We start from the raw sequence: 69,501 nt of genomic DNA on the forward strand, positions 1-69,501 counted from the left end.
CCTAGACTCTTGAAAAAGTATCTTTTACATGTATTTTGTCTCACAATATCCACTGTTGACGTAGAATAAAAGACAGGATGCCCGTGCCATATAACTCTTTGGTCAACTGCCCAAGTTTCAGAAATTGAATCTAAAATACTGCTTGACTGGTCAGAGCTGAGCATAATCCAAGAATATATACTAGAATTATACACAGTCGATCTTCATTCAAGATAGGGGTAATTGGACATATCAATTAAACATTTATATATTTTTTGGTAAAACTCTGCTCAAGAGTATCAATCCACCACCAAGATGTTTTCTAAGTCTTTTAAGAGCCGGAATATAAGATGGTGAAAAAGACAGAAAAACTATTTGATCTCCTCTTTGATTGCCAAATCTGCCAATAATGGTGGAGCTATGCCTTGTATAGGACTAAAGGAATTATAAATGTATTATAAAAGTAAATACGCGTCTAAAGATTCAAACTTCGACAAAAAGATATAGTTTTATATATAAAATCCCTAAGTGAAATCCAATTTAAATCAGATTCCCTTGACTTTTATGGGAATTGTCCAATACATTTGTTTTTCCTTTAATAGTGCAACCCACAAGCTTTGATCCTAAAACTGGACTCCATTCACCTAATGGCAAAATACTTGTTTTTCTTTGATTAATTTCTAATCCAGACTTCTTTTTAAATTTTTTGAAAAAAGACATAATAGCCTCAATTCTCCTAATGAGTTGAGTTGATAAGTTGGATTCTATAAACAATGTCAGATCGTCGGCGTAGAGATCAATTATATGGAGTTTCTCATGAAATAAAATACCACAGCCACTATACTTTTGCTTAATTTTAATGGCTAATTCTTCTATGGCCATAACAATCAATAGAGGAGCAGCCGAACATCTTTGACGACAGCTTCTATTTAATATTTGCATATTTTCCTGATGATTCAAGATTCACATACATATCCCCTATAAATAAAAGTGGAGTAGGCTCTTTCCTTTGAATATTTATTATTGGCTGAAAGAATGGAATGTATTTTCGTTCGGAACATCTTTGGTCTAAAATTCGTAATTTTTTTAACTCTATAATAGAAAAAATCAACGATTTGCATATATACTTTTCCCTCCGTGTTTATAATTTAAAATAGATAAATAAAATCAACAAAAAGAACACCCTTTACTTGTTCAGAGCTCTTCAATCGCTTAAGGAGGTTTTCCCTCTTATTTGGTGATGGCGATGCATCCAGCTTATTTCGTTTCCCCACTGATTGGGAACGAAAACGCTGGGACAAAATTTGCTGTTTAACAATATCAATAAGAGGCTTTTTAGATTTATTTAACCTTCTCTTTTTATTTGGGTCCTAAGAGCTGCTAATATCATTATAGATTGAACTAATTCCTTAGCAAATATTCCATACTAAAATATTTTTTATTACAATTTGTCTTCGTCGAAGCTGTATTTTCACTTATTGTAACCTGTTCTTGGACAGTGTTTACTCATTCATTTTCAGGAATGTTTTCTTCGCTAGTTGAATTTCTTCTCCCATCTGAATCTACAATATTAATAATGTTATCGCTAGTCTTGTCGACAATTATGTAAGCATTATCAATGTTTTCACTTGTTTTATAATTATCCATTACATGGTCTTTGAATAAAACTTCTTTAACTGACTTAAGATAATCTCCCCATTTCACAAACTGGTTGATACAATTTTTTACAAAGTGATCTATTTCGTAACCCTTAGCACATGTTCTTAACTAATAACTAATCCGAGTCTTTAAACCTTTAAAACTTATGACCGATCAAGTTTTCACTTAGGAAAGGATGTTCACAACTCAGGAATTAAGTAATAATGACAACTGCTAAGGAAAAGAAAATTCATTATTCCGATTACCAATTCTATAAGCTATAAAATTAACATGATTTACATCACTAAGTATTTCTTATCGAATACTAGCTGTAGTACCGGCATTACCTGGAGTAATTAGGTGTCGGCTAAAATCCAATTTTTCTTTAATAATATAAGATAATTTCACAATAAATTCTTAATGCTACACTCCGTTCTTCGTGAGCACAATCACACGTAACTACTCAACATTTTTATTAATATGTGTCTTCTCCTCAAGAATAATAAAAAATCGAGAAAAAATATAATAAGCAGGGATAACTGATGAGTACTTTAGTCTGTAGAGCACTCACTCATAAAAACAAACAAAATTCATTTTATCATATGCACTTTTACATTTTATTCAAATCTTAGATTATAATGAAAATGCACATGAATTATGATTGAAGTGGAGTTGTTTGTAATGAGAAAAAGAGGTGAAGAGAAGGCGAGAGTGATACATAGGGTTGTTGGAATCGTTCAAAAAGAACAAATTTTATTGATTGAAAGAGATTATATAAAAAAAGGAATCGCTTGCATCTTCTAAACAAATTTTGTTCAGTATTGTACTAATCATCAGCAAAGAAACTTCCCCTTACTGCCCTCCCACGTGCATCATCATCATGCCGAAGAAACCCTGCCTTTTTTTCATGGGTTTCTAACAACAGAGTTACGGATGTGTGGAATTATGATTTGGAAAGTAAAAGTATATCTTACCTTTTTTTGCGGTTTCTCGTGCCCATCCCGTGCTTTATGGCAAGTAATCCGCTTCTCCAAAACCTCCCATCACATCACCAACTTAAAAAATCTTCAAGAAGCACAAGATTCAAAGAGACGAAGGAAAATTAAAAGGTTCATAGTTCAGTTTGAATATAACAAAGTTATTTGTGTCGTGTAACATCCCTTTAAATGTTCTAGATCATCCCAAAGAGAGTATTTACTGCTTCGTACAAAATTCCCCTCCCTCCATCACCAATTATAACAAGATAGGGAACTTTGTTAAAAGCAGTGGAGTACTACTACCATCACTTCGACGTCTTCAGAGAAAATTAAAATAGCCTTGATGAAGATTTGGCAGCAACCAGAAGAGCACAAGAAGTAATTAATAATAATTCCTTAAGAATTTTCCTCAAATACCTTTGGCAATAACTTCGCCTGAGTGACAACCTTTTATGCAAAAATATTGTCAATTGTGATACTGAGAGAGTCTTTAGTATGATGAATATCATCAATACGAAAAGGAGGTTTAAATAATTTGTTACTTAATTGCCTAATTTCTATTCTTCAGATTTCGTGGCAAAGTTATCTATATATCCTTTATTGTCAGTGGTCACTAAGAAGTTACGAGTACTCTTCCTGTGATGATGGGTTTGATGTTCTCTAACTAACAATTAAGGGTGATACTTTTGGTAAGAATAGAAAAGCGTGCGAGGAGAAGAGAAGAAATACTTATGGCATCATTGATTAAATAATATACATCTTCTTCTATCAATCAAGAACGTTATCATTCCCGCCTTTATTATTCAATATTAATATAATAATAGATGGTGATAGTCGATAGAGAACTGCATAAAATGCCTAAAATTTCGTTGCCTTCTGTCTAGATTTATGAAAATGGAGGCCCAGGAATTTGGAAAATACTTACCGGATGAGAAACAGATAGGTTGTCGGATTTGTCGATATAAATGTGCCTCTAGTACCCTGTCTAGAATTACACGCCACTCATTATCCTCATTTCATAACAAGAGTATGGATATTCATCTAAAAAATAAAGTTAATGATGAATACATCATGTCATACTTTAACTCTGATCTCACAAAGATGTTTATTGCATGTAATATAACCTTATCCATTGCTAATCATCTACGTTCAAAAAATTTATGGAGAAATACACGGGTAAACCTATCCCTTCCCGAGGAATCATTATTAAATTAATAGAAGATGTTGGTACTGATGTCATTTATAGAAATACATATAAAAATGTTTTGAGTCATCCACACCAAATAACGATCAAGTTATCAGTAAAAAGAATAAAATACTTACTAATTTCGAAATGGAACTCTGAATTTTGTACTATCTAACAGTAAGTATTCATTTTTCTTATAAATCTAATCATAAAATATGATTCTATTTTAGCCAAAATTATCAAGAATTATGATACGCAACTCATTCAAAGGCAAAAAAAAAGTGCTTAAATGGTCACAACAACGGGAGTAGTAGCTTTGGATGGTTTGCAACTGCAACTTCCACATGAAGAAGAGGGGAGATTATCTTTTTTGATTAAACTCCACGTCTCACTTGTGTTTTGCAACCTAAAGTTATGACATATTTAACTGGATTCCAGTGTCAGAACAAGAAAATATTATTTTGATAAATCTATTATTTCAATATTCTGTATATATAGTTTATTGTTATTAGTTATATGACTCCAATTGTTTAATTTTGTATATTTAACATAAATGTATGATGGTATATTTTTTATTATGTAGATTATATTTAATTAAAGCCTTCTATTTTAAACTTGGAACTTCAAATATATTTCGAAATACTCTACTTTGTCGTTTCATTGGCTATTATTCTGAGAATAAGGTTCATAATGAATTACAATTTCATGGAGTGTGACGTTATAAAATCTACTGTAACGGATAAAAAACTTCTAAGTCAATTATACGTAGTATATCTTCATTAAACATTTTGCTAATAAATACTTTCGTTATAATAAAGCAGGCAGATGATAATCACATCAGTATTTTTAACAATGATACCATATGTATTTTTTCCCCCCCCTTCTCCTTGCACGCGTTTTTCTCTACAATATTATCAACTTTACTAACAATATATTTTGTCTTCCATAAATTTACAGAATATGATATATATTTTAAAGTCATTTATAGGGAAGTTATATATTAATAATATACAACAATCCCTCTTCCTTCATGTGTAAGTAAATAAATAATATAAGTAAAAGTTATATTCTAAACGATACTCTTTTAATTGGTTTGGAATCGATATTTACTGAGAACTCTTGATCCAGCGACAGATACAATTGCAAGAAAAAGAAACAAAGAAATTACGATGAGCCCTATACTGGACCTAGGTTTTGAATGAATGATGAAAACCTTGAGTGTGGTGTTGTTGTTAGTTACATATTATTTGCATGTAGACTCTAGAAACAGCGTACGTAGGGAGAAAATTCAATCCATGCGTGTACCTTACTTTCTCTACTCCCTTTTCTTCTTAACAAGGCCTTCCCCCCCCCCTTACTCTTTCTCCCACTCCCCTCTGACAACTAGAATATATATCAGCATAATATGTAACCAATACATATGTAATCTAAGTTTCCCTTTCTGAGGCCTAAATCCATCATAACACCACCACTAGCAGTAACCAAACTAACAACAAAGTCAACCAATTACGACTTGTCATCTCCAGCCTAAATGGAAAAATCCTTTTAATTACATTACCATTATATATTGAGATGAATGCTTTATGCATCTTCATTGGAGGATATGTAATAATACAATATTCTCTGATAAAGGCCCTTTGTTATAGTCAGAAGAGGATGCATGCAAATAGTATTCACATAAGAAGACTTTGTGTTAGAAAAAGGAGAGATAGAATACATCTTAATTTACTCATCATTTGTAGGACTGCTTTCTCAAAAAATAAATAAATATCCCCGTGAGCATCTCCATAGTTTCTACATGGAATTAATTAAGAAGAATGGTTAAAAACATTTAGATTTCGGTAATTTATGGAATTATTTTGAATATATACATGCAGGAAAATATGATCTCTTTTTTTCCTCTTCTTTCACCACACGCATCGTGCTAGCCTAAAGAAGAAAAGTACGAAGGGGAAAGAAAAACGCCCGCCTTTTCCTTTTAAGAATGAATAGCCGCTAGTACACGGATATTTTTTATTAAACACACACACTCGGACGCACTTACTTACTCAACACGCTCGTTCCCATTTCTTTTTAACATCATGGAAGGCCTATGTACTAATGGGCTAAGTTAATTTGCTTTCCTTCTCTTCTCTTCTTTTTTCCCCCTAGTTTATTTCTTGTAAAAAAGCAGCCTTGACAGTCTCAGAGTGGAAACATTCAAGTAAAAGGTTGCTTTCTTGTGCTCGTTGTTAATTTGTGTGACTATATGTATATATACGTAACTTTTTTCCCTTCTTGAAAGAGGGAAAATACAACAGCAATTCAAGAAGAATAAAAAGTAGCATAACACTCTCAATAAAATTAAGGAATTTAAGACATATATTTATAAACGGTTATTTATTCGGATACATCGATTTTTTTCATTTGTGAGAAGAGGAAAAAAAGTTAGAAAAGAAAACAACTGTGAAACGACCCTCCATTAGTTAATATATGTAATATCACTACTGATACTATCTTTCCTGTCCTTCATCCTTATAGCCAGACTATATAGGATTTGCATCTATATACTCCTTTTCCTCCAAGAATACGTGTTCCCTGGGATTGAACCCAAGACAAAAAAATAAAAATATAGGGGGTCTAAATCCGAATGAAGATACCCGAAGTTCATTTCGGCAATTGTCGATGTGCACTTTCGGCATAAGAGCCTATAATATGGCTAAACAATCTCAGCAAGAGAAATGGAAAGGAGTCTTTGGACGATTAAAAAATTGCAAAAGATATAAAAAAGGGTAAGTTGAACTTGAAGCCATTATTGACTGCTGTTCATGCTGATTTATGATTGTAGTTAAACTCTGTCACTCTTGTTCAAAAAACAAAAAAACAAAAAAAGAGTTCAATAAACCTTAGTTAAGATAATGATTTTGCAGGAATTCTTCTCATGCTTATCAAGGATTGTTGTTCCATTTCTCTCTTTCCATCTATGTACATAATATTTTCTATGAAGTGGGACTTGTGTATAATGTAGAGCATGTACAAGTTGTAACTGGTATTATTAAATGTTGTACAAGTTGTAACCAAAAAATGAGATAAAGTACATACAGGACTTGATGTGAAAACCTTATAACACTTTAATATTCCATGGATGATCGATACTGTCGTTTTTGACTATTTGAATACAAATGACTAAAATATAAGTTTTCTGTGATACATTATTAGGTTCCAATGGCCAAAGTTATATTACTCATAAAATATAACCATATAATTTTAAGTGATCAAAATGAAATGATACCATCCATAAACAGTCTGTAATTAGAATGACCAATGTTGTAATTGAATAAGTCGTTATAAGATAAAGAAATTGCCAAAATTAGTCCTTATTCATGTACTATGAATCAAATTTTATTTTGTCATTTGGAATGGATATATGTATTATCGAAGGATATAATATGATGTAGAATCTACCTTTGAAGAGACGAGTTACGTACCTTCTACCTAATCTAAATATTATATACAATACATCTATCACTTTGTATACGTTTAATCTCTTTTTATAATATGTAGACATATTTTCCAGATGAGTAGCAGATTTATATTATTATTATATATATATAAATGAGACATTTTAATCATGCGAAATCGATGGATTTTATTTTTTGAGGAATATATATATAGTCTCTAAGTCTATGTATAAAGGTACGAAGAATGGAATCATGTCATAAATTACAAGTCCTTCTTAAAAGAATACAGCTATATATAACTCTAACTCCATTAAGCCCTGACATTTGAACATTACTTTATTATTATTATTTGTTGTTGGTTGTTGTGCTTTAATTAACTCTTTAATGTCATGAGTCGATCCTTCATGGTATATCATAAATAAATAAGTATAACATATACTTACATATCATAATCAATTTATAATTATTAATTACTATTTAATTTGAAGCTCATTATCCTCTGTACATTGTACTTAAATACAATTATTTCAACTATCTCTGGCAAAAAGTTGCTCTGAATCAGCGATCCAGGGTGCTCCATTACGGTTAAAATATATGTGTACATATATTATTATGGGTTTGTATCATTTGCTTACTAATGGTGTAATGATTATCATTAACTAATTAACTCATGTTTTTAATACTTATTTGATTACTTTAAAGATTTACGCTCTTATTATTCCGTATACTATGCAGTATGCAAGGCATTTACATCTAATTAAAGTAAATTCAAGTGGATAGAATTAAATAAATCTATACATATCTAAGACATATTTGAAATTCTTATATTTTTTGTATGTATTTTACTGTCTCCTTTGCAAATCCTTTCTCCATGATATGCAATGTTTTGTGCGCCTTCGATATTTTTTAAGTAGTATATTATTATATCTTCAAATCACCATAATATATTATTTCTTTCAGATTTTCCGTGAAGGCATCAAATGGCTCATTAGAAAGTACGTGCGAGTTTATGAAAGATGTTGAAATTGGGTAAGTACGAATCATTGTCATTCATTGTTCACATCAATTATAATGCTCTTAAACTTTTTTTTAGAAATGTATCCTCTCGGGAAATTCGTGCATGGGGTGACTCATTTGAAAGACTCATGAGTAGTGATAGTAAGTACTTAATACATAGCAGAAAAACAAATAACTAAACAAATACCTTTTATTCTTTGCTTTACAGGTGGTCGCAAAGTGTTTCGTGCTTTTTTACGATGTGAATATAGTGAGGAAAATATTTTATTTTGGTTAGCGTGTGAGGATCTGAAAAATGAACCAAGTCCAGAACTCATCGAAGAAAAAGCAAGAATAATTTATGAAGATTATGTGTCCATTCTTTCACCCAGAGAGGTATGTTATTCTTATCCAGCCTCTTTAAAAAAAAAAACCATATACTTCAATCAATCAATGAGGATGTATTATATAATTACAGGTGAGCTTGGACTCACGTGTTAGAGAAATCATTAATCAAAACATGATTTCCCCCTCGCAGCAAACCTTCAATGAAGCTCAACTTCAAATATATACTTTGATGCATCGGGACTCTTATCCACGATTCGTCAATTCCTCAACATATAGAGACTTATTAAAAACCTGCGGGTCCAACCCTAATGACGAAAATGAAGACGGGAAATCTATTCATAATGCTTCGGAGCTTTCGTCACGATAATAATTGTTTCCATGCCTTTTTCCTTTGGACTTATTTTTTGGTTTAGTAATTATGAATTATTTATCCCAGATAATAATAGTTATCTACTATTACTACAACAACAAATACTACCATAGCATAAGTATAATTCCCTCATTGAATGCCTATGTCTTCTTCCTCTTCATATTTACTTTTGTTTCTTATTGTCATTTTATTTTTTAGTAGTGATTACCCACTAAATTAACAATTTTATATTAGTTATAACTGTCTGCCTCTATGTAATTATTATTGATCCAGTTTGTATGTACTATGTACTTGCAAGCTTGATCATACTTATGAACATTACTGTTCGTACATTTCAGGGTCGTCGGGAAAAGGGGATCTCCAATTTTTTTTACAATATGCCCTTTTTTCATATATTTTCACTTATTAATAATAAAAAAATGAAACTATATTTTTCTCCACTTTTTGCCCTCTTTTTCAAAGTTAAAGAGACTTTCCAACAGCCCTGCAATTATGTATGTACGTGATTAAAATGATAGATACATAAACCCCCCAAACAAATAAATTGAATATTCTTCTGTATTCATTCAGAAAAATAAAGTAATTAATTTTAATTTTGTTATTTGATCCCTCTTTTTAGTAAGAAATAATTTTAGAGATAAATAATTATGTCTAATCATTCATTGATTAGCAGATACTGGGCAATGTTGATATAGATGCATACATTTATGTTATTTCCATAATCAACAAGTTCTTTGAAGTCTAAAAAGGCATTTATTCCATTATTTATTGACCAAAGTCTAAGAAGTTTTGTTTTTTGTGACAATGTACAAAATATGTTTTACGTTCATTATTTATATGTTGTGCCAACACATACCAAAGACATATACCCAAACCATGTTTCTTCTCTCTTGAGATAATAACCAAAGAAGTATTACGTTTTTTTTTTCTTTATGTCATGAAAATTTCAATCCCTTTTGAGTTATTACTATACAACAGACATATATAAATATAATTTTTTTTTTTCTTTATACAAATAAAATTATCCAAAGTCTATCTCCAATTGTTCTCATCATTTTTATCTTTTCCAGAATTTAAAAATTCTATATGTTTACATGATTCCATGTAGGTACATATTAAAAAAATCCGAAATACTAATTTTTGTCATTGTAATTTATTAAAAAATAAGTTTATATTCGAATACATTTACATGAAATATACACAAGTATGTATATGAAGAGACATTTCTCAAAATAAAAATTAAAAAAAACCTCAATCTATTTCTATATTCATTTCACGTTGCCATTATTCTTGCTTTAGGATATCTTATCTATGGCTTTATTCGACTACTAGGAACAAATGAAAGAAAAGTGAATACTCAGATAACAATTCCAAGACAACTGAGTTTGAATTTATTTGAAACTCGTCTTCAAGATATAACTATAATTTAATGTAAGAGTTCGATTCTACTCTTAATCATTCGTCATAAAACATATACATACTATTTAACATAACAACAAAATGACGACGCTCAGTAATTTTGATTATCATAAAAACTGCATCTCTCCCCATAATTTACTTAATTAATCCATTTCTCGAACGAACTCTTGCCTCATTTCCAAATGATGTTCCTCCAAAGAATGAGCAACAACTTCATCAAAGTTATAAAATAAGGGCTTCAAATTACATAATGGACAAAAAATTTCATGTTCCATATTCTCTTTTCCATTCAATACATTTTCAAAGGCCTTAAAATCAGCAAGCCTTGAAGTTTCTCTATACCTTTTCCAGAAATTGGTTTCTCTATAAGTGTGTAATAAGTCTAATGAATAATCAAATATTAGTTAAAAGCTTATATATAATTGATGGGATCTATGTACTCACCTTCACAATGTTCAAGAAGACCATAATAATCTTGGAATGTTTCTCCACCTGGACAAAGTGGACACTTTAATTCTGTTACATCGAATGAAAACTTCTTATTTTTGAGATATATAGCAATATTCCGTAATTCAGAGGATATAATATCCTCTTCAGTTTTGCATTTTAATTGTAAATGATCGATGAGCTTGAGATACCCATTAAAAATACCATCATGCTTAAATAAAAATAGATTTTATCATTCAGTCTTCAATTTATAATGGAAAATATTTACTGGAACTTTAATTAATAGGTCTTCCGGAGTAACAGCCCATTGATAAGCCTTAGGAAATGGGATTTTATCCATGGCTTTCCTATTTTTTGACATAAGGTGATTAAGATATTTATCAATGTTGTCATGGCACTCTCCTAAGAAAGTAGGGTGAGTATAACGTGGTTTAATCTGATTTCTTAACGCATCCAATGATAAATCATAATTTCCGACTTGACGACTCAGAACATAATTAATAGAGAATCGAATCTATAAATCAAAATATGAATAATTGAAAACTAGTCATAATGATATTGATACTGAAAAATTAACCATACTTTATTAATATATTCTATATCGTCCATGTCAATCATGGCATCAAATTCGATTTCCATATCATGATCCTTATGATAAGGTACTCTATTTGATTCTCCACTGATTGCGTTAGTTACTTTTTTGTTCCAATTACTTGGTCTATCTCCAAGCCCAACTATCGCACCAGTTAACTTAGTTCTATCTGTGCTATAACGTAATTCAACTCTAGGGCCGAATATCATAGACATAATTGAGCCAAATGCAGGTATAGCAGGCATAAAATTAGTTGATCGCAAGGAAAGACGATCTCCAGATGAAGTAAGATTGACAACTCCAGCCACAACCCAAAGATCTATATCTTCATTTGGAAATTGCTTTAAAAGAACTTAAAATATAAAAAAAAGTATACTAAAATATTTAATAAATCAAATATCATGCATTTAAATACCAGAATTGACAGAGTCAGAGCATATATTAACTAACTTTGACGATCCTAATTCGTGTAGACAATACAAAGAAGACTCCAGAGGATGAAATGGTCCTTTAAGATAAATTGTCTCCCTTTGATCACATTTCATTAAGTCATCAAATTCATTTTTATAGAAGCTACGAAAAATAAATTACAATAACGAATTGTATTATATTCATCGCATAAGTATTTTTACTTTTTCGAAACATATTCCAAGATTGAGACGCTTTGACTACTGTCTAGAAGAGTGTGGCACAATTGGTTTCTAATTTTATGACTTTCCTCACTCATATACGACTCATTGGAATGACACGCATACGGAGTTTCACCATTAGGCTCAGATTTGAGCCAGTCATTAATTGAAGCTTGATCTTTTTCCGATATCAACTCAAGTGAAGCAAACGGTTCATTATGGGACTTAAGTACAACAGAATATACGTGAACCTTAACTTCCGCTGATTGTTCATCAACTTTGGATTTAAAACTAAAAATAAAGTAGTTAATTCACTAATGAGTGTATTAAATGTAATATCCTTACGCATTAATGGAGGCTGAACTCCATATCATATGCTTATTACGAATTGGATTTGCTTTAACAAAGCTTAACATTGATTCAACTGCCAGCACAGGTACTTGAATAATAGAAGGACATTGTTTGATGTCCTCCAAGGCAACTTTGATCAATTTGTCGACAGAGACAGTTGATTTATTTCCATAATCGATAAAAAATACATCGACGTGTGGAGAATTTTGAGAAAACCTACAAGACAAAACAAAAGTTCACAAAAATCTTCAAGTTGCTTTAACATGTACCTCTCCAATCTGCATCTATAGAATTGAGACTCTCCAAATTCGTCTGTGAATTCAGCAAGATACAAATGATCACTTTTTAATTCCTTATTAGACTTGACGTATCTAGGGCTTTGATGACTTAATGTTTTTATAGAGTCAAAAAGCTCCCTAAAAAGATCTCTAAAGTTCTTGGTATTTATAAAGTGTACATAAAATGAATTAGGGTCATTAACATGTACAATATTGACTTTGGTAAAGGACTTTCCAACTAGTGGAACTTCAAAATATCCAATTTTGCTTATTGGTACTCCGTCATAGCCTAAATTTTCTTGACAAAGTTTGTATTTGTACTTTTCGAACTCCAAACTAGCTCTGTTTGGAGGATAGACTAAAAGTTTGAAAGATTCTCTCTCAACTTTTCGCAATTTCACTCCAACGAGAACTTGCTGCAAAACGGTACCATTTAATCGGTAACTGCATTGTTTCTCAATTAGACTTTCATAATTTCTTTTGTTAAAAGATACTAAAACTTTGGAGCCATTTACTTCTATTCGAATATTTTCATCTGCTGGTATGAAGCCATTAAAAAAATTCCTTATTTGACCAAAATATAAAGGAGCGTAGGGAACTTGTTCATTTGGGAAGCCAGTAAAATACAAAGTATTTCTGTGATCTTTTCCGTAGATTGTCTTGTTCACTTCTTTAGAATCAAGAGAATTTTGACTCTGAATAAAATAGTTAGGATAAAATGCTCCAAACATAACAATTCGAATTAATAAATATTTCTGATGTTCTGATTTCTTGTTGGAAACATTAGGACGTGGAAAAACTTGTATACCATTATGCAATAAACTGGCTTGAATATCGCGTATGGTGGAATGCATCTCTTTCAAGGCCTATAAATATAACCATAATGAATTACATTTTTATATTTATAATTGTTACTTTTAGTTCCAAGAAATTGGAACGACACCAATTAAGTTCGTTTTCATGAGGATTTGATTGCCCTATTCCTTTGAATCTACCAGTTAATAATAAATTTTGCCATTTTTCATAAGCCAATTTAATGGCAATACCATCTGAAAAAGTTCCATCAGACCACATGAGCTTATATTCATATGACCTAAATAATTAAATATATGAGACAAATACATAATTTAAATGTGACTACAGAACTTGGCCCTATTATTGAAAGAATTGACAAAAATAGAATTGTGTGACATCCCAGCCGCAATTATAACAGATTCATGAAGTATATTAAATAAATGCCCCAAAACAATTAGTTTCCCAATACGAACATCCACCGGAAGAAATGCAATTACTTCACCAAGAGTTGTTAAGTCACCATCTTCCCGCATTTCTTTACCTTTGACAGTAGAAAGAAGCGCTCCAATTTCTTTCAAGTGCATAACGGACCTACAAATATATAAAAAACATATACATTTGATCAAGAATTAAATTAAAAAATAATATGTACTTATAAACATTAGATAAATCAGGAGGATTCATAGCAAGAGCTAAAATCTCTTTAGGAGGGCCCTGGTCGAGAAGCTTTGTACTTAGAATAACTTTATCAAGAGGTGCGCGAAGGATCTCGGGATCATGATACTGAACTAAATAATTATCATAAAATTCACGCGATATTAGTCTGTAAACTCTTCCCTCAGCAACCCTTCCAGAACGACCTTTCCTTTGCTCTAGACTACTTTTATCCGCCCATTCCAGACGAAGTGCTACATAATTTGTAGACTTCTCAGCTCGAAGATTCTTTGTAAGGCAAAAGTCAATAACATACACAATGTCAGGGATTGTAATTGAAGACTCAGCCATATTAGTTGATAAAATGATTTTCCGGATATTTCTATTGTTATTTTTTTCAGTGTTATAATTTCGAAAAATTAATTCCCTTTCTTCAGATGGGATACGAGAATGTAGTGGTACGATTTTCCAAACGGATCTAACATCCCTACTTTTAAGCTCAACTAAATGATCTTTAACTACTTGGATTTCATATTCTCCAGGAAGAAAAACTAAAACAGCTCCAGGAGCCTGTTTATAGCTAGTTGAATAATTTTCAAGCTTATCAAGGTTTTCAATCAATTTTCGACAAAGAGCAATACACTTCTCATCTAATTTGGGTTCCGGTTTATTCGCATTAGGACCAATGCCTTTGCACTTAAAAACACGAATCAATTCCTTGTTGCATAAAAAATATTCATCAATTTTATATGGAGTTCTAGATCCTCCGACCTTTATATGACTAGCAAGATCTTCGAAGTTATTGACCCGCCATGAAAAATATTTTCTTAGATGGTAAGGATCACATGTGGCAGACATGAGGATCAATTTTGTTCCTCTTGAATTTGTAAAAATAAACTTTTTGACAAGGAGTAAGACAAAATCCATATCAATATCCCTCTCGTGAACTTCATCCAGAATTATATGAGTGAATTCATGCGTATTCCTTTGAGAAACAAGGATTTTCAGAAGAATTCCAGTTGTACAAAAAAGCATTCTCGTATCTTCAGAGACATTCTCTCGATCTAAACCCACTTTATATCCAACAAGCCCGCCCAACTTAAGTCCTCTTTCATCACAAATACGTCTCGCAACAGAATGTGCAGCTATCCGTCTGGGTTGGGTCACAATAATATTACAATACATATTATTGGAGAAACAATGATCAAATATAAACTGTGGAACTCGCGTGGTCTTTCCACAACCTGTAAGCCCAGTTATGATAGTCACCTACAATTATCATAAGGATAGAGATTGGCTTCAGAATAATTCAAGTACACTTACTTTATTCGCTTCAATTTGCTTAATTATATGATCCCTTTCTCGATCAATAGGAAGAATCGTTAAGGGATACCCTATAGAATTGTTATAGGTGTTGATTGCATCCATGGATAAACTCTTTTCATCCATATCGTTCGTACTCATCCCATTCGAGACTTCAGAAACGGATTCAATATCCATCATGTTGGATACCTGTTTCATCCGAAGTGGAGTGTGTTTCGAGCGGCGAATTTCTTCTTCTTGACGGCGTCGGTATTTTTTAGAGTATGAAGTTCCACCTTGTAAATCCTCCTGTTCCTTATTCATATCCTTCCAAAACTTGGAAACTTGAGAGGGTGGAACATCAGGAGTTGTAGAAGAAGTACTTAACCTTTCAAAAGGTTTCGATAAATCAAAGAAATCCAGGATATGATCAGAACCCCCACACGCCATTTTGTCTTCGCTTAATTTAAATTCAAATTGTCAATTGAAGCCCGAGCTAAATGGAGATTGCCGATGGGTCAGCACTCAGTCCATTTGTTGCTACTTCTAGAAATTCAAAGTACTTCCAAGTTGCTCTGCGATTAGATGATATTTAGCTGGACGTTGCTGGCTCGACGGCTACTAAATAATTTATAAACAGTAAATGCTATTATTTTTATTCAAAAATTGGGAATTGCATCATTTTGTGGACTTCGCAATATATGATATTTAATATTAGACTGGATAGGTACATACTTTCCTCTTGTCTTTTCACAGAACCCAGCATTTTTCTGACTTCACTCTCAAATAGATGCATGTCCAATATGGAGGATTTTCACAAAGAGCTACAATGTATTTGATCTGTGAATAGTAATCCTCAACATTTTTGTACAATCCTAGAAACAGAATCTGCAAATTAAGATCTTCAAACTTTAAAGACTCTCCTTTTCCTAATGAAAGGTTTTGTGTTCAGAATTTTTACTTGGTCATAGAAGATATGGGTACGATTGAGAAATAAATCATGCAAACACATTAATTAGTTCATGGAGTACTCTAGAGCAATCCTTGATTAATGTCATGGTCCTTTACCAAATTAGGATAATTCTAAATTTACATAACATTGACATAAATTTTTTGAACACAGGATGATTAGCAATGGATAAGGTTATATTACATGCAATAAGCATCTTTGTTAGATCAAAGTTTAAGTCAGACGTGATGTGTTCATCGTTAACTTGATTTTATACATGAATATCCATACTCTTGTTATGAGATGAGGATAATAAGTGGCGTGTAATTCTAGACAGTGGACTAAAGGCATATTTCTATCGATAAATCCGACAAGCCATCTGTTTCTCATCCGGTAAGTATTTTTCAAATTCCTGGGCCTCCATTTTCAGAAATCCAGACAGAAGGCGACGTTATTTAAGGGATTTTATTCTGTTCTCTATAGGCTATCCGCATCTAATATTATATTAATATTGAATATTAAATGTGGGAATGATACCGTTCTTGATAAAAGATGATGTATATTACTAAATCAATGATGCCATAAGTATTTCTCCTCGCACGCTTTTGTATTCTTAGCAAAATGATCAACTTAGAGTGAGTTATCGGCTCCCCTAGAGTAAAGAAATTAAATGAGTCAGTGACGTGGGTTGTTTGTAGGTGCTGCTGCTGTTTGCTATCTGGAAATCAAAATTCCGAAAAGCACTAAGTCCCTGTCATGTGGTCTGAAGAATCTGAATGTCCAATTCAATATCCTACTCCGAAGAGAGAAGAATCTGTAGTGGATACTCCTTTTCCAAATGTTTCCGTCCCGGACCCTTACCGCTGGATGGAGAATCCAGATAGTGAAGAAACGAAGAAGTTTGTGGAAGAGCAGAACGAACTTTGTCAGTCTTACATCAAGGGCTGCAGTTTTCGTGAGGAAATTCTTTCTCAGCTCATTCGTTTGTGGGATTATCCGAAGTGTGGTGTACCGCGGCGAGAAGGGGAAGTGTATTACTTGCTCAAGAACAATGGGATTCAAAACCAAGAGTAATGAGATCCTTTGACAATGCGAATTTTTGTACTTATCCCTATTTTCTCTAAATTACTTCTTAGTGTCCTCTACGTTCAAAAAGATTTGGAATCAGAGCCTGAAGTCTTTCTAGATCCGAATCTCCTCTCGGAAGACGGGACCATTAGTCTTAACAATTCAGCTTTTAGTGAAGATGGATCCTTATTTGCATATTGCTTATCCACGTCCGGCTCGGACTGGGTAGAGATTCATTTCCGCAATGTCACAACAGGAGAAACATATCCAGAAGTATTGAAAAAGGTTAAATTTACTTCTCTTACTTGGACACACGACAACAAAGGGATCTTCTATAGTTGCTACCCAATGCATACTTCGGGAGCCACGGGAAGGAACGCAGATGCACTTACTAATCAAAAGCTCTACTACCATCGGATTGGAACGGATCAGTCTCAGGACATTTTGTGCGTTGAATTCACGGAGCAGCCTCAATGGATTATGTAAAGTAGTCATTCTTTGGAGAGAGGGAGTTTTACTATATTTTGTATTTTTATGAATAGGTCCTCTGAAATATCTGATTGCGGACGCTATCTTTTTCTTTTTGTTTCCAAGGATTGCGAAAATAGTTTAGTGTTTTATTCGGATTTAAAATCTCTGCCTGAGGGAGAAGTTACCAAAAACTTAGCAATGAAACAAATTGTCTTTGAGTTTGAATATGAGTTCAAAGTAAATTGACTTTTTTTATATATGCAATCTAATAATTTTATTTAGTACGTTACAAATACAGGGCCAGTGTGTGTATTTCAAACGAATAGAGGTGCTCCAAACTATTGTTTAATTGAAATTGATTTAGATGTTCCACCTAGAGTAAAAAAAGCAATACTTTATAAACAAAATTGGAAGGAACTGGTAAGTGAAAAAATAGAAGATGTTCTCATTTGGAGCATGTGTGTGGATGGCGACAAACTTGTCCTGTGTTATATGAAGGATGTTGTCAATACTTTCAGTGTCAATGATTTAAAGACTGGAGAATTCAAGTTTCAAATACCCTTACCCATGGGGTCAGTGAAGTCTGCATCTGGAAGCAAAAAGCACAAAAAACTGTTTTATAAGATGTCTTCAATGATTAGTCCTGGTGATATTTATTGGGTAGATTTATCTCAAGCGTCATCCTATGATCCTCATTTATATTTTGAAACTAAAATTGAGGGGTTTGATTCAAGTCTCTATGATGTAAAGCAAGTCTTTTATAATTCAGAGGATGGAACTAGGATTCCCATGTTCATTGGCTCAAAAAAAAAATACACTAGAAACAATATTACTCCATGTTTGCTCTATGGTTACGGGGGATTCAATAGATCCATTACACCTAGGTTGATATTTACCTATTTCATTATACTTTTTTACTCTTTTATTATATTATAGCTTCTCCATTACAAATCTTTTTTTCATTAAACACTTTGGCTATGCCGTCATTGCAAATATCCGAGGAGGTGGAGAGTATGGAAAAATGTGGAATAATGATGGAAAGTTATTCAAAAAGCAAAATTGCTTTACTGATTTTCAATATGCTGCTAAATATCTCATCCAGAAGGATTATACATGCTCAAAAAAGTTATGTATAATGGGAGGCTCAAATGGAGGTCTCTTAGTTGCTGCTTGCATAAATCAAAAACCTGGTTTATTTGCTGGAGCTGTGGCTCAGTGTGGGTATGTACAACAATTATTTTTTTATTAAAAAATTAATATAATCTGAACCAGAACATAGATATACATACGTGAATGATTAAAATTACAGAAGTGTCATGATCGACTTTGATAAGATTCGTATGACATACAAGATTAACGAGGTAGTTTGGATAATAATAATTTAAAGGCACGGTGGAGGTGGTAAATATTTTTCCATACATTATTAGAGGAGTGGGTAGATATATAAATATGGATTTGGCATGTGGCCGATATCTTGTATTGTTGCTTTATAGTTAATTCCTTTCTCTACATCCCAATTATGATTTATCATGGAAGATCCAATGAGTCGCTAAAGTTTCATCAAAATTCATAACCTCTTTTAGAAAGACTTAGTTCTTGTATTCTTCAATAACTTTTTAGGAGTGAGGAAAATACGAAGATAGCTACGACCGTAGGACTGAAAGACATACCATTTACTCCTTTGGACGTGGAATAGTAAAAAAGATCAGACCGATAAAAAACTAATACTGAAAGGGGGGCACAGACAAGACTAAGAAATCAATTGGATTGCCTAAGACCCAGTCTCAACACAAGTACATACTAAAGGACTCTAGGGAATGAGTGGACGAAGGCTACGTTGGAGGAACATGTAGCAGTCTCTTATTTTAAGCCAATCAGAATTGATAGCTACTAAACTTCCTTTCCTTGAGTGTCCATTCTTTGCCTCGAGTCCTTTAGTACGGGGATTCTTTTTGTAGCGATGTACCACTAGTAAAATATTTATTAAACTTCAGTACCCCCTTACCAGCAGAAAGTATTTTTAGCTTCAGTGACAAGGGTGTCTGCAGGATCGTATTTTGGAGGAACGGCTTGGTTTTTGGAACTTTTTCCCAAAAAAAAATTCAAAAATACATAGTTATTCTCAAAAATCCAAATATACATAGTTATTCTCAAAAATCCAAAAATACATAGTTATTCTCAAAAATCCAAAAATACATAGTTATTCTCAAAAATCCTTAGGTATTCAAAAAAAAATTGGAAAAAAATCAAAAATCCACACACATTATCAAAAATTAATTTCCAATATTCAATTTCTTTAGAAAATTTTCAAATATGAAAATTTCTTAATTGGGAGGGGGGGACTACAGCCCCTCGAGCCTACATCCTGTGAACGTCCCTGAATTATGTAACATTAGTTAAATATTCTTTCAAAATCGCAAGTACCCCTGGAGTGCCTCCAAGTACCTCAAGGGGTACGCATACTCACATTTGAGAATCACTGCTTTAGTACATACTACTTGGATATTTAAAAAAAAAAAAGAAGTTGCTCACTAGATGATAATTAACGCAAGCCAAGTATTTTTTTTCTTGTAAAATCAGATTATTTAACTATTAACTTTTTTTTTTTTTTTGCTATTGAAAATATGGATAAAAGAATTTCCATAAAATTATGTATAACAAATTGTGTTCTCGGGCATCTTGGAGGAAAATATATTCAAGTAAAAAAAAACTTTTTTTGAAAATTGTAGCTTGGGATTGCATTTAAAACAAGTGTTAAATTAAGTACATAGCCTTGAGTCGAATAAAAAATTGTTTCAAAATACAATTATTAGTTAATCGATCCATCATATATCGTCTCTATAAATATTTTATAATTTAGTATTCCACCTAAGTCCTAGAGTACTTCATCTTATCTTTCTAGTTACTATGCTACTCATTGCTAATTTTTATTTGTTTATTTGGAACAGCATGCGATATATTATTATAAAAATCTAACGTTAACTTAATTAGAGAAAAATAGAAAAATATCAATTATTATGTGATATGAGTGCGCGTGCATTGAATGAAACTAGTTTTGCTTCTTGTGACGTAATAAAATGTGTTATGAATGATGAGAACTCCCATCGGGATCCACTCTTGTTTTGGAAGTTATCGAGGTTTTCTCATCCTAATGAGTGTTTTAGTGACTCTAACATTTTTGTTAGCCTCCGTTTTACCCCCTGTGAAACTAGAAATGGATGTTATGGAGGAACATTATACCCAGTGCTCGGCCCCATCTCCTATACTCAAAAACCATTCTGTCCCTCTTTTGTACATCGTAACACCTACTTATACACGTCGTGAACAAATTGCCGAGCTTACACGTCTAGGACAAACGCTTTTACATATCTCAGACATGCATTGGATTCTCTCAGAGGATGCGCATGAATGTTCTCCTTCTGTGGCTGAAATACTTGGGCATTTTAAGATTCCTTACACTCATTTAGTGAGTCCAATGCCTTCCGCTTTTCTCCACGATAGATACAAACCGAGGGGAGTTTCTAATCGTCGTGTTGCCATTCAGTGGATTCAAAAATATCATCCTCCATCTCGAGAAGCTGTTGTTTATTTTGCAGATGATGATAATACCTATGATCTCCGTTTATTCTCACAAATGAGACAGACTACAAAAGTATCAATGTTCCCCGTGGGGCTCATAGGCTCCACTGGTTTCTCATCTCCAATTGTCAAAGATGGAAAAGTCGTTGGATTTAGTGACGATTGGTTTGCTGATAGACAATATCCAATTGATATGGCGGGATTTGCTCTTAATGTTGCTTTCTTGCGGGAACGGGGTGGTGGTAACATGCCATATAAACCTGGCCACGAAGAGGATCGTTTTCTTACATCTATGAAGGTTGAATTGAATGATATTACATGTCTTGCTGAGAATTGTACTCAAATACTTGTTTGGCATACTAAGACAGTCTCCGAAAAAGCTCCCAAGTTAAGGCGGCTCAAAAATAAGGACACGTCGCTTTCGCGTCTCGTTGATAATTTGGTGAACAAAAATATGGTTACATTGTCAGATTCTAAAAAATCTAAAACTGTACCTACTTGCTTCCAAAAGTCATGTCCTCGTTAATCCTGTCTTCATCCTTCCTACCTACTCAACTACATTAACCATATATCTTCCTCTGGTGATTGTACTTATCCATATTAATTTCAATGTTAAATTTCCCTTTCAACATTTGCTCATACTTGTATGTTAAGCCAAAAATATATATGCAGAATGTATGTATCTATCTATATAAGTATATATGTATGTAGATAAATGATGAATCCCAAGCTACGTACATAAGAAAGGGGAAATAGTGATAATTATATTTTTTTTTTTAAAAACAAAAAACGAGTCTAAATATTTTATTCAAATCTTAAAATATTCAAATGTATTTAAAACTCATGTGGAGAAACGTATAAAAATATTTTGGCTGCAGCTGAAGCCTGATACCTTCCATGTTGATACATGTCCATCATTAATTCTAATACAATGTCCTGAGGTCCTATAATTGGCTTAGTGAGTGTTACAATTGCTCTAAATGGACGTTTCTTCACTCTAAAGTAGTCTCTATCTACTTTTCCAGAAGATTCTCGCGAAGCTCTCACCTCCTTTAGCGTTAGAGTAAATTTTGTTGTCAGAGTTGGATGTTTAGCACTTTGCATTTCAAAGAGATTTATTCCTCCATTCTTCCGTATATTTATGTTTGAAATGAGTGATATAAAGTTGTATGATATTGAAACAGGTTTTCGGAGACAAGAATAGTCCTGTGATCTACACTTGACAGAAATTCTCCGGCATCTCTTATTGGTTGTATCTTCTTCTGGTGTATAGCCATTTGGGCAAGAAACGTCTGTGCATTTAAATCCTCCTCGAGTATTGGAACAATGCTGATGTTTCTTCTCACACACATTGTTCCTCTCCAGACACTCGTCAATGTCTTGACAACTGTATTTTTATATATAATTATATTTAGTACTGATTCAATGAAGTTGGTAATTTTTATGTTTATGTATCTTAGGTGTGAGTGAAATTGCAACTTATATTTAAGAATAATGTTTTTTGATGATGAGTATAATAGTACCTTCTTGAGTTGGAAGACAAGAGGTATCCGTCAGGACAAGAACATCTATACGAGCCTGGAATATTCTCACAATTGCCTAGACACAAATTGTCAAAGTCTCTACACTCGTCTATGTCTATGCAGCTTCTGCTGTCTGAGCTGAGTTTGTAACCAGCTTGACAATGGCATCTGTATGAGCCCCAAATATTAGTGCATCCTTGTTGGCATATCCCTGGGATTTCTTTACATTCGTTTGTATCAATGCATTCACCTCCAACAGATTTGAATCCAGCTTTACATACACATCTAAATGATCCCTATTAATTATATTTTTTTTATATCTTAAATTATTCTCGAGAAATATATCATGTTTGTTAGGTTTTAATTACTGGAGAATTTTGACAATCTGAATCCATTCCACAAATTCCGGGTTTTATGCATTCGTCTATATCCTTGCATTCTCCCTGATCAATAGCAAATCCATCAGTACACTAAGGATTATTTAGATACTCTTCTATAATTATTGTAACTTAAAATAATATTGACATTTTTCCTACCTGGCATTTATAGCTACCTATAGTATTGAGGCATGATTTGTATATTCCAACACATGCTGCCATTCCAATCAAGCACTCATCTATGTCCTCACATTGAGAATTTAATGGATTTAGTCTTAAACCCATTGAACACTGATTAGTGCATCTGAATGAGCCCATTGTATTTTCACAACTTTGTCCTCTAAAACATAGATCCATCTCGCACTCATCAACATCCACACAACTCCCTGATGATCCAGGTACAAATCCTATTTGGCATTGAATTGGAGCGCAAGTTCCTTCATCATTCAATATTTCACCAATATCGCAACGTCTTTTTTCACAGCGGAAAGACCCTTGTATGTTACGGCAAAGGTATCCTCGACCCAATGAGGCACAATTGTCCATCCCCATCGCACATTCATCATTATCGTCACATCGACCTGTATGTAGATTAAGTGTATAGCCAGTTCCGCAAGTTGTGTACCTAGTTATTAAATAAATTATGGTTTCATTCTATAAGTCATCGAGTAAGAAGTTTAGTGCTACCTAATGCATGTGAAAGAACCCATTGTGTTATCACACCTCTGTGATTCTAAACAACTATGGTGTCCTGTTTGACATTCATTAATGTCCTCACATTGATTTGACATGAAGTTATATTTGTAACCCACTTTACATTTGTTTTTATTGGGCAGAGTCACTTCTTTTTCACACTTATAACTTCCTTCTAAATTTACACAAGTCTCTCTTTTGGAACACTATATGCATTGATACATGCCACCCACACAACAGAGAAATTATTCTTCAGCTCATAATATCAAATAATTTTAATTTTTAATTAATGTGTTTTCACTTACGCTATGTTTATTCTCCATACACTCATCAATATCTAGACATGATAATAAAAAGAATTTGAAACCAGGAGGACAGTTTTGTTCTTCCATAGATTGACACATGTAATCACCTATTGTGTTGATACAAGTCTGTGATGCATCACAGCTATCACTCTCTTCTTCGCATTCATCTATATCATCACATAGGTTTAGTCCCTGATTAAAGTTATATCCCCGTGGACAAGGGTTTCTATTGATGGAGGGTATGATTGACGAAATATCTTCATCCACATTGTCCTCATTATTGCAACATCGCTTAAAAGTTCTTCGCCACGGCTCAGCCAAAGAAGTTCCCATTCGGGTACAAGTTGTCTTGGATACAGACTCTAGCAACATTCCCAATTTGCAGGCTGTACAACATTTGTATGAAGTTGTGGTGTCCAGAACTTGATTACAATTTGGTTTTGATTTTGCATTATCTACACCCATATCGCATTGGTTATTTTGTTTTTGGGAGTCGCAACAAAGACTCATTGCTAGTACACATAATTTCTTTGTATTTTTTGGAATGTAAGTAGGAACTAAAGGTGTTGAACAAATGCCTGTCGGATTTGATGCAATATTTGTTCCCAATTTGCAGCATTTCTGAACGTCTTTTAAGTTAATAGCACAGGCGATATATACTTGGATAAATAAGCAGAGCTTAAAATATGTCACCACTTCATTTTTAGTATAAGAAGACGCCATTTATTTTAATTATTCTATCACATGTAATCATCAGTATCTACTTATTAAGAGTGAAGAGTATATTCAAATAAATCTACGAAATAGTAACTAGTTTATTTTAATTTCTGGGATGCCCAATTCTTATTTTTTTACTTGTCAATGTGGTGCTTGTCATGAAGAGCTTGCAACAACAAGAATAAATAAAATAAATTGGAACAGATCGTTTTAGATGGAGGGTGGGAAATAAATACCTTTGACACATATTTTTATGTATCGTGAACACAATAATTTTTTTCTAGTATTTTTTCATTTATTATCTCGGAAACTGAGATAAAATAATTAACATGTAGAATTCTTACTAATTCTTCTATTGTATAAAGATAAATCGAAATTATTTATTTTATCAGATATGTTATTGTTTCCAAAATTTCAGAGTTATGGATATGCTAAGATTTCACAAGTTTACAATTGGAAATTTGTGGATGTCGGATTATGGAAATCCAGATGAGAAAGATCATTTTGAAAATAATTTAAAATATTCTCCACTTCACAATGTCCGTGTTCCTATAGATAAGGTAATGAGTGGTTTGATTACTATACCATTTAAAAAAAAATTAAGTGTATGTCATATCATCTCCCATATACACCTTTTCTCATATTGGTTAAAGATCCAAGGTTGATTAATTATTGAATCAAGGTTTTAATTAAGTCGTGTTTTTTGTTCCCTTTCTTTAGAATGAACAATATCCAGCGACATTATTGACAACTGCAGACCATGATGATAGGGTAGTCGCTTCTCATTCTTTAAAGCTAATTGCTGAGCTTCAACACGTCCTTGGAGAGATTCCTAATCAGGTATATATCAATAATCAAAGATTTTTTCCACTTGCTTCAATAACTACCGTTTCCTTCAACAGAAAAATCCATTGATGATTCGTATTGAAACGGAGGCTGGCCATGGGGGTGGTACTGCTACAAGGAAAGAAATTAATGAAGTGGCGGATTGTTTCTGTTTCTTAGTTCGGGCACTCTATCACACGTTTAAATAAAACTTATATAATGATTGTTTATTGAGCGTAATTGAAATAAAGTATTTGACTAAGCGAGTAAAAAATCCTTACTTTTTGTGGTATATTTTTTAAAGTAAGACAGTGGACAGTTTAGTACAGCATCGACAAAACATGAGTTTTTCTAGTTTCAATTAAATTCTTAGAAAAATATTTATTTATAAAGAATTATTGACATTATGCAACATTTAAAATAAAGTGATTTTATTCTAAGCTTAAAGGTGGCAAACGAAGGAATGAGATTAAAAAGTAGAAATAAAATAAGGAAGAGCCGCCTCTGAAATAAAAATGCCTTCATAAAATCGACTGGTTGACTAAGTTATCAATTATCTAAAATGTAAGCTCAACCGAAATGAATATATTATAAAAATACTTTTTAACATCCGACAAACACAGGGAAAGAAAGGACGAAGTCGGGTATCGTAGTTAAACTGTATGAATATGCGGTGAGATGAGCTGAGAAAAATATCAAACTTTTAGCAGTCGAGTTTAAGGAGAGGAAAATCGATCACATACTCTTAGTATTATTAAGAAGACCTATAAAGAAATGTCTATTGTTTTCTCTCTATATGAGCTGGTAATTTTTTTTTTTTTTTAAATAAAAAACCCCTTCCTTCGTTTTAAAAATTAGACACATACGTGTAGGTTTTTGAAGGGCATTTGTTTTCCTGAGATGAACAATTTAAAAAGTCCCAAATAAGAATGGTGTCGTCATGAGAACTGGAAACAATTTGAAACTAATCAAATTGTAGTCTAAAAACTCGTCCAGAATGTTCCACCAAAGTTCTAATACATAAAGTTGCCGAGGGTGTTCGTGGATCTAGAGCAAGTGCAAGATCCCAAACTTTTATTTTGCCATCATAGGCCCCCGAGACAATCCTCTTCGAGTCAAAACGTATACATCGAACTAGTTCATCATGACCCTCAAGAACACGAAGACAAGCTCCACATTCTATATCCCAAATGCGAATTGTGTTGTCTGAGCTTCCAGAGACTACGAGACGATCATGATATTGAAGACAAGCAATTCCTCTTTTATGGCCATTCAGTGTCCGAACAAATTCGCAGGTAGATGTGTTCCAAACTTTAATTGTTCGATCACCAGAAGCAGAAACTATGTATTTCTCATCAAAATCTACTACATTCACAGCCGCTCGATGGCCAACTAAAACCCGACGAAGGTTTATTTCCATAGGAGAAACCATATCCCACACAGCTATTGATCTATCTTTGGAGCATGTAACCATCATTCCGTTATAGAACCGTAAATGCAAAACGGCTTCGCAATGATGGATAAGCGTATTAACCATGTCTCCGGTATTTACATCCCAAACTCTTACCTAAAAGAAATGAATAGACAACAACTTTATTAGGTAAAGGCTAAGTTAAGGTTAAGTTTGTTTCAAAAGTAAACCACCAGGAGTTAATGAATCTTTGAAATTATAACTAGTAATATACAGTGAAAAGTATTCGTATTTAGCTTATTAATCCATCTGAAATTGTTCTCTCCTTCAAGAACGCAATTATAATATATACATTCCCACATGTGTATTTTCCGATTATTAATTAAGGAATTCGAAAAAGAGCATATGTCATACAACTTAATTTTTTTATGGATTTGACCTTGCTGAACATAATAAACAATATGCCAAAGAACAGATCATACAACTTACTGTAGAGTCGCTTGATCCAGATATAATAACTTTATCATCATATTGGAGACAGAGAACGGAGCCAGTGTGTCCGTTGAGAATACGTAAGCAACAAAGGGTATTACGATCCCACATTTTAATGGTATTATCCCTGAGTCCAGACACGATTTTTTTGTCATCATACTGCAAACAATAGACGCCCTTTGAATTTTCAGATCTGCAATTAATTCTCTGAAGATTGTGTTTCCCCGAAATCCAATTATTTTCTATCCCCTTAATGTCTTTAATAATGTGTGGATAAAGTCTGCGGTAAAAGGAGTGGGGCGGGTGTTCTTCGCCAGGCTTGGGCTTGAAAAGGAATTTGAGCCAGGATCTTCTTTCAGCCAGTCCTCGCCACAGACTATCACAACTCACTTTGCGCTCGATGAGCTTCTTCCAGAGCATTCCTTCTGAAATGACGCGTGCCCAACAAGTGGACACACATTCGGCAGAGCGAAGAGATTCCGCTTCCAGGTAGCTCAAGATCTTCTCCGCCACATGATCCAGCCCCACTTTGGGCAAGAGTGTGATAAAGTCCCTTTGCAGCATGGGCTTCAAAAAGGCGTCCACGGTGCCATGCTGGTAATGACACATGCCACTCAGCAGCTCCTCCACAAAGGAAATCTGGTCAGACTCGCCCCACGAATGGAAGTGCTCCAAGCAAATCCCCTTTTCCTTCAGGTACCGCTCCTTCCCCTCATCACTCAAGCAGCTCACACTCCCGCTCCGTCCCACGCCCTCCTCCACCACCACTCGCCCAGGACTATCCACTCCAATAACCAAGCCCACACTGCTCTTCTTACACACCACGCTCGGGTACACGCTGCTCACCACACCACTCCGCAGGCTCTCATCACTCTCAATCACACTCCCGGGGCTCAGCATCCGCATACAAGTCTCCTCCGTCTCCATTTTATCCGAATCCATCTTATGGCTACTCTCCTATTTTCCAAGACAACCACGAACTCTTCTTCCTTTTTCCTCTTCTTCTCCTTCTCTCTCTCTCTCTCTCTCTCTCTCTCTCCCTCTCCCTCTCCCTCCCTCTTCACTCCACTCCAACTAACCTACTTCAGGCTCACTTCACTCACTCACTCTTTTGCCCACTTTACTCACTCACGTTTGGATCACTTTCCTTTCTTCTTACTTCAGCTTCGAACGACGACCACGACTTCCCTTCCCCTTTCTTTTATCTTCTTCTCTCTCTCCTCCTAAATCAACCAATCCCGAGACAGATTTCAACGCCGTCGTCTACATGACGTCACACTTTTGTCTGGAATCATTGGCCATTCTCAGCCTTCCCCCCTTCCATTCTTTATTCCCTCCTCCTATTTATTACTTTAGTCACTTATATTCGAATCATTCGGCCAATATTGATTTTTTCCATATTTTCCCTCCAAATTCATCACAGATTTCATTCATCTACGATGATGAGCATTGCGGATGATATCCTCCCATTTCACCTCTCTAAAACATTTCGGCAATAATTCAAATAAATAATGTCTATTTATCAAAACAAAAAAATTAAAATGACGCCAAATCCATCATTCCATGGCCAAACGCCATGCAAACGCATTGTGACGTCATACAAAGAAAGAAATCAAGTCTATGACAAAAGGGAAAAAATTGGGCGTAAACGTCATTGCATTTATTCATAGACTGAGGTCTTTCTTAAGCACTTGGTTCACGCTCTGAATGTGTTAAACTCCTCATATACGTCTCATGCAGAACAATGATAATTGGTAATATAAAAAATTCTCTGTCACGGGAGGAAAAAATATATTCTGTCTTTTTCTTCATAGCATACCCAAGACTGATGCATGAATATGACGTTCAATAACATAAAAGGGAATGTTCTAAGACTCGTGTACTAAAAGAAAAACAACAATTGGCAAGATTAGATGATTTTATTATATCAAACAAGATAATTTAGCTAGCAATTTTGTTAGTTTTATGTATGTCAAAGAGTTACTCTCGCTGCACATGCACAAACATACACTAAACTCAAAAATGTAGCAGAATAAGTTTGCAAACTTTTTTAGACAGCGTCATAGTATTTTACCTATAAACCTATAGAGAGGAAATGAGATGAATAGAACAAGTGGAATACGATACTAGTACTTTTTGATAACTACGAAGTGACAAAGTAGGTGATCAATCTCTAGGGATTGGAACAATGAATTTCAGTTTTACAACTTGGGACAATGTCATTTCTCTCATAACTGTGAATAGCTTATCAAGAGAATGAGATGACTTATGTATTTATGCATTTGGAATGGAATCATCCAATAACTAAATACAAGGAAATATTATAGTCAAATGTTCTGAGAAAATGACAAAAGAATATATACATGCATGTTCAATGTTCATAGAAGAGGTCTTAAAATATTTTGTATGTTACGAAATTTTACAATATCCAATTTGACACTACTCACTGGAGTCGATTGGTTCTCAAAATTTTAATAGTGTTAACCACCTGATAAAATACAAAATCTATCTCCAAGTAACATCATAATAACCAAACATAATACTAATCGATGACTACTATATATACTGTACTAATATACAATAACTAATAAGTAACATAGGCTCGTCTATTTATGACGTTCCTCCACGTATCAGTCACAAGAGTAACACAGTTTAAAAACCACTGTCGTAGACAATACAAAATAATGGTACTAGTAAAACTGCCCTGGAGAAAATTGCCAGTGGAAGATTGTCATGAAAGAAAACTGCCTAGGAGAAAATTGCCAGTATTTTGTTCAAGTTTAATAACACATTATAAATTAACTTAATATTATTAATTGCAAATGTCTAAACATATTTGTTTGTTCCATCCCCTAAGGGAGTACCTTCATGTTTGAGCAATATATTTACAATACAATTTCCTTGCAATTTTTTTAAATTTAGTCCAATCTTCTAAGAAATGGATCGAGAGGATTTGTAAGGAAGGGGGGGGGGAGATAAATAGCTTAGAGCCCCTTAAAAAATGATTGAATAGCCTCCGCCATCAGATTGGCCCGGATGTAATATGGGATTGCTAAAAAATACAGTCAATAAATTAAAGAGCCCCTCTAACACCAAAAAATAGTTTAAGCCTCGGTTTGTAAATTAAAAACCATATTTTTATCAGTGTTTTTACTCCATCTGACTCTTTTTTGCTATGGATGCTACCGTACTGATATGTAATTAATTGCAGTGATTAGGTTCTTGCACTTAGGGATCATTCTTCACTTCTTCACCTATTCAGTTATTTTTATATATAATATACAAGATAATATGTACGAAATGACTTTGCATAAAATGTAATGCAACTTAATATACATAAATAAGCACGCAACTCCTCATATCCTCCTAAGATTTTAAGGGACTATACATAAGGTTTTAAATTACATTAAATCTTTTTCAAAAAAACATATATATACACAATTTAGAAATCAATATTAATTTTGACAGTTTTTTCTCTATTCCGGTCACTCCTCCTCAACATTCTATGTTCCATGTTTTCTTTCCAGATTTGAGATTCTCAGACAATATCCCTGATATGTTTAGCCTTAGGAACTTCCTATTTCGAATCAATTCACGAAAAATTCTTAATCAATATATATGATCTCCCATGATCTCGGATGTCTTTGATCACGGCTTCAGTGTCCCAAGTTTTTGAAATAGGGTTTTGTACCAATCTTGAACTCTGGTGGATCACCGTTTGAATTCTCGGTAGTTATTGTTTTTTTTTCGTTTCTCATAAACATCATTTGAATCGATTTTTTCATTAGTATTAGGTAGTGTTGCACCGTCTTCCTTGTTTTCACAATGACTGCATGAGGTATATGAAGTAGTTGTAAGATTCTTTCCCGCTCGGCCAAAGGAACAATAATACGATTGTTGTCATAAATGAGGAGTGTGTATTCATCATCATCATATATATATAATTGATCCCAGATTGACGATAGTTGTTTTGCTGGGTGGTTGATTGGAAAGTTCTTCATTTCTGTTCCCGACCTGAATGCCTGTAATATCGTTTGATATTAACTTCGTTTACTACTGCGTCGATCAATTGTTGCACACTAGGATCTGTACAAATTTTGTTACATAACACTGTTTTAACCTCAAATTCCTCATCCGACTCCTCAGGTGGGTCAAATACCGGAGCTCTTGACAAAGCGTCCGCTATCTCATGAGATTTACCTGGAACCCATTCCAATTCGAAGTTGTAATCAGTTAATTTCTCCCTGAAACATTGTAGGCGTTTATTTGGGATATCCATGATTGCTTTTTTGAGCAAACCAACAAGTGGACGATGATCACTAAGAATAAGAAATTTAGGTGAACCGTATAAGTAATACTTACAACGAGCAACTGCCCATTGCACCGCCAAACACTCAAGTTCCACTGTAGAATATCTTGATTGAAGTTAAGCTTCTTGATCCATATTGAATTAGTATTAAGCAGTTGTGGTTATCTCGTTGTACTAGAGCAAATCCGATTCCATTCAAACGTGAAGCATCTGTTAACAATTGAGTAGACAACTCGGGATTAAAATAACTGGCAAGTAGCCTTGAACTAAGCAAGGCTATTTTTACTCGTTCTGTGAGGTCTTCTAGTCATAAAAATTTACAATCTTTCTTCAGCAATGATCTTAAATTTGTAGTCATGTGGGCCAAATCCTGTACGAAGTGTCCGAGTTGATTGATAAGCCCCATAAAAGATCTTAAGCTTGATATATTTTTTGGTATTGGACGTATAGCCTCGAGCTTGTCTTAATTTGGTTTTACACCTTCACCAGAAACGGAATAACCAGCAAAGTTAACACATGGTCCATAAACAATTTTTTTTATAGAAATCTTTAGATTTTTCTTTCTACATTCTATTAAAGTTTGACGTGTCCCTTGAAATAGAGTTTCTTCATCCGGTGCTTGAATAAGGATATCGTCAACTATCTTCTTAGCATCATATACTTTTTCAATTATAGGATCAGAACGAGAACACCATTCATCCGAACTGGCATTTAAGCCCATAGGTGCGCGTGTAAATCGAAATTTACCCTCTGATAAAAGAAACGTAGTGAAATTCTTGCTCTCCTCCTCTAAGGGGATTTGGAAATAGCCATGAGCACAATCCATTTTAGCAAAAAATTTCGAATCAGGGTTGATACCCCGCATTATATCTTAACTTGTTGGAAATGGATGTATTGGACGTTTGACATATTTGTTAAGACGTGTGTAATCAACTACTACTTTGTTGACGAAAAATGCAGGACTTATCCATTCAGTCGGGTTAGAAACTCGTTCAATAATATCATCCTTAATTAATTTATCGTTCCAAGTTCCAAGTTTGCAACAAAATCGGCCCATGATTGTCCAGAACCTTGGGAATATTGAAAAAAATCTAATCTTCTTTAGAATGGAGGGTACAGATGAAGAAATTCATTCTCTAAAGCTTTTACACATCCATCTTCAGCCTCAGAAAAAACAGGAGTAGCGCCTTGTATATTAGGATTTATTCTCGCTCTCAACTAGCATCAATTCTCTTGTAGAAGTGAGTATGTCGAACATGCAGGGGAAATTTATCAATTGAATTTTGAGTATAATAACTCTTGAAACTTTTGACCCATTCAGCTAATTCATGAGGATTATGATCCTTTGTTAAATTAAAAGGTAGTGAAGAGTTGTCAATATGGATAATGCTGCTAGAAGGTTCGGGTGGTTTATTTAAAGTTGGTTCAGCTGGTTGCTCATTCAAAGACATAGTATCTAAAAGCTTCTCCAGCGTCTCTTCATATTTTGTACTATATTCCTCCAATCGGGTATTGTATTCATCTGTTTAATCTGGATCTATGTCCATCAATTCCATATAATGATCTTCCAATGATTTATAGGCATAGGATGATAGACCAATCCTTGCTTCATCTCAGAATAATTTACCTTCAGATGTTTTCTGTGCTAGTAGGGACTTACACAAACTGTTTATGCTATTAACAGCTCTGGTTACTTGAGCCTTCTTACTAGGTGATCGCTTCCTTATGTCATCACCTCGTCCAACGATTTTCTCTTATCAATTTTTATAACTTAAAATCCACTTAATATTTTTTGAAATTAAAGTTTTTAATTATTCTTAGCTGTAATTATCAGTAATTACCGACTACGCCATGATATGTAATTAATTGCATTGATTAGGTTCTTGCACTTAGGAATAATTCTTGACTTCTTCACCTATTGAGTTACTTCTTTACTATATTATATACAAGATAATATATACGAAATAACTTTGCATAAAATGTAACGCAACTTAATATACATAAATAAACACGTAACTCCTCAGGTACATACAAAATAAGTATTCGTGAAGGGTCATGTTGATCCACTTATGCTTACAAGTTAAGTGTTTGGAACATCGATGTAGTCCGACACCTGAAGGAAGTTTCTTATCGGCTCCAGTTCGATACCCAAAATAAACACACATGTTTACCTTGAATGAATTATTTTAATAATCAGTGCAATTATTTTTTGACGATTTACTTTAAAAAAACCTTTTAAAAAATATTTACTTTGATATTGAGCTGTGAACAAAAAACAATTTTTAGGGATTGAAAATGCTAACCCAAAATGAAAGAGTTAAATAAAACACCATGTGATGTTGTTAAAAAGCTACAACAACCACAAACTTTTGCTTGTTTATATTTGTAAAAAGATGGTATGAGTTTACCAACAAGAATTTGTCAAAAAAAATGGATGTTAATCACCGCAACAGGTTGCGTGATTGGAGCTTGTACTCCTCCAGATATTATAAAAACTCAGTGGCACTCCCTTGTGCGATGGAACCACCGCCCAATATAATAAATTATCTATCCGAATAAAATAGTAAATGTTGAAATTTATGTATTCTTTGTTTTTATTTTTTAAATTGTGGTCCTATAAACATATTTATTAATTATTGTTTAATTATCTATGATATTATTATTAAAGTATTATGTAATAAGTGCTTCTTTCGTTCTATAATATTATTTTTGCGCAAATAAAATTCAAGTTTTGAATGTATTTAATGAAATTATTATAACTATTGTCCACGGAATAAAAATGCTTTGCAATTTGTCTTCCTCAAATATTCTGAGTGCAATTTAAGATTATCGACTATCCCGGGATAAAAAAGTTGGATCCTGGAATACTGATACTAACTCCTTGATCAATACAAAAATATGATTGCTGGTTGGATTTCCATATAACATGTTTGCATTAGGAACATTAAAAACCTAATTCTGTTTTCACTAATTCTTTTTAATACTTGGCTCGCAATTGAAAGGTGAATTATTTTTTTGTATTAAAAAGAGCAGCTTTGTCCATTAAAATCAATTGAACATAGAATCGTTCAGTTTCATGAAACACAGCAATTGTATCTTGTCAAGGGTATATAAGGCCTTCTAAATCCTAAAGCCACACAGAAACCAATGAAACCAATCTTTTTCCTAGAAAATGTCGAATTATCAATGTATAAATTCTTAATGTAATCAAAACTATCTTCAACGAATAGCTTCCAAAAATCTTCAGTGAAACATAATAATTGTGCGTTAGATCTCTTCCTAAACAATTCCTACTATTGCACTAATCAAATGACCGATCCATCATTTTTATAAATTTCACTCCGTAGTTATGTTCCAAAAGAGGGAGTGCTCTAATTTTTTTTTCTCCCTCAAGTATTAAGTTGTTCGAATAGCTGATTGATGAAAAGTTTCGTGACGCATAAAAAGCCATAAATATGTACATCTTTTAATTAATAAATTTGATGATTTTTTCTATAAGACAATACACAAAATCTACAATAATATGTTCTAGAGGGGTAAAACTAAATTGCCATTGGAAACATTCAAGAAAAAGTCGCAGTATACGGGTCTAGGGGGATTCACATGGAACATTTTTGCTCTTTACGTTTTTTCCTTGTACGTATTCTTCTTGAGGCGCTTTCGCCTTGAGCCACTTTCACCTTGAGACGTTTTCACCTTCTACAGTTTCGCCTTGAATGATAATAGAGGAAATACTAGTTCTTCTCAGTTATATATTTGTTTTGAATTTTTACCATTGTATTCCAGCTTTGAGAAATTAGAAAAAATGTTAATGTAAACAAGCTAGTCAATAAATATTCTTCAAACCTTAATTAATTATACATAAATAATACGCAGGTTTCAAAGCATTGGGAAGGAATCATGAAATGCAACTGCTACGTTTCGTTGCAAGGCATAATTAGCAATCATCATTTTTATTTCTAATTTCTCAAAGCAGGAATACAATGGTAAAAATTCAAAACAAATATATAACTAAGAAGAATTAGTATTCCCTCTATTATTATTCAAGGCAAATAAGTCGGAAGACAAAACTGTTCAAGGCGAAAAGTCAAAAGGCGAACGCGTCACAAGACGAATATGTACAAAGTAAAAACGTAAAAGGCAAAAAAATGTTCAAGGCGAATCCTCCTGACACGGCAATATACTTAATAACTTAAATTGACCTCCGAATTGGCTTTGCCGTTTTGGGCCATAAATTACCTTGCTAATTAATAGAGATTTTTTTTTTAATGTAAGGAAGCTTGAACATTTTCTGTTCATTAGCGAAAAAAATATATAAATGGATTGAGAGCATCACTTTTTATGAGATGAAATAGTTTTTAGTCGCTAAGAAGTAAAGGATGTAATGAATTGCATGGCAGTTCCGAGCAAAAAATCACCCTTTCCAGTAGACAAAGAAAATTTTTAAAAACATCAGACGAAGTTTGAATATTTATCTATGCATTAGTGAAAAAATATAAAAATTGATTGACGGAATCCGTTTTTATGAGATTACGAAGTTTGATGTTGCTAATAATTAATAGGACTATTTCTTTATCCTTAAATTGGCTTCAACATTTTAGGCCAAAAATGACCTTTTCAATTAATAGATAATTTTTTTTTAACCCAAACAAAGCTTGAACATTTATCTATTTAAAAATTGATTTAGAGCATCTGTTTTTATGAGAATTTGAAATTTGTAGGCGCTTATAAATTATGAGAGGAGTGTCATGTTAGTGTTATGCTCATTCTTTTCCAGTCACTAAACCTCGTACAATTTACATCTATGAAAGTTTTGGTTTCGTGATTCAAACAACGACAGTCCTAAATGTAGAAGGATATAATTTGAGTGAGATAGTAATAACAAACTCTGCGTGTCATATTTAACACACTAGTTTTAAGAAACCAGTTCTTAGTACGTGCAATTCAAGGAAAAGACGAATTAAATTTTTGACCACGAATCTCCAGATTTCTCAGCGAATAGCTAATAGATTTTAATAATTGAGATATTTAGGGGAAGAAACACTCCATACACAACGTAAGAGCCCCTTTTCAAATTCATATATTGGTTTTTTTTCAGACTTTGTAACATAACACAATGAATTGAATTGAGGCAAGTTCAAATTTTTATTCAGAAGCTCAATTGCATTTGCTACTGATGAGTTTAGAGTTTGTGTGGCATCATGTATCTTCATTTTCATTTATTGAATGTTTATGTGCCTCTTGGCAAATTTTTTTGCACATAAAAGCCCTTCTTTGTCCTGTAGTTTTTCTAATTCCTGTATGAATTTCCATTCAATTTTATTTGTGAAAGCTTAGATTTCAACAACTTTTTTTTTATCCCCCGGTTTATATGAGTAGTTAAACGCAGAGCAACACACCACTTCGATTTTTGAAAAAAGTAATATAGGACTATATTAATATAATATAAATTATTATTAACTATAATTTATTATATAATAAACACGATGTAATGGTAGATATTTTATAATTCTTATATATATTTGTTGTTCTGAATATCAGATGTTTAACCTATGCATTACAAAAGAATACCTCGTGATTAGCATAAAAGGAAACAAGTGATGTCAGTGGTCGAAGAAGACATTTAAATTCACTATGACTATTCACTATATAAATTAAATGTCATAATTTTCAAATATTATATCAGTTATTAATTAAATATATATCTTCTATGATAAAATAGATTTATAAATCAAGAATAGACAAGGTGAGAATCAATATTCATATTTGTAAATTAACTCCAAAGTGTAGACTTTGTGCTTAAACATCCTTCTGTACTCTTTTTTTTCCGAATTTGTTTGTCATCAAATTTAAGAAGAACTTGTGGCATTGCAAGTTGCTTTAGTCCTAAGGAAGTTTCATATCATTGCTTTCCAAAAGATCCAGATATTAATAAAAATTTGGATTTGCAGATGTAAAAGGGGGTACAAAATCGATTGAAATACATTTCGGATTTGCGAACGTCATTTTCACCCTGATGATTATGAAGGAGACCTGAAAACTGAGTTACTTGGGCTTCCTCAAGTCAAAAGACTGAAAACAAAATCATGTCCCAAACTTTAACTCCACAATAACTCATCCAACGATGACCTTCTATAAATATTTTCCCAAAGTGAAAGACTTAAAGAACGCAAAAATAGAATAATTGTTAAAAAATTGTTATGGATTAAGGTGGAACGTAAAATAGATCGTTGCCAATTATTTTTTTTTAATATTTTGTAGTGGCAGACATTAGCATAATTTTATATAGTCTGTAATAAACATAAGATGTTAATATTGAATGGTTGGGCTTTGATTTAGGGGGTTAACTTTAAACTGTAAAGTTTATTCATGATTAATTTTATGGCTATCCCTCTTGATGTATTTTATTATTATTTTAATTTTATATAATTGTATTAAATTTTAATAAAAGCCCTATTAAAAAAAAAAAAAAACCTCCATATTTTTGAGATAAGAACAATTCAGTAATAAAAGGTAAAAAGATTACGTACGTATATAAAAGGATAAAACTAAGTACATTTATAAAACAAGAAAATCAAAAACTGAGATAATCAACCCACCCATCTAATCAGGGTGACAAATAAAATACATGACATCAGCCCCCCCAATCAAGACAACGTTCGAGGGCGGAGTTGATTAAGGTTTCTTCTCCACACATCATCTTGACATTTGAAATACCATAGCGTTGGTCCCAATTGTTTGACTAGAGTTCTCAGAACCCACTTTGGTTTCCCCGTCCGTAACATCGGGCCCAAACTTTCATATTAGGCAATAATTTCTCTTATGAAAGACAGGGCTGATTCTTGGAATTAGGCAAGCATTCATGCAAGCGAGTAAGTAAAGTACGAGAAAGTAAAAGTTCAGCGGTTTTTTTTTCACACAACCGAGCCCTATACCCAAATAGTAGCTCTTCCATTAACAATGATTGATTCTTTCGAAGGAGGTTCTTGACAACCCCTACGGCTCTCCCAGCCAACCCCTTTTACTGACGATAATACAGAGGTGACAAAACTAAGGTTACCCCCCCATTCAGACAATTTTTTTCTTGAATCCCTCACTTGCAAATTGAGGACCATTATTAGTGTGAACTTCCCGCGGAAATCCAAAGCGAGAAAACCAATGAAATATTTGTCCCAATGATGCTATTGTCGTAGTGTCCATCATAAATTCGGCTTCAATTAATTTTGATCCAGAGTCAATTAATACCAATATGTTTTTTCCTTTGGAAGATATCCCGTTCGGAAGGAGGGGAGGTAGGTTTGTATTCTCCTTTTTGGTTTGAGGTATTCTCCTGACATGTAGAGGAAGCGTGAACAAAATTATATATGTCTATGTCAATTCTGGACCACCCAACTAACTTCCGAGCTACTGCCTTCATTTTAACTATCACTCAGTGGTCTTTTGAAGTAGAAGCGGAACCACGTGCCTGACTGCCCAGAAAAGAAGGTCATTTCTCAATGAAAACTCATTCTTCTTATGGATAAACACCTTCTCAGTAACATTTTTCCAATCTCCAGTTCTGGCAGCTTCAATTGCTTTGAAATGCTATTTCTGACTGTGAAAGGGATGGGGCCATAAACACATCCGTTGGATCATCTTCTGGCATGACATCGTCAACAGGAAGTCTTGAAAGAGCATCAGCCACATGCGTTCATTTGATATGTTTAATTGAATAGTCAAATGCAGAGAGTAGCATAGTGGAGCGAGACAATCTCGCAGACACAACTCCTTGTAACTCCTTTCCACGGTTGAAAATGTATACCAGGGGTTTATGATGCGTTTGTTTGTTAAAATGACGACCCATCAGATACCGTTCGAACTTCTCTAGGCCGTACACAATCCCTGGCGCTTCCTTATTAATCTGAGAGTAGATGATTTCAGCCGCTGTCAATTTTCTGTAAGCAAAAGCAACCGGACGATCCACATTCTCAATAAATTGTGAGAAGACAGCCCCCAATCTAACAAGTGAGGCATCAGTGGAAAGTGTGAGCGGGCGTAAAAGATCTAAATGTGTGTGAATTGGAGCTTTAGCTAAAGCTGTTTTAATTTTCCCAAAAATAAACTTGTACTTCTCTGACTAAGAGAAGATACAATCTTTACTTTAAGTTACTTCTTTTTAAGTTCATTTAGAGGGGCTTCCATAATATTGCACCATCCCTAGGAAGGACTTGATTTCAGAACACGAAGTAGGAGATAGGAAATCAAAAATGGGCAGATCAGTTCCGGATCCACGGAGTGACCTTCTTTGAAAATCCTGAATCCGAGGTAAGTGAGTTCATCTACTCCAATAATATATTTCCTTGCCTTGAGCCTTGCCCCAGCATCTTGATTCCGACGAAATACTTCCTCCAAAGTTCTAATGTGCTCTTTCTTACTCCTCGAGAGGAGACCAATACATCATAAATATCCCTTGAAATAACTTCTCCTGTGCTGTTTGCACGGTTTTTGTTGCAGATGCCAATCCACAGGGCAGCACATTATACCTGAAGAGGTCAATGACTTATTGAACGAGAAACACTTTAGACTCTTCATCGAGAGCATATTGCTCGTAGCACCTTGTGAAATCCAACTTTGTGAAGAACTTTGTTCTCCAAGATCTGCAAACACCTCCTCCAGGTGCGGTAGCAGATAGAATTGAGTATTTATCACGGAAGAAATAGTATGAGTGAAGTTAGCACATATCCTAACCTTTCTATCTGGCTTAAATATTGACACAATAGGAGATGCCTTTCAGCTGATAAGGCACGACTTAATATTTCCCTAGCTACCATGTCCAGAAGCTCTTCATTTACCTTCTTACGCAGGACATGTGGTGTGCCCTGATATAGTGTGGACTCACACCCTCTTTCAAGTGAACATGTACTCGAGTTGTCTTCATCTGCACAACCTTGTTATCTGTAAATACTTCTGAAAATTTGTTTTCATCAAAGATTCTAGTGTTGATTTCTGTTAATCCAGAGAGTGATACAAATTTGGATGGTTCTGCAGCTTCACCATACCAAAATCAATACAATCCCAAAATCCAATAATAGGCTGACTCACCTGGTTTACCACAAATCGACTACTAAAGGTATTTATTCCATCAAGAGAGACTTTCAGCCGGGATGTACCTAATGTTTTTACTTTACTGCATCCAAACACCCCACAGGAACAGGGTTTTCTTCTAAGCGACAGTTTGAAAGTCATCCTCCTTTCCCTTTTTGGTAAGTTTTAGTATCTTAAACCATTACGGTACTTCGCTTGCAAGTGCAATGTAGTAGAAAAAATTCATCCAACCAGGACGCCCACCTATGACAACGATAGCTCCCACTCAGGACAAAAGGTTTGGCTGACTCATCCCTAAATCCCTCGCGAAAAACGAGTGTGTCTCCTTTACAAGAATATGGTCGTTAGTAGGAAAATCATGTGCCTTGGGATCACTCCCACAGGCAATGATTTACTCTCGAACTATGGTGGCTACTTCTTCCCCTCCAGTTTTCCACTCACTCCACGAGCTCCAACTCCACACAGAGTTCACGCAGCTCAGCGAGCTTAAGGGCATACCATGTCTTCACCATCCTCGACGTCACTTCTTAAGTATTAAGGTGGAATGTAAAATAGATCGTCGACAATTCATGAATAAATAGGGAGTCTTGAAGGAGTATGTAGAAAAAGGGTATATTCTCGATATAAGAACAATTCAGTACTAAAAGTTAAAAAGATTACGTACTTATATAAAAGGATAAAACGAAGTTTAGTTATAAAACAAGAAAATTTAAAACTGGGATAAGCATCCAACCCGTCTAATCAGGGTAACAAATAAAATACAAGAAAAAACCTTCGAATAGGTTATAGCCTTCATTTTCCATCTTTTCGAACGAACATATCACTGAAAAAATGGAAGAATATTCCTTTTTGAAGGAACAAGTTTCATTTGTTCAACAGGAATATGGAGCACTTATTCCACATGATGAATCTGATATTAGTCTTGCTGAAGTAATCTACTGGAAGCAAAAATTTTATAGGCTTCAAACATATAGAATCCAAAGCGTATGAGAAGATGAAAATCAAGGATTTCCTAAATAAAAGTAAAACTCTCTGTTTCATTTGCTGTCTTCAATTATAGGCCTATAAGTAACAGTGTGTTTGAGTACATATGGTCGAAAAACGTTCTACCTCTACCTGATAAACGCACTCAAAAGAGATGGATTAATGATTTTAGAATCGAACCTGGTTTACAGAAAGATGTTTTGAAAATTTTGTAACAAATGAGCCTGGCTACTTCTAATGATTCAGACAAAATTGTCATAGTATGTTTTGATGAAATATTTTTGAAAAAGAAATATGAATTCCATAAAATATTAAAGAGAGTTGTGGGGCCAAACAAGAAACGTCAAGTAGTAAGTGTTAGAGGGTTTGATTAAAAATTGGAAGCAACCCATATAGATGAACTAAGACCTTCTCGTCTCTTCCCTGGAGGTCAACTGGATCATGATCCTGACCTTGTTCGGGAGGCTTTTTCAGTGAGTTTGCGGGAAGAGTGGGATGATTTGGATGGTGTTATCACGTTGGAAAAGCTAGTAAAGTCTGTGCTCTCCTTTCATATCTTTAAAGTAGCGGGTCCTGATGGAATTCCCCCTTGTGTACTAAATCATCTTCCAATAAAAATGCTGGAATATCTTCGCCTTCTCTTTGTACGCTCTGTACGTCTAAATGAGATTCATTTTGTTTGGTGAGAGATGATAGCAATCTTCGTTCCCAAACTAGGAAAAAAATCGCATGCTGATCCAAAGTATTTTTGCCCTAAAACTTTTTCAAGTTTTGTTCTTAAAACACTTGAACAGATTCTTCAATGTCATCTTCAGGAACAACTGCCTCAACATCTGTATTCAGAACACGTTTTTACAGTTGGTCGATCTTCGGACTCAGCTCTTCCGGAAGCGGCTGACATTCTTAAAGAAGTTGTTTACGGCAAGAATATATACTTGCTGTCAGTCTTGAATGTAGTGAAACCTTTGATAAGATTTCCTTTGCTAGTGCTTCAACAGGACTTCAAGCTCAAGGTGTGGATCTCCCTTTCTACTTTTGGTACGACTATATCCTTAAAGTGATAATTGTAAGCAACAATCTTCGAGGAATTACGAAGAAAAGTCAGTCCAACCATTGGTAGCCAATACTCCCTAGGAGTGCTATCCCCTATTATCTGGAATATCACTATCAATGATCTCTTAGTCTAGCTTGAAGATACTAAGATCAGGGTTGTCGGCTATGTAGATTATGTCGTACTCATTGTTGTTGGGCTTGATCTTTTAAGTATAGTTCATACTATGAATCAAGCTCTCGCGACTGTTAATCAGTGGGGTCATGGCAATGGATTAACTTTTAACCCTCCTTGACAGTGGCTAATGTCTTCACACGTAAAACAAAACATTAACTTTAAACGCGGCCATGCTTTCAATGGAAGGCCAACAAATACAATACTCTCAAAAGATGAAATATCTTGGGGTTATATTGGACTCAAAACATAGATTCCACACTCGTCTCAGAGCAAAATCGTCAAAACTAAGAAGCTTTTCCATGCAATGAAGTGATTTATTGGACAAACCTGGGATCTTAGCCCAGGCCAAGTACTCTGGGCTTACTTTAGTGTGGTCCAACCTGCCTTAACATATGGAACTCTTATTTGGGTACTCAATATTTCATGAGGGTAACAAATTCTTCTTGACAAAATCAAGAGACGAGGATTGCTGGGTCTCTATCATCCAATGCGTTCGACGCCCACACGGGGGGTGGGATTTATTCTAAGGAATTTTTCCGCTTTTCTTTGAGGGACAGTGTGTTGCAAAGATTGCTCGTCTGCGTATCCTCAATACCTACGATGAGACCATTAATAAATAGGTCATCTCAAAACGGAAAATGTTCCATCTAGTTATGCTGGACACAGTTATCTCCAATCTGTTTCCTAACCTCCAAAAGAAATTAATCGAACAAATATATGGAAATGCAACTTTCTTGGAAATGAGATTGAAGACCATACTCATATATTCTCAGATGGATCGAAGAGTGACCGAGGCTTTCGTTCAGGATTTGTAATCACTAAAGGGGATCAAGTAGTGGGGGAAGCCTCCATAACCCTCACTCCTCAAAACACTTCGTGAGAAGTGGGACCTAGAGGATTTTGTATACGGTCAGACTCTCAGGCAGCAATTGCAGCATTGTAGTTGATAGAGAAAAAATTTCTGAGATACGAAAAATCTTTTGAGGTCGTTACCTAGTGAAGTCCTTCACTCCCTTTAATGGGTAAGAAGTCACAGTCGTGCCACTAGAAATGAGGTAGCTGATATGATATTCAAAGCTGGAGCTCTGGATCAACCTCCTACCCGAGTTGTTGGAATCCTGCGATCATCTCTTAGGTAGAAGTTTTTTTCCAATTATATAGACAAATGACAGACACTTTTGTCAAAAAGATTATTGATGTCAAAGCCTTTCGATACTCCCAAGAGTTCCCAAGTCCCAACCACTTCATCTTGTTTATGAATCCCCCTAAATTTATGATTGAGAGGACACAGCTTTTAAAGAATATTCAACCTTTTCAAGGACATTCCGTCTCCAACCTCCCCAGTTTTTTAATTAATTCTGATAGGTGGCTGGTTGAACAATGCACCATCCTTAGAACTCGTTCAGGACGGAGAGTAGTAGGATACGTAATCCGACAAACAATTATGACGGCACTAAAAGTTAAAGTAATTTTTTACATGTACCCGTACTGATAGTATGTTTTATTTGAAGTGTAGCAATGATTTTTTATTGTTATTATGAAGACTTTCTTAATTATATTGCTTTAAAGCCGGAATACTGGAATACTAATTCATGCTATATATTTTGAACTTGGAAACTCTACACTTATAAGGAATTAAAAATGTTCTTCAATAAAATATCATTAAAAAATTCAGCGGATGCATCACGAGATATATATATATTTCCTGATGCATCGTTTGTTCGCAATCATTTTTTGGACAAAGGATATCAGTTATTTGATGGTAATGGACATATGTTACTCTGGATAAAAAATGATTTTGATGATATTTTGTACAAATATAATAAGGAGCTGAGGATTCATCATAAATTATCCTTAGAAGATCTCAGTGTCTCAGGCAGTGGTAGAAAACAAATGTAAATGAAATGCAAACTTTTGTGAAGAACCACTGCTTGTGCCATGACTTATTTTATGGCAATCAAAATGCAACACCATCAAATGCTGTTCATACAATTAATGACTGGTTTGATTGTATGAATGGAAATATTGTTAGAGATTCGAATATATTAAAGTGTGGGTTTGGAAGACAATTGCATGATCAAGTACGGGCTTTGAATAAAATAAAGGGGTTAATTATGACTATGAATATAAACGGGCTATCGAATTTCCTTCCATAGCAAAAGTGAATTCTTCTGTCGAAAAAATGGTCACAAATTTAATTTTCAAAGTATGCGCCTTCGCTATCCACACATTTTCCCCATCTTTCAGGCAATTAATGGATGTTTTTCCAAAAAGAAAAAGTTCGTCTTTGGCTGCAAGCCACCCATCAATCCATTTTTTGGCTTCAGCGTGAGAATCTAAGCGTAAATCATTAAGAGCGTGGCTCATCGATGCAAACAAGGGATAATCGGAAGGCGCCAGGTCTGGTGAGTAGGTCGCATGAGCAAGAGGTTCCCAGTTGTACGATTCAACAAGCTGGCGGGTGGCTTTAGAGCAATGCCGTGGTGCATTGTCATCAAGGAAAATTATCTTGTGTTGCCTGACTTCATTTTTTGAACAAATGAACGAAAAATAAAATATGAACGCCGTTCATTTTCTTATTGTCCATAACAGGTTGTTTTGACTATTTTTTTCAAAGATTACTATTCACTGGAAAGTGTATTTACATAATACTGTATTCTGTAATTCCTGAAAATTTTATTCAATTCTCTTGATGATTAAGAAAGTTGTGTTGTTTTATTGAAATATCCTATTTTATTAGATAACAGACTTTGAAGGAAATTTGAGTATACGAATATCTTTCCACGCCCTCCAGACAATAAATGAGAATTATTAAAAAAAAGAGGTTAAAAATTGAAACAAAGTACTTTCATAGTGTGCAGTAATAAAGATTAAAGGTGCTAATGTAGTGTTGAAATTGATATACGCAAAGTTGATAATCCTGTAAAGAAAAATGCGCACAAGGAGAAGGGGGGGGGGAAAGACTTATGGTATCATTGTTTAAAAACACTGATGTGACTGCCTGCTTTATTATGATTTTTGAGGGTATAACGAAAGTTTTTACTAGTAAAATGTTTAATAAAGATATACTACGTATAAATTGACTTCGACGTTTTTTATCCGTTACAGTAGATTTACAAACGTCCCACTCTATGAAATTGTAATTCTATATGAACCATATTCTCAGAATAATAAATAATGAAACGACAAATTAGAGTATTTCGAAATATATTTGAAGGTCCATGTTCAAAAAATGAGGCTAAAATTAAATATAATCAACATACTAAAAAATAAACGATAATACATTTATGTTAAATATACAAGATTAAACAATTAGAATCATATAACTAATAATAACAATAAATTATAAATGCAGAATAATGAAATAATAGATTGATCCAAATAATATTTTCTTGTTCTGACATAGGAATCCAGTTAAATATGTCATAACTTTAGGTTGCAAAATATAAACCAGACGTTGAGCTTAATCAAAACGATCATCACCTCTTTTTCTTCATGTGGAAGTTGCTATATAAAATTGTACACAGTATTTCTACCTATGAGATCTAAATAATTATTAATAATAAAGTAAATGTCAAAATCATAAAATTAGACCATAAATATACTAATAAATTTAATTTTTTAGAATTAAATCTACGTAAAGATTTAGTGCAAAAGCTAATTATGTAGTAATGTCCGGCGATATTACTCTTTATTAAGAGCATCAAAAAAGATCCCCCCGTTATTTATGCTTGTATAACAGCATACTATTATCATGAAGGATATGCACAATTGCTAATTATAATGATACACCCAATATAACTACCCCCGTTGTTGTGACCATTTAAGCAGTTTTTTTGCCTTTTATGAGTTTTCTGAACACCTTTTCTTGGAGCTTATCAACCATAGCTAATCCTTAAGTGATAAAAAAGTAATATTTATTGACTATGTAATATTGGAAAACCTAATGATCACGCCGAAGCTACTACCCCCGTTGCTGTGACCATTTAAGTAGTTGTTTTTGCCATTTTATGAGTTGTGTATTATAACTCTTGATATTTTTAGCAAACATAGAATCATATTTTATGGTTAGGTTTATAAAAAAAATGAATACTTAATGTTAGATGGTACAAAATTCAGACTTCCTTTTCGAAATTAATAAATATTTTATACTTTTTACTGATAACTTTTTTCGAAATTTGGTGTGGATGACTCAAAACATGCTGAAAATTATCTCAACTTCACAATTTACAATGGGGGTATTTCCATAAATTTTTTGAACTTAGTAATGGATAAAGGTATATTACATGCAATAAGTACCTGTATGAGATCAGAGTTAAAGTCGGATTTATTTTATTCAGTTCTCTATCGACTATCAGTGTCTAATACTATATTAATATTGAATAATAAAGGCGGGAATTGATAACGTTCTTGATAGAGGAAAATGTTAATTATTTTAGTCAATCGAGAATGATACCATAAGTATTTCTTCCCTTCTCCTCGCACGCTTTTGTATCCTTACCAAATTTATCACCCTTAGATATACGTCTCAAAAGCAGATTGAAGGGAAACTTTACAAGATACTAGATAAATAAATGTTTTTAAGTCCATTATAATTTATATTTAATCCATGAAACCCAATTAACAAATTTTGAATGCCATCTTGAGATAACTTATTTTCCAGCAAATGGCCCAATGCAACCAAGCAATGAAAAGCTAAAAAAATTTAGAGTGGGTGAAATATTAAGAATTTATCTACATTAAATATAAGTGACATGAATTTGACTTTTCCCATTTAAGTAATGAATGGGAATCCCCAAAACCCTTCTTTACTTCCACGCACGCCTCGTGCAAGTTTCTTTCTTTCCGTAAATCGACATTTTGAAACATACCTACTTTATTCGCTCTATCTTTGGGGAAGGTATAACCTTATATAATTTACACTTACATATATAGAGATTTTCATCGTGAACTCCAATCCAAGGTAATTAATGTACTGGAGATCCCAAACACTATGAGATTAAACCGTCATAAATTTGGGAAGTTACCCACCAATAATTATTTAATAAACTTAGAGAGAGAGAGAGACATATGTGTTTAAGGTCCGGGAGTATACACAGCTTGATGAGTGGACCTACTAAGTCGGTAAGTATTTATTATTGCAAAATTAAATTCAAATCATTTGTTTTAAGCTATAATTGGCAGTTGCGAGTCTACGACTACGTACATAATTCTACTCGATTTTATTGCTTTATCTTTGAGTTAGAAATATTTATTTACTCGTTTGTGGGCCTCAGGCAAAGACAGTTGAAAAATAAAAAAGGTGAATGGATGACATGTGACACTTCATCATACTCGTGTTTTTTTTTAAATTTTAAATTTCATTTATAATGGCATTGTGACCAACCATGCAATTGGACTGGGCCAATCCGAATCAATTTGGCGCCCCATGCAAAATATTAGTCAATAATATGTTAATTCAATAATTACTGTTACACAATGCTAAATATATTAATTGCCTGAGACATTTATTATATTCAGAGAAAATATAAATACTTCTAACAATATTATTTAATACTTAAATAATATAACATCCATAGTCAATGCAAAATATAAAATTGAACTTTGTACAAAAAGAAAACTATAGAAAAGTGTTACAAAATAAAAATATTACAACTGCATAAATATAGTGTATACCGTTGATATGGTCTTATTATTTTCATACTAAGAAATGCAGTTATTAACAAGTCAGAGAAGTGCATTCATGTTGAGTTGAAGCCAAAAATATAGACAAGTAATTCGGGACTAATTTTATCCTCTCAACGGAAAACACCTCCTTTCCTCCACCCTGAAGTCTTGAATTAATTTCTTTAACAATGAATAATAATAATAAAAATAGAACACACCTGTCTGGAGAGGTTAACACTATATAAAAACTAAGACCACTGAGGGTATATCAGAGATGAACTCATAAGAGGAATTTACAATTTTTTTGAAAAAATCAGCAAAACAATTAAAAACCAATTAGAGGCCTATCCAAAAAAATAGAGCCATTAAATAAAAAAATGAAACCCAACTGAGCCTGACAATTAACACTGACCAGACCATAGTTATATGAGGTCAACTTTGCCCAACTATATTGTTGCAAAAATTAAGCTCAGCTCGAATTTTTTTTTTTCTTGGCACCCATGATGCCACCCCTGAATGAACGGCACACTTAGCATTTGCCTTTATTGTCTATGCATAGGGTCAACCTTTCCACTGAATAAGGTAGCTCCGAACAAATATGTAGGTTCAGACAAGGTTAAAAGAAATACAAACTTATACTATAACGTGTTTACGACTGATGTTTGACTTTCACACCGCTTATTGACGTCATAGTAGATGAGTTTTCTCAAAATCTGTTTTTCTTGGCCAGCAGTCGGTAAATAACGTTAAATTGAAAATTCTAACAATAGTGACGTCATCGACTATGAGTGGTGGCGTGTTTTTTTTCTTCAAAATCTACCTGTCTTGCCCAGCAGTTGGTACAATACATCAGATTGAAAATTCCAGCAAGTGCAATTACATGATGGTATAACCATTTATTTCTGTTAAAGTTGGATTCAGCTATTTTTTAGAGGTAGGAGGCTGTTGAAAATAAATTGGAAAATGCCTCAAATAAAAGTACTTCATCTATTTTGAGGATATTAAAAAAAACAAAAACAACTTCAAACACCATTTTATAAAAATTGAGATTATAATTTTAGGACACCTGAGATTGCCTGTTTAGCTTTTATTAAGCTACGCCCTTGAGGTTCATTTTTATGTATTATGTAAATGAACGATTGAACAGAAAAATGAGCGAATGAACAGGAAAATAATGAACGGGAAAAAATGAAGGAATAAATGGCGAATGGTAAGTTTTCACAAAATGAACGATTGGACGAAGAAAGAGTGAACGGCCGTCCGTGTCTTCATGGAGCAGGGTTAAGGCTGATATCTTTAACAGACTCGTGAAGCTTCTCAAACAAATATTTTCCATCAGCCTGGGTATCTTTTACAAACTTGAGGAAGTTCTATTTCTTGATGCCCTCATTCGTTAGATATCCCAGTGTGTTAACTGTACTTTAAAACCTCCGTTTTACCTATTTGACTTAATTCGCCCCAATATTGTCTTAGACATATAGTTTATTAATATCCTAATTCTATAAATGTGGCGGTGGTTTTTGGTTACTTTAAGCACAATTTGCAGTGCTTCCGAAGGATTAATCAGAATCATTTGTTCCTTTAAATGAACTATAACTTGTCAGAAAATATATTCCATGTTCCATTGTTCTTCCTTTGGGGTTCACATACTACAAATATGAAATTTTATTACAATGACTCAGTACTATTAAGAGTTGGTCATAAGTTATATATCATAGATTTTAATAATTAATTATTTCTTAATTTATCTATATTTACTTTTGGGATTGGAGGACGGTTGGATAAGCGTTTTTTTTTGTCTGCATAAGCGGACAAAGTGCAATGCTGACGTACGGCGATGTAGGAAATTGTTGTTGGAGTGGAAAAGATTGGAATAGGCAAAATCACACCTTCTTAAATTGGATTACTCCAACAAATTTTGTATTAAATAGTATTTACTATTAATATGTAATGATGGTTCTCACCATGTTTATTATTACTTAATATTAGATGTAAATTGCATTTTTCTAATTTTATTCAATATGATTGACATATTGATATTATTGGAAGATTATATAGGGAATTCAATGTCTTCTTCGCCCACTGACGTCAGTTGTTTTCTTTTATACTTTTTATTCACTCATCATAATGTTCTCTCTTTTTTTTTTTTTTGTATTGCCCAAACCTTATTATATAGACTTTGATACAACGAAATCTATAGTTAACTATAGACTTCCTTGCTTGATATAAACAAGCTCATTTAATTAACAACAAATTACTTCAAAAACATCATACAATTTTTTTATTGCGGATCTTAATTAATAGTAATCAAAATTATTAGATTATTATGCTAATTTGTTAAAGTATACATTACAATTTATGTATTTTTGTGTGTGAGTAATACATATTCTAAAACAGTCTCAGTGATCTTGAAACAGTAGTTATAGGGTTTTATTAAATGTATCGAATAAACATTGACGCTTCGAAGGTTTAATTAGTCATAATGAATGATTCATTAATAATATGATCTTGAGACGTTCTAGAGAAATCTATTCAAAATGAACATATATATAATACTGAATAAATTAGATCAGGGCCAAAATTAGGATTTTTAAACGGAAGAGGAGGAGGATCATTAAGGAGTGTCACAACAGAAAAATGATGTAAAATCTGGGAATTGTATATTTTGGGGTTACAGAAAATCATCACTCCTCCCTCAAACGGTGTACATGAAGTAATTAATAATTAACAGATTGGAAAATAATTATATCCACCGGTATGATTAAAAAAATCCAAAAACTAACGTGGTACACCTGCATATTTGGGAGAATAGCAGCTTAGCTGTCATCACGAATACTGTGAACAGCTCTGAAAGGGTAGGAAAGAAAGTAATCACAAATACTACTCAGTATCAAGGTTAATATAAAAACAAGGGTAGACCATCATATAATCGGGCTTGCTAGAGTTTTCAATTTGATGATACATCCATTTGCTGGGCAAGACACATAGATTTTGACAGAACACACAACCCCTCATAGTCTATAACGTCACTATTGCTAAAATTTTCGATTTGCCTACCGAGCATTCAATACTATAAACTCTAGTTCTTCTTTTACCTAATTTAAGCCGTGAAATAAGTTATAATAAACATTTCTTTCAATAAAAAGATCAATTTATTTAATAGGACTGATTAGAATAAGGAATACTTCAAGCCGACAACAAGAAAGACTTCAAAAATATAAATCATATGAAACTGCAAAGTAAATATTTGTCACTTTATGTTGGATTAGATTGCAGCTTCGAAATCTTTCGTTTCTTAATTTCAGTTGCTTTTTTCTTAATAGACACCCTCTTTCGGCTCAACCGATTTCAACCTTTTCAATGTCAATATCTGCCAACACCTCTTTAGTCTCTTAGATGTTCATGTCGATGAATATCACAAGGGATTTTATTTTGATCTTTTTTTCTGCTTCCAGGATTTGCTTGACACTGATGTAGTAGTTGGCTCTACTAAGTTGTCTGTACCAACAGAATCGTTTTCTTCAATGTTACAGCAAGACATTTATGTCTGCTAAGTTGGCACCCTTGGCAATGTTGCTTGTCGACCGACTTGGTGATAAAGTCATCATCTGTGAAATAGAGGCTGCAGATTCTTGAATTCTTAGTCATTTTCTAAATGGGCTCTTGGCTTTTTTTTTTTGTTAACTTTTGATCTTAGAATATTTCTTCCCACTTTGATTGGAGCTTTTGATTATGGGGTACATTGAAGCCTGAGAATCTGTCAAAAATGATAACAGTATTCATAGGAATGCCGGGTATCCTTGTTGGCATAAAGACACAGCATTTCCACCCCATTTTCTTTGAAGTAACTATGATTCGGATTCCACGTCAAGACAACAAAGCATTGTTGTTAATACTTTTTATCAATACTAAAGGAAACGAGCTATATATCTAGCCCACCTTCTGATACTGGTGTGTGTTTCTTATTCTAAGAGAGCAGTCCAGATGAATTAAGCGCGTCATTGGTATAACCACAGAGCATATATAGAGGTCGAGATACAGGCAAGTGCTACGGATTAATGCGCGACAGTAGCATCCCCAAACTCTCAGTGTGTATCAACAAGACAGGTAAGTAAATAGGTAAGTTGGTTATAATAAGATTTAAGCCCCTTAAAGACACTTTAGTATCACTTCCACATTTCAATAGCTTCATAAAACATTTTTCTATTTCAACAAAGCACATTTACTTTTCAGTGTCCTGAATCCATAATGAAAATGGCCGAGGGAACTTATTGTGCTGCAATGAATTGTTCCAAAAATTAGAAAGCCAACCATTTGCATTTCTTTAGGTTTCCTCTAAACGATTATATCTACAAAAGATGGATTCAACGTTCTCGTCCAGCTGATTTAAGAGGAAGGTCGAGTGAGTCATGCAACGTTCGTCTTAGACTTGGTGATAATCATTCAGAGGACTGTATGTTCATGAATGCTGCTTCAAAAAAAACAAGAAAAAAAACAACAAAACTGATACTTAATGCATTCCCACTATGTTCGATGTATCAAATCCTCCCCCAAAAGTAACTCCTCAATGTCATTTTTTTCTACGGGGTATTCAAGATAAGAGCCCGATTCGTTTGACTTAACTTCAAAGACATTCAGCAGGTATAATTAGGATAATATATACTTATAAGAAGATATACAGCATTAAAAACCTTCTTTTTTTTTTTTTTTTTTTTGCAGATAACATTTGCCTGGATGTCTCTACAGTCTCTACACCCGGTAAATTAGAAGAACTTTCTCTAATGATACAACTCAAAAATGGGGCAATAAAAAGATTACAGCAAGAAAAAAAGGCAAAACTCACACCTGTGACAAATGTGTAACACATAAACTCTTCAATGCAACCATACATTTCTAAACTGCATCATTTCCTTATACATATTCAGCTCCGTGATGCAGTCAAAAAGACCGAATGCTCCTCTAAAAATAAATTCAAGACTTTTGCTGCCAGTGCATACTATAAAAGTTCATCGTGCTACAAATTTCTCTCGGCAAAATTTAAACTACCTACTTTTTCATTACTAAAGGCATGGATGTCAAAGTTCCACGTGAATGAGGGGTTCTGTCCCAATTTCCTAATGCTATTGGCATTGAGATGTAATACTTTGGATAAAAAGGATCGAGTGTGTAACTTAATTGTAGATGACATATCTGTAGATTTTGAACCCATCCTTGATGTGCTGCAGAGAATAAAGCATTATATTATTTTGCTGTATATTGTTTAATAACTCTCGAGAGTATGTTGCTTCTTGTGATATATGCAGTTCCATAGGCACTAAGCTAACTGTGTTTACAATTGAGACTGAAACCAGTGAAATGTTCTTGTGGGCCAATAGAAACTAAAACTTATAAAGCATTCGTAACTGTTGTCATATATTAACATCAAGTCATAAAAATTGCAATAAATATCCTTTTAGGTTATACTTTATACTAGGATCTAATAAAGGGGGATTAAGCACACCCCACACTCTAAAATTGCTGTGGGGAAAAAAGAATTATTTTGTTCTTTAATTTTTCCTTTTTTGAATATAGAGAAGGTGAGTTTTCAATTATACATTTATAATACGAATTGGGCATCTTCTGAAGCAAGTAAATAATTGAAATGATTAAATGAACTAATAGACACGTTTTACTCCTCCAATCAACTTAACAGAGTGTCAGACCTCCAATTAAGGTTGTTTTTAGAGCAAGGACTTATTTTTTATACTTGTCAAAATCATAAAAAGCTTCTACTGTAAAAGTTTGTGTATATTGTGAGTTCAAATAAAGTGAAGATTGTTGTGTTGTATTCTTGTGTAGGAAGATTATAATGTGGGACCAAAAGAGATGATTACATCAATTGACAAATTGATTTCTTCTAATTTCTCGTATGCCAATAAGCTAAAATATGCAAATTTTACTCTTTTCACCTTCAATAAGGATGGAGGAAGACTAATATATACATTGGACCTTGTTTTTAAGTTATATGTGCGTAGTAAACTTATACGATAAACTTATTAATTGATTGAATTAATAACTTAGAAAACGTCTAATTTCATAGATAAAAATTCCCTCTGTTAATGTGAGAGAAAATAGAAAACACAAGAGACATAGTGATCCCTGGAGCCAATAGAAGACCCAATATAAACTGTCAAATATATCTATATATCTTACATTTGTCTAAATCCAAAAATTATTGTATTTAACTTAATAATTGTATCTATAATATTGTAGCAAGTAAATGTGCATTTCATTTCTGTATATAGCATGAAATATGATTTACACTGCACTAATTTTATCCTTGACTTCAACTTGAAGTCTTTTCTAACTAATTATAAAATTATGGCATTTGAGTAATTAATATAAAATAATTGTTCTTTCTTATTTAAATGAATTCGAACTGTTTTTTTACCGGTGTACTTAAGCTGAGGGAAAAGAGTAAGAAGGAACGCTAATAAATAATTTTGAATGAACATAGACATAGTAAGTATTGCTACAGGAAGGACTTTAATTTTACTTGTTCTTAGTGTTTTATTCAAGAAGTTGTTAGACATTTTAACATATATTGTGAGTATTTGTTGTTAATAACTTTTTGGCTTGAAATGTTTAAATTAAATAGGATGATACCCCCCTCGCCCCCTCCTGGATGGAGACGAAAAGGAAGTGCACAGATACCAGTTACTTATTTTTGTTTTAGAGAAGCACGTTCTTTGATCCTACGCAAGCCACCTGTCGTTCATGTGACACCTTGGCTTCCACGGAGATCTTCTCATCCTAAAGGAGGCACAGCTTGCTTGAGCAACAAGATGAGGCCCAAGGACTTACTGGAATAGTGCTTCTTAATACCCTCAAAAACCCCTGCTTCAGCTTTAACACGTAGAAATTGTACAACCGGATCTGTTGTAGAGGCCCTTTGGACCAGTCCGAGTCACTCATCTGATCGCTGATGGCAATTTGTTGGTTCACAAAGAAGTTCATGATCCGATTCCTGGTCCCAGATCTGTTGTACTCATTATTGGTAGAGGTCCATCCCAAAAAGCATCCCATCAGCAAGCTTCTGCGCGAAAGGATAAATTAAGACTTCATCTCATGTTTATTCATAGAGTTTCTTCCACTTTTCTCTTATCAGAAGTATAACGGGTTTTAAAAGAGTCGGTTCGAACTCTTTATAAAAAGGTGCAACATAGATGTTCAATATGTTATATTTTAAAATATATTAAAATTGAATTTAATTCAATCATTTTACACTAATTAATGCAAAAATACATTACAAATAACTTCAATTATATGAAAATGACTCATTTTAAATCTTAAATTATATGTGGAAGATACATTTATGCTATGATATATGTATGAGGGCGAAACTTCTCTATGGCGAAACTGCACAGGACGTAACATCCTAGAACCTGTTTTAATGTATAATTGCGATAGATATTATTGAATTTTGATTAAAAATTATATAGAAATGATGTCAAATTTCAAAAAAAAACTTATTTTATAACATGTCTAAATGTCTTAATGTAAGAGAAAATTTATTCACATTTTCATTTGTATAAAATATAGTGCATATATTATTGGTAGTTTAGTTTATAATTTATTTTAGTTTTATTTATTCTGAGATGCATTGGACCTACAATTTCAATATTACATAATTTTCTTATGAAGAATTCTAACATGCTTTAAATATGATCTTATACTTGTAACAGAAGAAAATAAAATAACCATTATAATTTATTTTTAACATTAAAAAACATTCATTTTTATTCTATAATTGTTAAATGTAATTTTAATTCCTTTTTCGCCGATAAAAATGAGAAAAAGTATAGATTTATGGTAAGGCTTAATTTTTTTTTTTTTCACGTGGCCCTTGTGGTTTTGGGATCCAAGCCTTTATAAAGTTTTGCATTTCAACAACATAAAAAACTGTATTGACGATAATAACTTGAAGCTTTATTCAAAGAATATAATTGAATCAAGTCCTGATGCTTCTAATTTTATGTCAGATATGAACAAGATGCATGTCTCCTGCAATGTCTCACAACTTATTGATATCCATCCAAATCTTGTAAACTTTTTGAAACTTTATAGTGGCAATGCCATTCCTTCTCTCAACACCTTCACAAATTAATTAGAAATCCTAAGTAAAGTAATGTCGTCAAAGATTACGAAATAACTTTGTAGGAAATGATAATCTTCTTTCCTTGTACGTGTTGCATATACATGTAAAGCTGATGTTGATCTCATATTTTAAGTATTCTTTCTTAATGTACAACCTTTCATTATCAGAACACAATTATGTTTTAACCCATTATCAGAGTATACCTTTCTTTCCTTCCGTCCCCTTCTTCCTGTTCCTTCCTCTCTTAAGTTTCTCATGGTGCTTCCAGTACTCCTGGCCCTCTCATCACTTCGGCGACGAGTATACAACATTAATTCTATCTATTTATCTAGGTATTGTCATACACCACAATACGAAACTGTGATAAATGACTCTAGTATTGATTGGTCCTCTCTATGGTCATTGTTATGTAGCCCTTATTAAATAAACTTGAAAAGATGATAAGAAAGCTGCCAATAGAACAATTGAAGTCAAAAGTCTTAACCACATTTTTGTCTCAGATTTCTATGGCAAGAGACTAAAGATTTTTATTATCAATGGCACAGCTTATTGTATAAAATAACTCAAAACCATAAGCAAAATTTCATTTAATTTTGAATGTGATTTGTCTCAGTCATGGTCTGAACAGTATAGCAGAACTCTCTTCGAATTACTTCGAAAATACCAAGTAGATTTTTTTTCCTTAATTATCAAAAACTATTGATTACTACGCCAAGCACTTTAATTCAGTATCAATGGTACCGAGGAAAACAGTGATGCAATAAATAAATCAACAGCAATAACGTTATCCATTCATGGCATATGATAACTTTTTTATAGTGATACTTGTTATCACAACTTAAATATGTACTGATGCATGAGGCCTCAAGTGTGCCGCGCAATTTGTGACAACCATACATTATTTGCAATAGCTTATAATAATCCAAATAAATGGTTTAATTGAAATAAGCATGTAGATAAATTTTTATTTGTTTTTGGTGTGCCTTGGGCACAAAAAGTTTGGGAACCACCGTATTATGGGAAATGTTATAACACAGTTTCTTGGTTATCTATATTTTAGACTTGTTGTTCAGCTGAATTCATTGCAAAAATTTCGACACATTGTAAATGTTCCACCAAATACAAGCAAATCCCTCGAAAAAAATCCCGGAAGACATATGCAAATACTTAAATGAAAAGAGACAAATTGTATCAACCCGATATAAATTATTCAGGCGAAAACAAGCCCCGTAAGAAACATTTGGCGAATTTTATGGTGGGTTGAAAGCTTTAGAGGAAGAAGCTGAAAATTTCGAAATGAAAAAAGAGGATTGACTCGCAACCTTAGTATTATGTGAAACCAAAGATGACGAAGTACGACAAAAACTTTTTAGAGAATTTATATATACCTACATCAATCCAAAAATATACATTACGAATATTAAAAATATTCGTTATATTATTGGGATGGAAGTTAAATGGGTTTCAGTAATATTTAATTATTTTTCTATGAAATTTATTTTTTATTTCTTCTCTTACTTCATTACCTCATTATTTGTTGTCCAACTACGTGTACATTTGATTTTGACACTTCACATTTAGGCCTCATCCTTTTTTTATTCGTGTCGGAAGTCAATACAGTGTTTTTGATCGTTTGAGTATCCAAAGTACTTCGTTCGGCTACAATTTTTTATTTTCCTTTTCAAAATGAAAAATGTATCACTTGGAAAAAGGAATTTTAATAAAACTTTTGAAATTTAACAACATAGCTTTAAAATTGAAACTTCTGAAGCTCTTTACAAATGGAGAATGTTGTTTTAAAAAAGTAAATTCCAAGTGGCTATAGAGGTAAAAAACGCTCTTTGAAATTTTACAAACATTACTTTTTCATCAGAATACAACAAGAAATCGAATATTAATTTCTTAAATCCCGAAACACGGATTAGATAACGAGTAGGAGTATGGATAAAACTGATAACAATAATATTAATATAAAACAACACAAGTTGAGAATTTATCAAGATAGTGGATGATATAACTATCTTCAATGTCGAAGTATGGTCAATGGATCTCGACTCTTAAGGGGGAGATCCAATGAACATGTATTTCACTTGGTGGATCTCATCTCCTTTAATGGAAAGATTGTTCATTGTGCAGGTACCTCATCATTTCAAGATGACTTTTGACTAGGGGCTTCTGATCTCGTTAATAATTGAGAACTTTCACGGAATCATCGTATATTTCTACATATAAGAACTAAGGAGTTCAATAAAACGACATAATAATCGACTGAGATACCCAGTGAGGAGCAGAGAAAGTTGTCATCCTCCAACCACAGCTCCTTCTTTGAAATTCTTGAAAGTAAACTCTGCTTCGTCTCCTACTCTAAGAAAGAAAAAAATTATACTTATAAGAGTCCTTCACTTTCCTTTATACTAATTCCATTTATAAGTTGGGCTTCGTGATGTACGGTCTATACGGATAGTTATATCAGATGGACAATTCAAGCTCACGCCTGATTGCTTGATTACTACTGAGTAAATTGCCATTGGAAAACAAGTGGAACATGAATCTAGAGACTCGTAAGGGTATTTTACTTTTCTTTTCTCGATATTTCGGTCTGCAAAGCATATTCTATTCTCCTATTACATATTCGTTATATTATTCGGAGCTGTTAAGTGAATATATGTCTTACAAAATATATAAAAAACCTCTCAACTTCTGTAGACTTACATATGTTGAAATATTTGAATGTCATTGAAATTCCCAAATTTATTGTGTCGGGAATCCTTCTCCAAACAGCCAAATTGCTTGTAACTATATTGGAAGATTACTTTCGCAAAGATCTAGGATCTCAACACAAGCAAATAAATATTTAAAATTTTCCATATTAGATAATTATAAATTGTTTTACTGAAAACAATATTTAAAATGTAACAGAATAATAATACGATTGTTTTAGTATTGATTGGAAAAAATAATAAAGTATCCATGATATCCTTCTAAATTTACATTCCTTATTTATAAGTTCTTCGTTATTTTATTTTTTTATCTAATTGATTAATTCAGTTTTATTTTGGACTTTTGTTATTGTGATTGTTGTCAGGGGAGTAGAAATTTCAAAATCCTTATTATTATTAGTTTTATAACTATTATTGGTCTGTATTACAAACTATTGCTAGCAATATGAAAGTGAGAAATCTTCATAGAATAAAAAATATAGAGTGCTTACTTGATGAAAAAATTGAAGGGAGATACAACATAAGGATCAAAACATTCAAATATTATATACTAATAGCCGTTTCGTTTGACTTAATAATGTGATTTTAAGGCCCTAATGGATAATGAGGGGTACTCAACTTACTTCAAATTATTTTATTTTCAAAATGGCAAGTATAAATAAAAATTTTCTTAAATGCGAAATAATTCATTATTAATGTTCATCAACCTTAATTTTCACTCTTAGGAAGGAGTATCATAATTCATCTCTAAAAGGAATATCTATGATTGGTATTTAAATTTGCCTTGAACCCCATGAACCCTATAACAACACAATGAAGAACATTTTCATAACGGATTTTTTCATATAAATTCCTAATATTCTCGTTTGTTCTAGTACATACTAATTTTAATAAAAAATGTTTTAGAATATTTCAGATAAATAAACATCTAATCAATAAAGTATAATTTATTTTAAATAATATTATAAACTAATAAAATTAAATCTTTCAACATATTATTGATATTTTTCAAATTATTGATTCTTAAACTGTATAAAGTTCGTGAGGACACTACGAATCTTGATTCTTTCTACAGTCTCAGTTTCTAGCTTTCCCAAGTGATTCAGTTTTATACATGCATAACATCGAGAAATTGCTTTTATAAGGGGAAATACATGATTAGAATATGGAGATGAATCAAATATATGATCACTAAGGCATTGAAAGGCCTTATTTTTATGGAAGCCAATGGTCCTCAAAACTGCAATGCTAATTTCAAGAGTCAGGCTAGAATCTCTCAACAAAACCAGTTTTGTAGAATTTAAAAGTTTTTCAAACATATTTTCAGTTTCTAGGCAAACTTCAATTACATTCTTAGAAAAATAGGTTAGTGCTGTTTGATGAGATCCTTCACAATATTTTTGTTTTATCAAGGCATAACGGAACCCTGAATTTGTTGCCAAGACACCACAAAGATTCAATGCATTTTTCACAAAATATTGTCTTTTCCAATTTTTTCACTACAAATCCAGCAATGTCCACTCTGACCACTCTTTTATAGTCCGAAATTATTATGCAAGAATTAGAATAAGGCACTTTGCTGTAGTCATGGTCGATCTATAAGGGACCTTTATCAATTAAGCCATATTTACGAATAAATTCCATATGGTTGCTATCCATATTTATCTGGCATTTTCCTTTGTTTACCTAGGAAGATAGAAAGGTGGAGTTATCTTGACTTAAGCAATTTCCTCTCGTTCCTGCTTTAATGTCATGTTGAGTAATCAATCTTTTATAAGCGGAGGAAAACTGTCTGTCTGAAGGATTATTATTATGCCCGTTTGCAGAGCGAATTGTACAGAAGAAAAGTTCAAAGTGATCTTGACTGAATTTGTATGTTATAATATATTTTAGATAATTTGTTTCTATAAGAGAATTATATAAGGGTATAAAACTCTGAATTGCAATAAAAAATCCAATAGATACTGTTTGTTGCTTTGTATTAACAACTTTTTGACCACTGCAAGTTTTTAATTCTTTGATATAGTCGTAGCTTCATTCCAAGAGAGGGCGCCAATAATCATAGTTGGATATTCTTAATGGGGCTTTAGTTGGACTTTCTAATATATTCTGAGGGTTAAAAATGTCAAATAAGGCATCAAATATTATGACGAACTCCACTGTAGCGGTACAGTTTGAAAAGTTTTTGTATTGAAGATCCTTTGAGAGCATGTCCAAAGCATCTGCTACACTTATCGAAAGTGTTTGGCATCCCATATTTACTTTCATTTTCATTCTTCTCCATTCAATGTGAGCTTTTCGCAACTTCGTTCCAGCTCTCAGACCTTCATGTCTTTGTAATAAGTACAGTTCAATGATAAATCTCCAACGAATCTCCCTCTTTTTTTTTTTTTTTTTTTTCAATACACCAAAGGATGCAAATGTATTCCTCACGAGCTTCATCATATGACAAGTATCAAATATAACTGTTATCTTGATTTCAGGATTGGAATGATGAGGAAACGTAGTTTCCATATTATTTGGATAGTTTACAGCTCCGAGGGCGTTAAACATAGCAAAGTTGCAAGAGGGCCCATCACATGTAATACTAGGAATGATTATACCCATAACATACACTTTACTCAAAGCCGTACGAACCAAATTTGTCTTTTCTCTCCAAGATAATCCATGGATCATAAAGTTTCTAAAGGTATTTACCAACTCCCATTGATGGCAATTACAATCAGTACAAAAACCTCTGTGGTAGGAGGCATTGAATCGTCAGATACACTTGTGCCAATGCCAATATCCAAGTACCTATCTTACTTACTGCCATCAAACTCAATCATTTTCTTATACTCATTTCATACAGAGTGGGATTGCAATAGATTTTTTTCTCCGTTGGTGCTTTATTGTTGCTGAACTCGTATTCTTAATGCTTCAAATGATTCTAGAGTAAAGCCAGGACAACCATCAATCGATCCATACCAGGTTCTAATGACAGAAGGATGTGGCAGTACCATGTTCAAAGTCCGTCGGACATAATCATAACACTTCTGAGAGAGAAACTGTAAAGCCAATGCAAATTGGTTTAATTCCTCTGAGTATTTTTTTCTTGTTGTGATTCCCATTTTTTTATTATGGATCATACGATGAAAGAGCTTTTTTGGATTTATAATGACATAACTTTTTCACTTAATCCATAATCCATTTTTTTTTATGGAGACATCAATCTTTGACATTGGTTATCCGCCTCTGAAGCCTTCGTTTGCTTAGACAAGTAATTTTATTTTTAATCTTTAAAGCCTTTAAGTATGTGGAAAGAAGTTCATTTTTTCGTGAAGATTCATAATGTCTCTTTTTCCTCTTTTTGTCACCTCCCCAAAGGAGTCCATAGTATCAATGACTATATTTACAATTGACGTTTTTTCAATCATGCCATTAGAATTCCTTTTTATAGTACTGTCTTCTTCATAGGTTCTTCGCTTTAAGATTCGTCGATGCGACTCTACTTTTTTTAACTCCATTGGAAAATTGAAAATGGAGGACACTGCTCCATAAACAAGCGTGCACTTAAATTTGTGCTTGATGTCAGAGTCCTTGAGGTGCTTAGAACAGATTCTTGACTATTTGGTTGTTCTTCAATCTTGGCGAAGGCAGTTTACTATCCATTGCTTTAGAAGCGCTGGATTTTTAGGAAATCTGAATGTAGATGATTACTTATAATATATATGGAATATTAAATTAACTAACGAGGATGGCAAAACATATGAATGTATTATAAAGTTATGAAAATACTAACAGAAAAAAGCTTATTTTCACATAATTGTGGTTATGTTCACATTTTTTGCACAATTTACTAGCAAGATCGTGCTCTAGAGATCTAGAAAAATTCGGTGTTCTTGAAATACAATTAAATGCAATGCATTGAACTCTACGAATAAAATAATAAGAATGCATCAAGTTCCAATTATATCCACTATGACAAACTTACTTAATACCAAACTTCTTTTGTAAAAATTAGAAGGTTTTTTTATTACTAATTATTAATTTATTTAGATTTTAAGAATATTATTCGTAACAGAAAGGCTTATGTTAACATAATAACTGAATGCTTTGATCCTTATATTTCTTTATTGTTCCTCAGCTGAACGCTTCAATAAATTGTCCACGTTATTCTACAGAGTAAGATTTATATCTCAATGGAAATCTCTAGAAAATTGGATTTCCCCAGTATTATTCAAATATTAACTAAAATATATATCTCTTTTTGGAGATAAAAGTGAAAATCAACAAAGGCTTATTCAATGCATTATCTTCAGTTGTGTTAACAAGATAAACTCCATATCAGCACAAATAAAAAAATTAAAATCTAGTGGTAAGGATATTTGTTTCACATAAGCGTGTCATGTTAAGAATAAATAATATCCACTTATTTTTAATAAATTATTGATTTCTTCGATAAAAGGATTGTTTTTTTAACATAAAAACTATACTTAATATTAAGATAATGGTGTATCCCCTATACAAAGAAAATTGAAAAATATTCCCAAATAATTAGATGCGGTTGTTTAAACAAGGCAACTAATAGTCATAGATGTCTACCGTATTATATTCATACACGTAGATGGATGTTCAGCTATTTTTTATACCTACAAGGGTATAGTATGAAAATAAAATATATAATTCTCCTTTATATACTACCAAGCCCAGTTTGCCAGTAGAAGATCTAACATTTTGAGTTAGACTCCTTGTAATCTTAGAGCAAAATACAAGTACGGGCTAGCGTTTTCCGCATATATATGACGTCATTAAAATGGGCTTGCTTACTTCTGTCAAATTATAAAAGTTGTGGGCGACACACCTTTATTATCCAGCACCTTTTTTCAAAATGGACCTTATGGCAGCTGACAATTTTAAGCCAATCAGCAAAGAGAAGGAAAAAACATGCTCACTCTTTCCCTCAAGTCCTTTAGCTAGAATCAACTGGGACAAGAGAGGAGGGGAGAACGAAATAAACAAGAACAAGGACAGGTTTTACAACTTTTCTATAGTTTCTACCCCTGAATTAGACAATTATAATTAAAGATGGGGAAAAATAAAAGGATCCATCTTGTATGTGACGGCTTTTTGTAAGTCTGAAAATATCTAGTTTTGATTATTCTAATTCAAATTAAGTCGAGTTTAAAAAAAAAAAAACACTTTAGGTAAGTTGCTTAACTTTTAACAAATTATCAATTTAAATAATATTTTGTGTTTAAATATTTTTCTGTAGTCAATATTTCTGAAAAATTGAGCGATATCGATGACATTTCTTATCTTGTTGATCTACCTATATCCTAAAATGAGTATAAGTATGATGCAGACATTTTAAAAATGGTTTTATAGTTTTTTAACATTCAGTTTAAAAATATATTACCTCATTTTGTCGACTTGTACGTAAGCTCATATGAGTTCATTCCTTAAATCTCTCTCATAGTTATTTTCCTCAAAATGATTTTCACAAATTCTGGGTGTCGATGACAGGCTCTTTCCCAAATCTTTCTCTTAAGCAATCCTTAGGAAAATCGTGGTAAACCACATTATTAGGTGAGCCACAAATGGCAACCGCACAAATCCAAGTTTATTGTATTTATATAGAGATATACTAGGAAAAATTATGAATTTAATACTAATTTATTACTAATTACCAGAGTGTTAGTTCGATCAAAAATCCTGAGCGCGCTCCAGCTCGTTTTTTAAAATAATGAGCGTGCTCCCGATCTCACTCAATGAAAAATGAGCGGCACTCATTTTTTCGCTCGTATTTGAACCTGACAACTCTTTATGTAGCAAAGACATATTTTACTTAAGGACTTGAATGTGTTACGCAATCTATTGAAAGTATGTCCTGTTTTCTTTAGTTACATTCAATACATAGAAGTGAAGAAAATGTTATTCAGTTTATTTGGTCATCAATTAATTATAATTATAACTCACTAATCAGAATTGGAGACTCTACCCAGTTTGTAGTTAACTCTTAGTAAATTGGGATTTGAAACTCCAGGAGGACTCGATTTGGACTAGAAAAAATAAATTTCAGATTTGACTAGGACTCAATATGAAAGACTTGTAACTCGTTTATAATTCGTTGTCAGCTTGAAATTCCCTAACTCACGTACCCAAAAACTAACGACTTGACTTGAGTCTTATTATTTTTGACTTTACTTTTGAGACTTTACTTGAGCTTATCTCTCAATAATTCAAATTCTACTAGTGGTCGTAGAAATTACTTGTGAACAGGTTCCTTTACGATATACTCGTAACATTGAATTTCTATTTGATATGTATCGAAATAATTCTACAAAAGAATGACCCTTATCAGATACAATTGTTAATATGGAACTGAAGTCTGTTTGCTCTTGAATTCTTTGGTAACTTTATAGTATAATAAAAATGAATGTTAAATAGTCTATTGTATTTTTTATTTGATCCATTATACCCAATCCGTGGTTTTAAAGGCTATCATGAGATAACTTATTTTCCAGCAAAGGGTGCAATTAAACGAAGCAAGCAACGGATTAAAAAAATAGACTGGGTTAAAGATTTAAAATTCATCTACATTAAATATAAATGACGTCAAATTGATTTCCTCAATTTAAGTAATAAACATCGAACATTTCAAAAGGGATCCCCGAAACACTACTTGACATTCGTGCACACCTTTTGCAAGATTTCCTCTCTCCGTAAATTGGCATTTGGTAACATACCTACTTTATGATTGCAAATAAATTACAAAAATGTATCCTAAGAAATGAAAATAAATAAGGTACAAGAATAAATAAAACTTAAAGATCTAACATTATATATAAAATCAATAAAATCATTTAATACAATGGTATAACTATGAAATATTATTCATTGACAAAAATATTTTTTTTACAAAATTTGCGTCCTTTAAACTTTGGCATCAATCTTTAAATGTTTGACCCACCTTTTGAAAACACTATCCCAACGGCCGCTGAGGACAAAAGTGTTGTAATATTTTGAAGAAATATTTTTTTGAATTTTTGGGAAAGATTTTAAAAAGTCTGAAGAGGTGTCTTCTAAATTCATAAATTTTCTACAATTTCAGCGGCAGTTTGATTTCTTTTGAATTTTTGCTTCATTAGAAAAAAGCTTGATGTTGACTCAATTGCTACTAGATCCTCAGGTTTGTTAGAAACAATCTCAGTTTGGACGAGAAGTCAAACTTCAACCACTAAGACTTTTTTCATATATTCTTGTAATTCTGGAGAATCACTAAAACATTCCAAATCTTTAAATAATGGATGAGTAGTTGTAACTAACAAGTGGATGTTATCTTTAGAAATGTGCCCAATTTTTTTAATTTTATTATTATTCCAGTTAATAAAGTCTCTAATGGAGCATTGCAAAATTTAAGACTGGGCATCACAATTTTGAGTTTTTTCTTTACCACTGAAAGTAAAGGCAAAATGTAGCCAAGAAACATATCCTTCTCACCGTACAAGATATCTATGGCATCTGAAAAATCCTTGAAACATAAAATGTAGTCACTAATTAAGTCTTCCTCTGCTTTGGTGAAATGCATCAATCCAAGATTTCAAATAACTCAATAAGTTCATCACTACTTTTTTCAAGAGCTCTGGAAATATCCGACACGAAGGAGTCTCTGTTATCTCATAAGATGCAGATAACTGAAAAAGTAATACAAATTTATATAACTGAGCGAAAATTCGAGCAATATTTTCCCTCTTTTAAAATGGCGAACGGTCTCCCGCTCGTTATTCAAAGCAATGAGCGCGCTCACTTTCTCGCTCAAGAATTTTGAGCGGTGCTTAAAAGAGCACCGCTCACTAATGCTGGGCTAATTACCATTAAACCAATGACTAAGAAATATTATATTATGAACTCTTCTAATCAACTATGACGTAACAAAACAAAAATAACGATACAAATCATACTATGAGTTGTATACCTATATGTATGTACACGTGTCCACTTAATTGGGGGCGGTTTTTTTTTTTTTTTTGCGTACATCTTTTACGCTAGCCTCTTTTCAGCGCGGATAATTTCAGATTGCATCTATTTGGTGCAGTCTCATGTTGGCAAGGGCAACTAAAAGAAACATTTGGCGTATCATATATATTAATTATTATTTTAGAATTACCTTCAATTAAAAGGAAGGGATCGTATCATCACTAAATAGTAGAATAACAACAATAAGTATCAAGCTGTTGATGCTACGCAGTAATCTCTTCTTAATTTCTATTTTTGATAGGACATGGGATCCATTCTATTTACTTCGTGTAAGTAATATTTATGTTTTGAGCCTTAAAATAGACGTTCCTTTATTATGCCAGAGGATTCCTCAAGAAATGCAAGAGCCAATGGGGGATTATCTCTTAGTGCTGAGACTGAATTTTACTCTACCCTTTTGGCTTAAGATGAGAAATGGAGTACGTTAAGACATAATGGAAAGTTATAGGATCGAGGGGTAAATCTGGTTCTAGAGGTTAGAAACTGGCGAGAAAGATTATTTCGATCACTATTTGGCAGGACTATGAATGACGCAAGCTGAGGATTTCGAAGATGAGGCACTACTTAACATAAAAATAGTGGGGGGAATGCTATGTTTTATTATTTATCACTCTCAGTCGAATGGCCTAGCGAATATTGTATTATAACCAAGAATTATAACTCATCTACTGAATAATATTATATATATATATTGTTTCTTTATCAAGCTTCCTCTCTTGAATGTGGTAAATCGCCTAGTGAGGTGTTGAAGGGATGAGAGATGTGGATAAGGCTTGATGGTCTACTCCGTGAAATAAGAAGATCACTGACGTCTTCTACTCTATCTAAATTTAGTTGATCTATGGTGTATTCGAATAAACTCATACATTATTTAGTATGCTTCTTACAATCCGCCTCTAAGGGATGTACCGGGTCAAAAATGAGACCCGGTCCAACATTATTTAACCCTAGTCTTAAGCTATCTCCACCTTCACTAAACTCTTTTAACTTACTGCGATCAACTATACCATCATTCTGTTTTTACATCTCCAGAATGCACTTAGGTATATCATACTTAAGCACAATAAGAATTTTTTTCTAATTTTGACTCTTCGACGATTTGGTGCTTGCTGCAATGTATTTGAAAAATGGATACTTAGGATTTTTTTGAATTTCTTTACGACTCGAGATAAATTATACACAGATTCGTCCAAAACATATTATATCATTTGTTCTCAGAAAAAACTGGAACAAAGCCGTGCTTTTTTATTGTAAATTCAGTCTAAATCTGCCAATATATATTTATTAATCTTTTTTTGTACAAAAATTAACTATTTCGAGAATTGCCAACGGAATGACTTGGACTTTATATACCTATGCTGTGGAATTGGATAGATTAAGAATGATATTTAGTACTTAAAATCGATTAAGACCTATATTATTAAATTACAATAAAACTCAAATTGATTATATCATTCAAACAGTCTTATTTTTTAATTAAAAATATCTAAATTAAATTATGGACAAGTGCACAACGTCTTAAGTTATATTTTTTGAATGGGA

General features: G+C 33.1%; 6 protein-coding genes and 4 long non-coding RNA genes across 15 annotated transcripts; 6 read left to right on the plus strand and 4 right to left on the minus strand.

Moving 5' to 3' along the window:
• Positions 1-5,806: 5,806 nt before the first annotated feature.
• LOC121118525 (regulator of G-protein signaling rgs-2) lies at positions 5,807-10,189 on the plus strand. 2 transcript variants are annotated; one of them, XM_040713108.2, is made up of 5 exons: positions 5,807-6,551; positions 8,181-8,249; positions 8,314-8,378; positions 8,446-8,612; positions 8,695-10,189. In XM_040713108.2, the coding sequence occupies exons 1-5, from the start codon at positions 6,445-6,447 to the stop codon at positions 8,929-8,931; spliced, it is 645 nt and encodes a 214-aa protein (XP_040569042.1). In that variant the 5' UTR covers positions 5,807-6,444; the 3' UTR covers positions 8,932-10,189. The 2 variants fall into 2 exon arrangements, with proteins under 2 accessions (XP_040569042.1, XP_040569043.1); XM_040713109.2 differs by having other exon boundaries at positions 5,903-6,551; positions 8,755-10,189.
• A 113-nt stretch (positions 10,190-10,302) lies between these two features.
• Positions 10,303-16,320, minus strand: spn-E (spindle E). Its single transcript, XM_040713102.2, has 13 exons — positions 16,137-16,320; positions 15,423-16,022; positions 14,098-15,368; positions 13,797-14,036; positions 13,566-13,743; positions 12,642-13,516; positions 12,367-12,588; positions 12,025-12,312; positions 11,808-11,965; positions 11,383-11,744; positions 11,069-11,314; positions 10,798-11,011; positions 10,303-10,735 (listed from the first exon to the last, which is right to left on the minus strand). Exons 2-13 carry the CDS (start codon positions 15,849-15,851, stop codon positions 10,497-10,499), a joined length of 4,722 nt encoding a protein of 1,573 aa, XP_040569036.1. The 5' UTR covers positions 15,852-16,022; positions 16,137-16,320; the 3' UTR covers positions 10,303-10,496.
• Positions 16,321-16,628: 308 nt separating this feature from the next.
• On the plus strand, positions 16,629-26,182 carry LOC121118522 (prolyl endopeptidase). 2 transcript variants are annotated; one of them, XM_040713104.2, is made up of 9 exons: positions 16,629-16,743; positions 16,834-17,420; positions 17,487-17,900; positions 17,961-18,126; positions 18,172-18,773; positions 18,826-19,110; positions 25,502-25,643; positions 25,804-25,923; positions 25,986-26,182. In XM_040713104.2, exons 2-9 carry the CDS (start codon positions 17,107-17,109, stop codon positions 26,115-26,117), a joined length of 2,175 nt encoding a protein of 724 aa, XP_040569038.1. In that variant the 5' UTR covers positions 16,629-16,743; positions 16,834-17,106; the 3' UTR covers positions 26,118-26,182. The 2 variants fall into 2 exon arrangements, with proteins under 2 accessions (XP_040569038.1, XP_040569039.1); XM_040713105.2 differs by lacking the exons at positions 25,502-25,643; positions 25,804-25,923; positions 25,986-26,182 and adding an exon at positions 22,929-23,355 and having other exon boundaries at positions 16,645-16,743.
• On the plus strand, positions 20,978-22,364 carry LOC121118524 (galactosylgalactosylxylosylprotein 3-beta-glucuronosyltransferase S). Its single transcript, XM_040713107.2, has one exon. The coding sequence runs from the start codon at positions 20,978-20,980 to the stop codon at positions 21,992-21,994; it is 1,017 nt and encodes a 338-aa protein (XP_040569041.1). The 3' UTR covers positions 21,995-22,364.
• LOC121118521 (uncharacterized) lies at positions 21,438-25,263 on the minus strand. Its single transcript, XM_040713103.2, has 6 exons — positions 24,367-25,263; positions 24,056-24,267; positions 23,528-23,993; positions 23,360-23,461; positions 22,992-23,287; positions 21,438-22,855 (listed from the first exon to the last, which is right to left on the minus strand). Exons 1-6 carry the CDS (start codon positions 25,087-25,089, stop codon positions 22,303-22,305), a joined length of 2,352 nt encoding a protein of 783 aa, XP_040569037.1. The 5' UTR covers positions 25,090-25,263; the 3' UTR covers positions 21,438-22,302.
• Positions 26,176-29,354, minus strand: LOC121118523 (F-box/WD repeat-containing protein 1A). 3 transcript variants are annotated; one of them, XR_011779965.1, is made up of 3 exons: positions 27,809-28,983; positions 26,775-27,475; positions 26,176-26,349 (listed from the first exon to the last, which is right to left on the minus strand). XR_011779965.1 is itself a non-coding variant. In XM_040713106.2 (2 exons), exons 1-2 carry the CDS (start codon positions 28,751-28,753, stop codon positions 26,873-26,875), a joined length of 1,548 nt encoding a protein of 515 aa, XP_040569040.1. In that variant the 5' UTR covers positions 28,754-29,354; the 3' UTR covers positions 26,176-26,872. The 3 variants fall into 3 exon arrangements, 1 of the variants encoding a protein (XP_040569040.1); XR_011779964.1 differs by having other exon boundaries at positions 26,176-26,412; XM_040713106.2 differs by having other exon boundaries at positions 26,176-27,475; positions 27,809-29,354.
• Positions 29,343-30,707, plus strand: LOC121118527 (uncharacterized). Its single transcript, XR_005864486.2, has 2 exons — positions 29,343-29,565; positions 29,626-30,707. It is a non-coding gene; the product is annotated as an uncharacterized lncRNA (long non-coding RNA).
• Positions 30,708-31,066: 359 nt separating this feature from the next.
• Positions 31,067-34,058, minus strand: LOC121118528 (uncharacterized). The gene is made up of 2 exons (XR_005864487.2): positions 33,962-34,058; positions 31,067-33,901 (listed from the first exon to the last, which is right to left on the minus strand). It is a non-coding gene; the product is annotated as an uncharacterized lncRNA (long non-coding RNA).
• An 18,728-nt stretch (positions 34,059-52,786) lies between these two features.
• LOC139905313 (uncharacterized) lies at positions 52,787-54,350 on the plus strand. The gene is made up of 2 exons (XR_011779966.1): positions 52,787-53,724; positions 53,803-54,350. It is a non-coding gene; the product is annotated as an uncharacterized lncRNA (long non-coding RNA).
• Positions 54,351-55,480: 1,130 nt separating this feature from the next.
• LOC121118495 (uncharacterized) lies at positions 55,481-56,835 on the plus strand. 2 transcript variants are annotated; one of them, XR_005864475.2, is made up of 2 exons: positions 55,481-55,668; positions 55,799-56,835. It is a non-coding gene; the product is annotated as an uncharacterized lncRNA (long non-coding RNA). The 2 variants fall into 2 exon arrangements; XR_005864474.1 differs by having other exon boundaries at positions 55,504-55,584.
• Positions 56,836-69,501: the final 12,666 nt, after the last annotated feature.

Source organism: Lepeophtheirus salmonis, chromosome 5, assembly GCF_016086655.4.
Source record: "Lepeophtheirus salmonis chromosome 5, UVic_Lsal_1.4, whole genome shotgun sequence".
In the NCBI taxonomy this organism is placed as follows: domain Eukaryota; kingdom Metazoa; phylum Arthropoda; class Copepoda; order Siphonostomatoida; family Caligidae; genus Lepeophtheirus; species Lepeophtheirus salmonis.

Excerpts from the sequence above, each read along its gene's own strand:
- LOC121118525 (XM_040713108.2), top strand. The coding sequence starts at position 6,445 with ATGTGCACTTTCGGCATAAGAGCCTATAATATGGCTAAACAATCTCAG. Across the intron at positions 8,250-8,313 it reads ATGAAAGATGTTGAAATTGG|AAATGTATCCTCTCGGGAAA; the intron begins GTAAGTACGAAT and ends ACTTTTTTTTAG. Across the intron at positions 8,379-8,445 it reads AAGACTCATGAGTAGTGATA|GTGGTCGCAAAGTGTTTCGT; the intron begins GTAAGTACTTAA and ends TTTGCTTTACAG.
- spn-E (XM_040713102.2), bottom strand. The coding sequence starts at position 15,851 with ATGGCGTGTGGGGGTTCTGATCATATCCTGGATTTCTTTGATTTATCG. Across the intron at positions 14,037-14,097 it reads GATTTATCTAATGTTTATAA|GTCCGTTATGCACTTGAAAG; the intron begins GTACATATTATT and ends ATATATTTGTAG. Across the intron at positions 11,966-12,024 it reads TTGGAATATGTTTCGAAAAA|CTTCTATAAAAATGAATTTG; the intron begins GTAAAAATACTT and ends TATTTTTCGTAG.
- LOC121118522 (XM_040713104.2), top strand. The coding sequence starts at position 17,107 with ATGTGGTCTGAAGAATCTGAATGTCCAATTCAATATCCTACTCCGAAG. Across the intron at positions 17,901-17,960 it reads GAGCAGCCTCAATGGATTAT|GTCCTCTGAAATATCTGATT; the intron begins GTAAAGTAGTCA and ends TTTTATGAATAG. Across the intron at positions 18,127-18,171 it reads AGTTTGAATATGAGTTCAAA|TACGTTACAAATACAGGGCC; the intron begins GTAAATTGACTT and ends AATTTTATTTAG.
- LOC121118524 (XM_040713107.2), top strand. The coding sequence starts at position 20,978 with ATGATGAGAACTCCCATCGGGATCCACTCTTGTTTTGGAAGTTATCGA.
- LOC121118521 (XM_040713103.2), bottom strand. The coding sequence starts at position 25,089 with ATGGCGTCTTCTTATACTAAAAATGAAGTGGTGACATATTTTAAGCTC. Across the intron at positions 24,268-24,366 it reads GTATGGAGAATAAACATAGC|TGTTCCAAAAGAGAGACTTG; the intron begins GTAAGTGAAAAC and ends CAATGCATATAG. Across the intron at positions 23,462-23,527 it reads TAGGTAGCTATAAATGCCAG|TGTACTGATGGATTTGCTAT; the intron begins GTAGGAAAAATG and ends AATAATCCTTAG.
- LOC121118523 (XM_040713106.2), bottom strand. The coding sequence starts at position 28,753 with ATGGATTCGGATAAAATGGAGACGGAGGAGACTTGTATGCGGATGCTG. Across the intron at positions 27,476-27,808 it reads CTGGATCAAGCGACTCTACA|GTAAGAGTTTGGGATGTAAA; the intron begins GTAAGTTGTATG and ends CATTTCTTTTAG.